The sequence below is a fragment of the Sabethes cyaneus genome, chromosome 3 (assembly GCF_943734655.1).
Source record: "Sabethes cyaneus chromosome 3, idSabCyanKW18_F2, whole genome shotgun sequence".
Taxonomy (NCBI): Eukaryota; Metazoa; Arthropoda; class Insecta; order Diptera; family Culicidae; genus Sabethes; species Sabethes cyaneus.
The window spans coordinates 51293056-51351540 of record NC_071355.1 but is presented as its reverse complement, the minus strand read 5'-3'; the positions used below and the strand labels follow the sequence as shown (position 1 = coordinate 51351540).

Sequence of the window (58485 nt, the reverse complement as noted above, 5' to 3'; positions counted from 1 at the left end):
ATTTAGGTATTTATGGCTCTTTGCATTGAAAGTTGGATTTTGAACACACTTGTCCAGTCACACATTTTGTAGGTGAGAAAAGTTGCCAAAATTTCGTGGGAAAAAACCATGAATCTTGGTTGATTTCTATTTAAATTCTAATGCTTACGTAGAGTTGTTATCGACGCAAAGAATAATATAAAAATAGTTTCTAAATACATAATTCCACGCATAATTCATAACTTGAATAAATATGCAGCATATATGAAATAAATGAAAAATTAAATACTATTTGCTTTCCCTACAACTGGTACTGGCGCCACTGCTAAATCAAATGTCAGCTCAGATGGGAGAGTTGTAATGATGGGAAATGTCGGTCAAAATCTATAACGATTATTGATAAAGTTTCGTTATCGTTAATAATTAATAACGATAATATGGCAATATAAGCAAAAATACGTAAGAAATAGAACAAAAATGTTAAAATAATAACAAATCAAGAAGAAGATTTCACTTTAAACCCTCCAATTTTTGATATTCTTCCATGACGATAAAGTTTGATGGTATTATCGATATAATATTACTAGCGATATTATCAGTAGCACACTTTTCATCACAGTTTTGAAGGTTGCACTTAATAACTGTGCAGTCCAATTGAGTGTGAAGAGCGCAATATATAATAAAAGGGTGTGCACAAAGATCTAGATGACGTCGAGAATGTTGTTCGGGTGCCCAACCGTCTATGTCGGTCGAATAAAAGTAGTTTTAAGTGTAGGTAGTAAATAGTTTTATTATAATATCTTTATAGTCAGATTCGAGTTTCCAATGGTCAGATCAAGAGATTATCTGTGGTTCGTAAATATTCTGCCTTTCGAGGAGTATTTTCTGTTTGCAGTAACAACATGAGAAACCTAATGGGTTTCCTAAATAGTTCTAAACAAGCTGGTTCATCCAATAGATCAATTATAACGCACACTGCCCAATTCTGTCGTTGTTTAAAAGTCTCTCAATTTTTTCTTCTAGATTCATTATCAATACTACCGTTATAACTGCATTTTTTTCTGATCATATTATAATGCTATCAAAACCATATAAAACCTTCTAAAATACCAAGGTACAACATTATATTTAAAATCTGAGAGCTCCTTATGCTTAAAATATAAATATTGTGTTCAAGTGTATGCAGACAGGTATCACCTTTGTGTTATGGTTTACAACTTTAAGGTTACGCTTATAGAGATTCCAAATCTATTTGCGTACTTCTTCGGCTAATGCGGACAGATCTGGGTAAAGAACGGCGGCCGGCACTACTCGCTGTTGTGTATCAACCATAGCGCCATTAGTAGCTCTGGAAGAACCTTCTCCTGCGTTGAAATCCACTTCCGGTATCGGTGGTCTGTACCCAGCGACCAGCGCTTTGCCGGCATTCTTAGCCGTTCGTTTAGCAATTCCTTTCGGTGTCATATTGCTCACATTCTGGCTTACGTTTATGACATTGCCAACCGTGTCCAGCGAACTTCCGACCACTTGACCGGCCTCCGGGCCGTATTTGTGCTGCACAATTTGAACAGTGCTGTTGCTTAGACTTGTCCCCAAAATAGAAGCGGATTTTTCTAACCCATTGTAAACTGTTCCGAAACCTTCGACGGCCCCAGCACAGATGGTAAGAGCTCCGTGAACTTTTTCCGAAGCGTCCTCTTCAGTCATGCCAGTGCTATAGGATAACAAGTTTGAGCCGTGCTTTTGAATATGGGGAGCAAGGAAGCGTCCTAATGCCATCGTAGCTGATCCCACCTTACCGGCAACATAACTTGTTACGCTTGCCGCTGTTCCGCTCACGGTTTTGGCAATCTCTATTCCAGTTTTTACATTACTAGGAACCTGAGCGGGCGCTTCGTCAGGAGTTTTGCGAATTTTCGCTATAAGGTAGGGTGTACCGTAGGCAATGTATTCGCCGGTTTTTTCCGCTCCCTTTATTAGGCCTTTTGATACGTAGAAAGCGCCTTTAATAATATTGGCCGATACATTGGCGCTAGTACTACGTCTGGGACGTGATTCACCAAACTGAAAGTCTGGTCCCTGCGTTCTAAAACCTTCACGTTGAGTTACAATACCATGTAGAAAAGCCACAAATATCTCCAACACTACATCATCTGCGTCGGCAGGAATGATGAGCCCAATTGTTCGACCATTTTCGCTGTTCAAATCGGGAATAATAAAAGCTCCATATTCCGTTCGGTAGCATGGCGACACTCCGGGGATCAACGGGTAGATAAACGACGGATCAACCCCACGTTGCTCTTCGATCTCGGAAAGGACGACAAACCCCTCTCGTGCTTCAATCGCACGTTCCAGCAAGGGTTCTTCAGCATTATGAATTCTTGCCGAAGCGACAGTCGGTATCACTTGTACGAAAACGGTGCTTTCCAGCCTCCTAACGTCATCTTTCTCGATTCTAACGATACGTAGAGTTGAATCGTCCAATGCCCTCGAAACTACTCCATCCGGTTCGATGTAGTACATCTTCACTCCATCACACGAAAACAACAATTCCAAGCTACTATTTTCACTGTCTTCATCCCCACAATTCTGCATCTCACGCAATGCTTGCGCCAATTCGGTGTATGTCCGTGGCCTCAGTACTTGACCTTCAGTCGAGATTGATTCTGAACCATTTTTGTCACTAACAGCATCCTGCTGATCCATCTTGCTTGCGATCTGACCTATCCGCTGCAGCACTTCACCACGGGTACATTTCATTTTATGAATCATTCGCACGGCTGACTGCCAAGTTTCATCCTTTTGGAAATCGTCCGAAATTTCCACGGGAATCGCCAGGGCTTCGTCGATTGTTTGTATGCCCTCCTTATAGCTGGCAAGTGCCAGGTCCGGACGTTCATGTTCTTCAAATTTGATGGCTCGCTCGATAGTCCGATATGCACTGTCATGGGCGCTTTTGATGCTGGCAAACGTACGAGCCCATTGCTGCTGTGACGCTGTTGTCTTGCTGCTCGCGAACATGTTTGCTGTTGTATACGTTTCCTATGCAGCGAGAGACCAAGAGAAAACAAAATTAAATAGGATAAGCTAATTAAGCTGGTGGTGGAATGAATCAAATTTGAGTAATGAAATCTAAATACAATTTTATTCTTGTTACAAGTTGGATGCTAAATGTGTCCGGTGAAAATCAATAAAACAATCTAATAGTATATGAACCGCAACCAAAGTTTTTAATTGCTTGAGATTTGCAGCAATTAAATTGGTTTAAAAATAATAGCTGATTAGTAATATCTCACAGATTAGTTATGAGTAAAGTAATCTGTTATGTTTACGTTGCTTTTAATGTTAAAAATCCACTCACACCGAAGACCCAAGTTCGAATCCTAACCCCGCAGAAGTCGCGAATGACCCATGCTGTTAAACTTAAAGGGATAATCAAAACAAAAAAAAATGTCAAAAACCATAAACCATACGTGAATAGAAGGTGAAATCACAATCACAAGAAAAGAACACTCTACATAATAAAAAAAATCTAAAGAAACCAAACAAATGCTAGATGATTCACCCACCACCACCACCACCACCGTTACCGAATACTCGATTATTCTATGAGCTTGCCGAAATATTTTATTTCGTAATCGCAAGTTCTGACGATTAAAGCTGCCAACCAGCTGCACTTATTATGTGTACTTGCGTGCTTAAATGTGTTTACCTACCTCTTCGTGCTGATGCAATCAATTTCTGTTCTGCGGTCGGACAAGATGAACTTTACTTTTTGATGTGTAACTCGATGCTGTGAACTGAACTAGTAAATAAATGAGATTCACTTTACTTTTATTATATTTCAGTTTCTATTTTGATACTGAGTTTTTTTGCCGGTGCGTATAGGTAGCTAGCTATACACATTTCAAGGACAAGATTTCTGAAACTTAAATTCGCAGTTTCTAATTTTCTTTAAAGGTCGAAGTTACTGCAGCGACTTGTGCCAACTAACAGATTGACATTTTCAAGAGATAATCTAAGCTTGAGTTATTAGCGTAAAATCAAAATAAAACTTAGGACCTGCAATTTTCAACTGAACTGAACTGACTTTCTTAACTCTGGTTGTAGTAGCTTGTAGCGCTTGTAGCACTGAAACTGGAAGTAAACAACTACACGTAACGTTCGGTACTGTCACTAATCTCTCAAACGCCGATCTATAAATCCTGAAGTGCACAGCACGCGTGATGAGCTGCCCTTCCGAAACCTGATACGGATACACAGTACACATTGGTAGTGCTGTTAATTTAGTTTCATTCAAAAGTTAATATTTTCTGGGTATATTTCGCTAAATAATTTATTTACGAAAAATGTCACGTCTTGTTTTTTAACTGAGTCAGATTTTTCATTTTAATATTTATTAGTTTTACTGAATAGAATAAGTTAGAATCGCATGGTTGACGCAGCACTGCGACGCGATGGAACTTGAATCTGAACTTGGCCCTGAGTTTGGATTTGGACTACAGGACTTGGATTTGGGCTTAGGAGTGGACTTTTACTTTGGTATTAGATTTAGGCAGACTTAAACGTGGGTACAAGCTTGCTATGAAATCAACCTATGCTATGGTCAACCTCTATCTTGTCCTGCTCCTGAGTAAAGTCAAATGTGCAGCTTGTACAGTTGTCTTCCCAGCAGTGATATCCAAGATAAGACGTAGTTCTACTTGAAAAAGCATGGAGGAACCATATTTTAAGGGGACATAGATGTTTTGAGACTTTAAAAAATCAAATGTTTTTATCGATTATTTTAAAAGAATAACAGTTTAAGAATATATCAGGCCGTTCGGGTAATTCCTAAAGATTGACAAAGTTACAATTATTTGTATCAACTATTTGTATCACGTGTTGAGAGCAATTCACAGGGTTTTCAAAGTCGATAACGTTACCATCTCAAGAACGACTCAAGCTATTCGCTTTTTTTCTTTTTGTTGTTGTAAAGCTTATAAAAACCCACCTTTTCTTCGATATTGTAACATTTGTATTTTTTAAATGAAAGTTAATTTGTTTGACTAAAAAATGCCTTAATGTCCATCATTTTGCTTATTATTTCTTATACATTTTTTACATCAACAGACTTACATGGTTTCAATGATAGTATAACTTCTTAAAACTAATGGTCAAGTGTATAAATAGTAATAAATTCACGTAAATGTAAATAAAAACGGGCAAACAAATTAATTGGACCGGCTGAAGAAGCAGTTAAATCGCTCACGTAGGATTTGGCGCGTTTGATCGAATTCGAATATGGATGCTACTTTGTCAAACGTCCTCTGGATACCGCTGAGGGCCCCGTATTTGCTCTAGTTCGTACGGTGGTGTGACATCCTCAGTATAGCAGTATTTCGAAGGGATCTAGGCTGCACATTAAGGTCGATTCGCTCAAAAATTTGAGGGCAGTCTATTTTTACTCGCAGAGTATCGGCGACTAGCAGGGCTTTAGAGGTATCCCTCCGTCTGGAGAGAGTATCCAGGTGGAGCAGGGACATCGGTTTTCGTAGCTGGGTGAGTGATACGGATTTCGCCAGGGCAACCAACGAAGAGCAAAACACGGAAAGCGGCGCTGGATGGATTCAGAACTATTGTGATATTTCGAGTTTCAAACCGTAGAACAGTACCCCAGAGTCGACCTGACCAGGGAGCAGTTTAATGCTTTTAAGCAGTAGCTCTGTGAAGCTCTTGGCGATCCTAAAAATGAATTCCAGGGTCCTAGAGGATTTGTTGACGATATAGGATACATGCTGTCTGAGTGTTAGCTTTGTATCGAAGATTACACCTAGGTCTTTGATATGATCGACCCGCTCGATAGTGCTCGATAGCAGCGTGTAGTTGAAAATAAAAGCATCGTTTTTACGTGAGAAAGATATTACAGAGCACTTTGAGGAATTTACAACCATTCTATTTAAGGTACACCAATTAGCGAAAACATCCAACTGGTATTGGAGCGAGACAGTCTTCAAATGAGTGGATAAGGGGTTCACGTCGTTGAAATAGAGCAGGAATATGAGCGGTCCGGGATGACTGCCCTACGGAATACCTGAGGTGGCACAGAATGTGCTTATCTAACAGATCGTCAGCGATGGCAACCATCAGCTGACGATCTGTTAGATAAGAACGGAACCATCGCAGGAAAGTTCCGCTTATCTCAAACTTTTCGAGTTTAGCGATTGCGATTACGTGACTGAGCTTATCAAAGGCGACTGACAGGGCGGTATGTATGACGTCGGTTTGCGTCATTGCAGACATGTTGTCGACGACGTGCGTAGTAAGGTACAACAAATTAGCAGTAGCAAAACGGAAAATACCACTGGAGATGGACTTCTGGAATACGAGCTGTAGTGGCCTAACTAAACGAGATGTGCTTTTTCAGATAAGCGGAAGAAATTCCATCTAGCCCGGGATTGAAGGAAGAAAAGGAAGTTCAGTTGCGCAAAGGGCAATGGAGATCATCTCCGGTGTTTATACTCAGATCACTCAAAGCTTGACCGTACGACAGGACGTTGCTTGCGGCGCAGTCGACTTCGTCGCTGGTTAGACTTTCATGACTAAACACGCTAGCAAGTAAGCTGCATGTGTCAGTGAAATTTGAGGCAGCTTCATTGTGATAGATCATAGAGGAGGGCAGGGCCGGCGCTTCCCTTAAGCAAAACAAGCAGCTGTTTGGAGCGCCACTTCGAGGGGGCGCCATTTTGCCTACATTAAAAAAAACTGTAGCATTAAATAAATAAGTGGGTAGTATAACACTTTCTTCCTTCTCCTTTAGCAGCATAAAGCCGGGATGACAAGTGGTGTATCTAGAGTTACTCTTCGCTGTATTGGGTCCTGGGTTATTCACCGCCAATTTGTTGAGCATCCCGACACAAACAAATCGGCTTCAACTTGGTCGAGCTATCTAGTAAGTTGGGTCTCTCTATCCCTAAAGCCCCTCATACACGTACGAACATGTTGCCTGAAAATGTTGGTGTATTCATGTTTAGTCAACACTTTCGTCTGTGTATGAGCGCCACGAACCAAACTAGCAAAATAAGATATTGGGCTTGTCGCACGACCTGATTGACCCGCCAAGATTTTATTCGTTTCCATCCCAACATGTGCATACGTGTATGGGGCCCTTAAGGCCGATAGAGGTCTCAAGAGAACAGATTCACTGCACGGTCATCCGGTATTCTTGCGAGGTGACCAACCGACCCATCGTACTCTCCCAACTTTCGACAAGTGTACTTTGAGAATCTTTCCAAGTAGTGCCTGCAGTGCGTGGTTCATACGCCTACGCCATTCTTCCGTTTGCGCTCCACCTCCTCCTGATGAAAATCTATTCGCAACAAAACACAACAATCAAAACACTCAGATAAACGTGGTGGGAAAGTGGCATTTATGATAATAAATTATTTAGAAACTTTTTGAGAGAGATTTTAGAATCTCTTCAGAATCCGCAATCAACAGATTCATCTTCGATGAAGTAGCAAGGTATGAGGACTAGGTTTCTGAAGTAACAGAAAATATGAACCGAACTTTTTCGTTCTTGAAGGTTTACCATTCTAATAATGGGTTTTAAGAAACCGACACTTTTTCAAAAGAAATGGCGGTTGACTGTGACCAGTGTTGCGAAGCCCGCACTTGTGTGGGTTAATTTTCTCACACACGCGTGCTCGTTCTAATGAACACGCCGACATAAGCGTTCCTTTCGGACTCCCGCTTTTGTTTATTCATACACTTTTGCGAGTGTGTATTTAGCTAACAGCCACGGTCGTCGCTCTCGCACGTCATTGCAGCCTGAGCAACTGATAGCGATCATTTGCGAGGACTCACACTTCCACCCGCGTGTAAAATCGAGAGCGTAAGAAGAAGAAAACAAAAAGAAATGCAACATCTGTAACCCAGTGTGCCGCTAGCCTTCACGGGCAGCTGGCTGCCCACGAGTTGTTTGCCTCCTGAGTGGTTATGCAGAAAGACGCTACGAAACTGCGTTTTCGAGTATGTAGGTAACATATTTGCACACAGCAACGCCGGCTGTTTTTCGTTTGTTCTGGGAGCCCCATTTTGAGAATTTGCGTGGAGCGACAAATTGGCTTGCGCCGGTCCTGAAGGAGAGCAGCCCGCATTTCTTGCGTTATTCGTTCACAACCTTCCAGAAAGCTTTGGGGTACGCGCTGAGTTTCCTCTGAATCCTACGTTGATATTGCTGAATACAAACACGAGTGACCCGCTTGAAGTCGTGGTTTATTCTAACGTAGTGATGATGTAATGAGAGGGTACGGTGTCTGGAAAACTTTCGGAGAGCGGCTCTTTTTAGTGATTTGAGTGACGTGCAATGCCAACTAGCTGGCAGAGATCCTTGCAGGGTGGAAGCATATCCGGGTTTCTTCAAGGGAACATTCTGCAAATCCTACAGATGAAATGTTTTTAGATTCACTTTATACGAAAAGTCCAACATTCATAGTGAGGATTCAAGGCAACACAGCCCTCTTAAAGACTAAACACATTGGCCGCGTGACAGTGGCATGCTTATTTCCCTCACTCTGCTTATCACAACTTAGACTGAGCGAAGGCTTTGCAGTTTTCTGTCTGATGGCCGAAGCTCATGCACTTAGAACAGCGCTCCACAGCATCCAGCACTTGCCAGAATCCAGCACTTAGGTGGCAGTTGCCCGTGACATATTTATCCATCGACAAGGGCGCTGCGATAGGGTCTTCACCTGACCTGCCTTACGCAGGGATTTCTCTATTACTGTTAAATACATTTGGACACTTTACTTTTTGTTCTTACAATAAGTATTAAATTACCTTCGTGCCGATCAGTTTCAGGTAAGTAGTTACCCATCTACGGGGCCGAGTGTGTTGGTGCAAGATCAATCTGGCCCTGACCGGCCCACAACCCACACGTTTAGAGTCTTACCCGCCCAGTTCGTCTCCATCTCGTAAGATCTGCCAACTAGTAAGTGTTCTCCGACGAGATAATTAGAGAAGGAGCCGACACTACGTAGGCTAACAGAATGTGAAGACTGAGTGTTGATTGAAGGAATAGTTCTACCAGGCTTGAAACAGCGTATCATCAACATAGTGAGCGTCTCACGACAGTTTCTGATCCGAAGCGGGCTGCTGAAGAGAAGAAAATGTGTTGTTCCGAACGCTAAAGTCAAGAGGGAAGCACCATCACCGGACTCCGAAGCGGGGCCCTGCTCAGACAATCTATCAAAATACATTGATTACATACAACGAAAATCTGCTCGGAACGAATGTATGGTTCCACAAACGGAAGAAGGACATAGGGTCGTATTCTGTAAGTCACATCGAATAACTCGACTCGAGTCAGTCGCGATCGAGTGAGGGAGAACGGGCAGCATAGCGGCTCGGTGCATAACCAAAACAAAGTAAGCTCAGGCGTCTTTTGTTGACACTTGAGTCACTAGCAAAGTAACACTCGTCGTGACTTACAAAATAGGGCCCATAAGGGCAATAAGGCTCAACCCGATCCCGGAACCCGGGAAAATTTACTAATGCATGTGCGTTTTTATGTAGGGATCTATTGAGCTATTAAGTCTATTGAGCAAGTAAGCTATTAAGTAGTATTCAGAAAAAAATGATTTCGGATTAATACTGTGTCACTGGCGCACTTTTTGTAAATATATTACAATATTATAGTACAAAATACCCTAAACCCCAATATTTTTTCGTTATTTTTTTATCATTCGTTCATAGTCTTTTCTTGATCTTTGACTAACGCGTCTCAATAGTTCGTAGTAAGATGGAGTGCAAATAGATAAAAACATGCAATTGCTTCAAATCGTAAGCCATCACAGTTATGACATTAAGAGGTTGTACTGTTTTGTACAAAGGACAATGCTGTAACAGTAGTTTGATCGCCTCTACCTTTCCTGCTGCTATCGCGCGAACTATACTCGTTTCGATATGTCCGGGATCTTTAATTCTAGGCATTAAATATCGCATGACTTCAAATGAATCATTTAATGCGCACACCATTAGTGGGAGTGCATCCATAATATGGGGTGATATCAGTGTGTAATGCGTCTGCTTGATGTTGACCTTATATCGTTCAACAAGAAGTTTAACCAATCGTAAGCTTCCAGTAGCACAAGCATTATGAAGAAAAGACACTTTTGGATGTGCCTTACATGGGTCAAAAGCTGTATACTCAAGTATCATTTCCATCAGATGCAGGTTCCCGAGATATTCTGGTTTATGGTCCAACAAAAATTGAACATCAGCGCCACGCTCAAGAAGCATTTTTAAGACATCGTCACTGTACTTTTGCCTTTGAGTTGTGTACAAATAAGCGACATGAGCTAAAGCTGTGAATCCCTCGCGTATGCTCTCTAACGGAGCACTTTTGCTCTCCAGCAGATAACGAATTATATCTAAATCGCAAATCCGGACAGCCTCCAGTAGAATCACAGTAAGATCCGAAGTACGTTCCATAAGGTACTTGATAATTGATTTATCTTTGGCAAAGGAGTCCCATCGTTCCGTCATGCGGAGTGCCACAACTAATGGCTGGGCTTGCGCATTCTGCTGATAATTCTGAAGCATGGAGGGGAAAGTTTCGCATAGAAATATAATGTACTTATAAACGTGACGCTGAATAGCGATTTCTAACCACTGGTAAGGCACCTCTTGTGTTGTTAGCATTTTAACGAAAAACTTTAATATTTTCTCATCGATGTTTTCTGTTATAATCATGGTAATTAAAGATATCAGTTCACTATTACTTAATGTCATTTTAGTTTCTTTGTAGAGTTTTTTGGTTTGCCGATAGCTGTTGGACAGTACTGACGCTCTTATGACCTCAAAAGTTACTACAGCTCCATGTTTCAATAATAAACCGACGTTCTTGAATCTTCCTCTTCCAATAACTAAACAAAGTGGATTTGTTCCGGTCGATTTGATGATGGTTTGCGAAATTGCCGGTATGGCAAGAAATTCGCTGACCACGCACGTTTTGGTACTAAAGGTTATTAGAAAGGACAAAAGTGATTCGTCAGCAGTGCTTTGTATCATGCTTTGAAATGCTTTTGGCGAAATTATTTTCATAAGATAACGTAATGCATCTATGTTTCCACTGCTGCCAATGATATATTTGACTTTTGTAAGTGACGAACCATTTTTAAATTGAGGCGTAAAATGGTACAGAAGGTCATTGCGATGACATGATATCACCATGTTGAGAGTAATCTGGTCTTCTGAAGTAGACTTATTGTGGGTTAAAAATATTTCAACCACATCAAAGAAACCCTGCATTGCTGCCAGTTGCAGAGGATTCAGTCCATCTAGACATTTTTTGTTCGTAAGCCTTTTAGCGTCTTTATTTTTCAAGGCATCGCGAATTGCATCGACGTTATTTGCAGAACAAAGCATATGTAACAAATTTCTGCCGGAGTCATCAACAGACTCCCATGGAAGAATTTTATGTAATTGTTTTATAAAATGTGGATGTGAAAAATTGCTTTTAGAAAGAAAATCAAAACACTTTCCATAGCAATTGAAAAATGTTGTAAACTTGTCGAATTTTCCCGTTAGCATGCAAAAGTGGAGCATTTTTTCAATCTGGTCAATCGGATCATATCCATCATCCTTGAAACCTTTCTGAGGCATACGGTTTGATAGCGAATCTTTGAGAGCAATGGATTCATATTCAAAAGCGCATGTATATCCAAGCAAGGAAAAAAGTTGTACTAAGCGTTCAGGATAACATCCTAATAACTCACTGTACTTTAAACGTTTCCACAAGTGATAAAAAATAAACAGTTCGTTCGATGTACAAATATGTGGTTTGGCATGCAAGTGCTCCTCAACGAATGCGATTGCTTCGTCTGGATAATTATAGATTAGAACGTCTAATACGCTATGCAATGCGTATTGACTTCCAGGCCAAGAAAGTCTAAAAAATCCATAAATGTCAAATTGAGGATCACATTGCTTTAGAAAGTTTTTCACATCTTTTACAGCTGGAAGTTTTTGTTCCCTTAGATATCGCTTCCGACGTTCGTATTTTTGTGCACACGGTCCAAAGATTGGTAAGGCTGCATATTTTCTATCGGTGTTTAGAATTTCATATCGCAATTCAAACAGCACTTGTACTGTAACGTTGGTCGTTTCTACCGGACATATAACTGACGATCCACCGACGGCAACATCATGTGCCAATATGTTTCGAAACAATTTTCCAACCGGCATTGGGGCGGGACTGTTTAAATATTCTAACTGTAACTGAAATGCTTTAGTATGAGATAAGATTCCACAAATCTCTAGTAAACCCATTTTGATGGCTAAACAACGAGTAGCTTCCAGCTTTTCGTCTGGCAGTGGTTTTGTGTTAACCAAGTCATAAAGAGCTTGAATCCTTTCTTCGAACAATAGTTGAAATTTACGAGTTTCAGTTTTTTGAAGACGGTCGACTGCGCTTGTTTCAAATGATATAGATTGTTCATTGAGCACTTTTTTAAGTATTTTAAGTTTCTTCTTCACATCGAACAGGCCGGCTTCATTTCTACTGGACGCTGGATTGTATACCCGACGGTTTAATTCAGAATGGATACGGTAAAACTTTTTCATTTCCAAATGTATATTCAAACCAGCCAGAAGTTTTTCTGTATATAACTCATCTTCGTACGGAACAAACTGATAAATTTTGAATTTATTCAAATCATTTCGCCGGTCTTCCTTGCGAGCTAAACAACTGTTCAACTCGAACAGAATTTCATTGACTTCAAGTGAAATCTTCAGTTGGATAACTTGCACTACTTTTTTATTTGCTTCTCTCAGTTGCTTAACAGCCTCGGTTGAATAGTAATTCCAAGAGTGATTTGTATCATAGTGAATAAATATTCGTCTCATAGTTTCAAGATTTTTCGAAACTGCAAAGCTTTTAATAGTAGAAACCATCCTATTCTGGTATTGCAAAATTCGTGTCCTATGTTTGTGATCTTCCTCTTGCGCATTCTTTATATGTTGTTCTATTGCACGAAGCAGGAATCGAACTTCTGTCAGATGTTCATAATATCTTAGACGTTCTAAAAGAATGTGTATTTCGGTAAACGGGAAACAACCATTAACACCTTTGATTGTCGCGGGTAACAGTTCACACGCCAGTCCATAATACGCGTGGCACTGTTGAACTGACTTGAAACACATAACACGACTGCAACATGCTCGCAGAGCCTTCGTGAAAACCCACTCATAAACCGATCGGAATTGGTCGCCACTTTTGCGTAAATCTTTTTGAACAGCTCTACAATATGCTAAACGCACATTGCTTAGTTCACCGCGGTCGCAACGTTTTCGGAAATTTATTTCAGCTAACGATAGACCATGAGAATAAATATTTCTTTGCTGCTCATACATCTTATTTATCATACGCGAGTTCAGCCCAGTAAGCTGGCTATGAAGCCTTCCTTCTAGATTAGGAGTTTCAGCAGTGCCTTTGCTGTACTCTCCAATTAACTGCAATGCTCCTCTAAAAGCTGCAAAACCCACCCGATTCACGTATTCCTCCGTCAAATGAAGATCTTTCATTACGTCTACGGTAAGGATCATTTTCTCCAAAGAAAAATTAGTTTTCAAAACCTGATAACGTCGTACTAACAGTTTTATCACACGACGTGATTTTGGCGGCATGAATTCACTAAAAGGCTTCGTTCTGGTTCGTTGTCCATATCGAACGGTTTCAATAGCCCAAAGAATCGCCTTTTTACTAAGTCTTACAGTTGGATGTAGCTTGGTCCATTGTTCCTGGATTTGCCCAATCGAGTACACATTCGAAAGAAGGAATTGTAGATAGTTGAACTGTTTCACGGTTAGTTTGGGTGCGCAGTTTTTCCCCTTCCTTTTCTGTTTAACTATTGTGGGAGTTATTTTCTCGGGATATTTACGTTTCCAAGCAGCGTAAATATCATTGCGTCTAATAAATTGAAGAAGATCCTCTTCCAAAGTGAGACCTTCGATCCGGTGCCGTTCCTTGGTTGTCTTTAAAGCAGTGAGCTCAACTGAAAGCATTTTCAGTATTGCTAGTATGAATTGATTATCAACAAGAAGCACGCAATACTCGAATAAGCATTTACGTATTTTGTTTTGCACTTTATTGAATACGTAGATACAGTAAACTATCTCTCTTGTATGCAGTTTGTCCCACATCCAACGTGGCCCGAGCCGACGCAGTCCTTCCTTGGGCCACAGTACATCAATTATGTACAGGTTATCGGAAATGATATCTAGCGCAAGTAGACTCTCGACATCGACGAGGTCGTTTTCAAGATTGCCGGTAAGAAATGTAATTTCTCTTAATATTATTCCCAACCGCTCCCGAATGCTGATAATTCGTTGATCTTCATTAGGCACCGCCCTATCCGTGCTGCTGTAGCATACCAGTAGTTGATTTTTCAAACAATAGACTTCCATTTCCGGTTTAAGCGGAACCCTTTTCACGTGTAATTCTTCCATTGCATAGGAAATTGAAGTAAATTTATCAATTTCCTTCGTTTGTTTCAGTTCGAAAAATATTGTCAACAGTTCAGCGCTGCCACGTCTTATCAGTCTGTACACCATCCGTTGAATCTGCGGAAAACGATTGGCTTCGGCGTCGAGCATAAGTCGAACCAATTTACGATCACCCAAAGCTAGCGCATGCTCTGTTGGAGTTAAATTTTTATCATTGCGCAGATCGCAATCGATGCCCTTTTCGATTAGCGTCTTCACAAGATTTTGCTTTCGCTCGTATGTGCATTGAATAAGATCATCCCAGCAGCCTTCGATTGTCACCATTCCCTTGGCGCTTATAAACTCGTCCAGACGGTTGGATTCATGGGCCCGCAGAATGTTTTGCAACTCCATGGTACCTGTAAGTATTGGAAAAGTAAGAGAAAATATTTACGGCGCAGTACCTGAAATCCAAATCTTGGTCTACTTACTAAAATCCGGTGTGTCGGCTGCGATAAAGGTCAGTCGATTACCACTTCAAGTAGTGAACTAAAGATTAAACAATCGCAACGGCAACAAACCGCTTATCAATGTTTTCGTCTAAGGGGATTTCTTCATTATCTCCCAAAAATCGGGCGAAGAGTACAAGGTAGTTATTTATTTTCACGAGTATTTTTCGACATACGAACAGAAAAAAATATTAAAATAAATTCGGGAGTGAATTTCGCCGGTAAAAGAACAATTGATATTTTCCGGTTTTCCCGAATGTTACAAACTTCACCGGTATTCTTCGTACCATACTAATGCTGTTTTTTCTCTTCTTCGCTTTAGCCTTGGCTTTAGACCAGACGAGACTTATTCGTTCATAAAAACATAGGTCTTATGATAGTTAGGTGTGTTGCAAATATAATCAATTTAAACGAAATGAAAAAAGATACCTAACATCTGGTTTCCTTCTTTTGATTAATCGTCGCTTGTGTTTTATTACGTTTAAAAAAAATTCCTTTAACTTGCTCCAAATTTTTTGTACTCTGCTTTACTTTTTTTTAAATATTTATAGTTGTCCTTTTCGGAGTATAGTGACAGAGTCTTCTTTTTAGATTATTATACGTAGTAACCATCTAAAGTTTAATGAGATAATGCATATTGAACGTGAAGTTGCAGTGTGAACGTTTTCTATTTCATTTCATTTTTTCGTCGGGTATTCTTGCCACGTGCCCAGCCCACCGCAGCCTGCCACATTGTACTTCCTTCATTATATCAAACTGCAAATGTTGATAATCACTTCTTCCTCTGCTCTGCGGTCTGATGATTCCTACGATATCGCTGTTATACTTACTTATCCTGGTACGATATCCCTTAAGATTACACCTGCATAACAATGTTCCGCCAACATATTCGGTGTGGGCTATTCGTCTCCAGTTTCTCGAGTGTCCCACATTTTCTAGGCTTTGCTCTACTTAGTCTAACTATTTAGTACGCTGTGTACCTCTGTGGGGTTGTTGGCCGGCATTCTCACAGCATGTCCCGCCCATAGTATCTTTCCAGTTTTAACAACTTTCTGGATATTGAGTTCGCGAAGAACTAGGCCAGCTCGTGGTTCTCTCTGTTCTCACATATCCCGCCAAAGATGGTACTAAGCACATGACGTTCGAAAACGGCCAGTGCTTTCAAGTCCCCGTCGAGCATTGTACACGCTTCCATAAAGGACTACCGATTTTATTAACGTTTTATACATGATACTTTTAGTACGTCAGTCAAACTTACCTGATCTTGGGGTCTGTGGCGTAGTAAGCACGGTGTCCGGCCTGAAAATGCCTGCGTATTTCTTTTCTGCATTTATATCCGAGACCATCAACAACCCGACGTATACAAACGCGTCCAACATCTCAAACTCGTCCCCATCGATTACCACACTATTACCAATGCGAGCTCGATTGCGTTCGGTTTCACCTGCTAACAGGTAATGACCACTAATCCAGTCTACTCTGCTTCACGTTTCGCCTTGGTATACTGCTCAGAAACCACCTGGAACGTCCTTCTGACAATGTCCGCATCGTCAGCGAAACATATAAATTGGCTGGATTTATTGAAGATCGTGCCCCACATGTTAAAACCCGCACGTTTCATCACACCATGTAGCGCAATGTTGAACAGAACTAGGAGCCAGAGAATACCACCACCTTGTCGATGTCTCTTGCGCGTTTCAAACAGGCTTGATATCGCGCCCAATATACTCCCACAGCACTGTACACCGTTCATAGTGGCCTTAATCAGTGCTTGTCAACTTCCCGGGAAAGCCGTTAGTCCATCATTTTCCATAGATCTTCAAAATCGATAGTATCATAGGCGGCCTAGAAATCTATGAATAGGTGATGCGTGGGGACTTGGTTTTCGCAACTATTTTGGAGGATCTGCCGAAACATGATATGGTCCGTTGTCGAACTTCCGTCCACAAAACCGGCTTGATAACTTTCCACATATCTACTTGCTAGTGGCGCTAGACGGTGGAAGCTGCGCTGAGAAAACATGTTATATGCGGCATTGAGAATAGTTATTGTGATTGCTCGGTAGCTCCCATACTACAACTTATCGGTCTTTTGGTATATTGGACATATGTCCCCTCCTTTCACTGCTCCAGTAGCTGTTCCGTTTCCCAGATCCTTACTAGTAGCCAGTGGAAATACGTAAACAACCTATCCTTGCCTATTTTGATAACATGCTCAACTAGAGATTGAGAGCTGTGAGTTGGACTCTCGCTTTCGCTTAGTCTATATTTTTAGTCATCTCATTGGAGTGACAACAACGATTGTTTCTCTCTACCGAAAACAAGAACGAAAAGTAACTGTGTAATGTCCGAAAATCAAGTTTTAAGACGCTTACCTGCACAGCATAACGAAGTCCTGCGAAATTCCATTTTCTACTGATCCAGCTCATCGGATATGCGATTATTCTTTCGTGTTATTTTCTGGAATCAGTTTTACAATTCCGTAAATCATTACTTCGTCCAGTCGCTTAAATTAGAGGTGTACGTTTGGTCATATTCTATAAGCACCTTATTTCTGAATCAAATAACCCATTCGAACTATTAGCGGTAGCTGCAGCGCTCAACCCCTGAGCAACATGGGTTGGTGGTCTATTAAACTGCGAACACAACTAAAATATAAGGAGGTAGGGTATGTTGCTGTTTCGTCGTAATTGCCTATTCTTATCCTATCCAACACAAATTATTAAAAATATCAGCATTTTTATGACACACAACGCAAAACTAGTTATTCCCTAATATTTTAGTTTATTGTCTATCATACGCGATCAATCAAAGTGAGCTGAGATATTGTAGATCTTATGCTTTTTATCATTAAAAAAGTCATACCAGCCGAATTTCCTACGTTTTTTCGAGCGGCGAAGAAGAAAATGTCGACAAGTCGTTTTAATTTCCATCATTCATAAATGAAAATAACTCACGCAAGGCATTGTCGTTATTCTACAGCCAGGAAAACTTTCCTGACCTGCAGAAATTTTGCAGAATAACATTTGTCATGCCCAGTGTTGGGCATTGCTAATTCGCTAACCGATACAATTTGCTCGATAATCGTGGTAATTTCGCTAATCACTAATCGCAAACTGCAAATTAACAGTCACTGCTTATTTATGAACATATTTCGCAACAACTTGTATTGTAATCTATCACTGTACAAATTATTACTAATTTGTATATATTACACGACTTCTCTTAATTTAACTAAGATCAAAACCTATTATAATGGATAGAATGCTTTACAGTTTATTAATTTTAAAATAAATAGCGGCACTTCATTATGGGCCAACACTTGCTATACTGACCTGTACAAAAAAACCTAGCCAACATAGAGCGGGCCCAAGCTGACAGCTTCATAGATGGGCTCAAGCTGACAACTGAGTCGGATGTGTGAATTGTTGAATTTCGTTAGTTTTGATTTTAGCCAAGGTTTTAACATCACATAGCTGATTCGAAATATGTGAAACTGTGAAAATGGTTAGTTAAATTCGTTTTGTAAAATCGTTTTGCGTTTGCCGCCTCTTTCATGTGAGCAACGAAATTATGACGTCATATCAGCCCCCTGGCCAGCAACAATTCGGCTAGTCTGAGTATAAATTATAAAGTATAACTAGCGTTTCTCGATAGGTCGGTTAGCGAATTAGCGAATTAGCGGTGCCCAACACTGGTCATGCCGTCCTACATAAATACATGCGCGTTAGCTTCGTAAACATTGTTGTGATTTTTAGTTCGGACGATGAAAAATTTTGATGGACGGATTTTAAAACGGTACGACGAATTTAAGAAATAAAGTCACTCAACTGAATTTCAATAATATGCTTTAATAATCGCATTTCAGTGATTTCAAAGTTCACGGATCCGAAGGTAAGTGTGTTTTAGTCAAATCAGCACAAGAACTTTTGGGGTATCCATTAAATCCATCCAACAAATGATGAAAATTGAAATGACTTCACTTACTACGACGGGAATTAGAAATAAACCCTACTTGTACATTTAAATTGCACCGTAAAATATAATTGAAAATTTCAAACACAAAAACGTGGTTTGCTTCGATTCTGATTTTTTTCTCAAGTCATCTAGAATCTATCGATCTATTAGGTTGTCATCGAAATGATAATATTTTCTTGATTCACTTCTTAGCAATTTATTACCCTAACAAAAACTGTCATCGGGTTTTGCATCTAGTTTACTAATCAAAACCGAATCCGTTCCGGTCGATCCGAGTCACACGCGTTTGTCAAATTATTTCATTTGTATATAATGCTTACTTGTTTACTAAGGGGTTGGATAATAGACGCTCATTCATATATTTTCTTACCAGCTGCTCTTCGTTTTCGTTTTTCATTGCGTTTTCGTCCCTCCAGTCTAGATTAGCGTTTATGGGTATAGATATTTTACGGATTCGATAGCGTTCACAAAACTGCCAAACATAAAACATTAAACTAGATTAATCAACGTGAAACATGGGGATTTTTGCCAAGGGAAATAATAACTCTTTTTTCTTGAGTTTGCTAAACCATTGCTCTGTTACAGCACCGATGAAATAAATTGATATTTGAACCTGCACCTGCGTTTGTGGGCAGTACTTAAACGTTGTCCTATACGTTCAAAAGACACAGCAATAAACCAAAGTGAAACGAAAATTTGACTAACGAAAACAACTTTATAAGTTTACAAATGAAAAAATCGGAGCCCTGTGAGGGTAGTCGTTATACCGCAAATATGTAGTAGCATTCGGGCGATAAAATCGGTACATTTCAGTTTAGGATCTTCATGCCGAAATTTTTCCGGATCAGTTGCTCTATATACCTATACCTAAAGGTAGGCACATCGTAGTGCTTATAACGTTTGTTCAAGCACGCGATTTACCCTTATTAGAAAATAGGATTGTTCAACTGGGAAAAAATTAATCTTGAGGACACCAAACTGTATAATTTTTTTTAGAATGTAAATAAAGTTCTCGATTGTGTCTTTTTTCTTATAATGTTACGGGCATATATACGTATAAACGATGTACACTACAAAACAAGGGCGATAGCAATGGCAGATTCTGCTGTTTCCTTTGCTAATATTATTTTAGCATTTTTTTGCTCCAAATTGTCGTTAAAGAATTTCATCAGAACCTCTGGAATATAACTCTGACCTCATGTGATATAATTCATGAGCAAGGTAAAAATGCAAGTTTTGACTTTTTTCTGCGAATTATTCGATGTGTGATTATGTGGTATACAAGGGTAGAATTTGTAGCTATAGCTTGTTTGCTTAAAAGTTTGTGATTCAATACTACTGTCGTTTTAATTACGCTTTACGGGTACCTAATGTCTCTTCTGAAATCAATCGTCTGTCTTGAGTAGAGAATATTCATAAAAATATAGAGTGAATATTACGCATTGATATTGGCAGTAAGGGGTTTCAAGCGGCAACCAAAGCAAGTGATATTTTTTGTATATTTGGAAAATCCTTGTGTCCCGTCACAACTTATACATGATGTTGCTTCTATCTCTTGAGTCGCTTTCGGAATGATTTTCCTCACTATTGCCGTTGCTACTGTGGTTATTATTGATGTAATCATTTTCATTCGATCCCGATCTATAACTTTTGATAGTATATTCATAGATATGATTGCTACTAAATCTCGCACTGGATCGCCGGACTTCTCTACCATTTGCACCAGTACTGCCAGCAGAAAGAGGATTTTTAGCGAAGCTCGCGCGATTATTAACGAGTGGCACGTTGCCACCATTTGTGCTATAGTGGATGGAACCGAAATGCTGCTGAGGTTGTGAAGCTGGCCTGAAACACCTGACTGCCGAACAAATGATCGAACACCATCGCCACGAGGGGGTCTGACTGCTCCCACAGCTAGTGGTGGTCGTTATCTTAGTGGTTGAGGAAGACGACATTTGGGATACTACCTGCTGTTGTCTTCTAGCTTTTGGTAGTAATGTTGGTCTATTCGATTTGTCGTTATTGTTTCCGTCGTTAGCAATACTGCTGGCAGCGTTAAATTGAGTACCAATATCACTTTCCAAACTGGTATCACTGCCACTGCTCCCACAACCACTGTCGTGGGAATGGAAGGGACCATTGTAGCCACCGTCGTTGTTGTTATCGATTACAACTGCTGGCGTGATAATGAGGAGTTGGCTGAATTTCTTACCCGTAGAAACTCGCACTGCTGTCGCCCTAGCCATGGTTGATCGAGTAGTGGATCGAATACGTGTAAAACTGCATGCCTGGACTGAAGCGATCGTGGTGGAATTGGTGTTATTGTTGCTAATATTACTGCCACTGTTGGTACTATTGCTGTTCGTGAAATGAATATTGTTGTTCTGACCGATGTTACTGACTGCAGAGATTGTCCATCATCTTGCTGGTTCCTCGGTGCTTCCACTGTCATCTGGCTTCATGATCTGATAGGTGATTAGGTATTCGGGGTAGGCCTTAAATAGAGAAGTGAAGATTTCATTGCAATGCGAATGGACTTCAGATAATTAGCCTAAACCGTTAATTCCGTTGTTGAGGTATTTTGCTATTTTCAGCTTTTTTCAACATATCTGTATTACCTTCTTTGTTCGAAACTAATTTTGATAATCATCAAAATAAATAATAACGGAAATGCTCTAACATGACTTACTTGTTCACCGCGGTAGACGACGTACTCCGGAAAATGCAACCCACCGGCTGATGGTCGTCCGATGACAGAGTGATGTCCCGGTGGTGCGTGCGCCATTTTCATTGCACTAAACTGAAGAAACGATTTACCCAACGCTACTCGGCAAAGCAGTAATTGCCTATTAAATAGGAGGTAGAATGACAGTTTTAAAGAGTCAACAGCTAGAGCTTTTCAACAGAGCTTACCTATGACACTGATAACAGGATTTATCCTTATGTGCCGGACAGCCGATTCCGCCACCAATACCGTAAACATACTGGTTCGATTTGGAACTATGCTCTGCAAAGTAAATGCCAGCGCCGAACATACCGCCAATGTAAGCATGTCGCTCATCGAAGCCCTTCTGTACGATTGCATTTATGAAAGGAGATCCATGAAACAGCATGCGTTCGCTAGCTTGGTGGCCGTTCTCTTCGGAAATTTCTTTCCGACGGTGAACGTACCGTTCCCATAGCTTACGATTCTGAACTTTTTGGACCTATAACAAACAATAGACTCAGTCTTATCTTTGGTTTACAAGTGTTTAGTCTAAAATTTGTACCCTAACGATATTGTATCGGGTGAAAAATCCTCCGGAGTGACCGTTATCTCTATGCTCCCTAATCGTAGCTTGCATTTCTTCTTCAACGGCAAGAAATTCCTTGTCATCGGGAAGAAGATCCACCAGAAGAGTGCCCGGGTTGGGTGTCAATCCAAGACCTGAAATGAGAGCAAATATTTATTCCAGCTATTCCGGAACAAACGTCAACCTGCGTACCCGTTGTAGCACGCAAGGTAGCAATTCCTTTCAGTATCTTGTGGCGAAAACCATACGCCGACACACCGACTTGCTTCAGGTCTTCATGACCCATCTCGGCAAGGATATCCATTGTGATTTGCTCCCGCTCGAGCAACTCAATCAAATGTTCCAACTGCAAACTAGTGAGAAAAGCGGACACGGAAGATTCGATAGATACGACCTGCTGCATCTTGTCGTCATCCATGACGACACCATCCGCGTTGGTTTCCGCACCTTGCGCTGGACTAAGACAGCTGCGCACGGGGAGCTGTCATATAAAAGAAAACATCATCAATCTATAAAAAGACTTATTGTTTACACACTGTTTACCTGTGGAACTGGAACCGATAAAGTCATGGACGCACCCGTGGGTAGCGTAACAGTCTCAGTTGTCGGCGAGCAAGTGGTAGCTAACAATGAACTGTTGGCTACACCCGTGCCGCCTCCAGCAGCTGTAGAAGCTTGCGACGCAACCATCGCGTCCTGTAGCAAACATTTGACATCCTCGGCGGTCGCCAGATCCAGGCTGGTTTGCCCTTCTTGGTTTTTCATGAACGGGTCGGCGCCATGAGCGAGCTATAAAACAAATATTGTTAGGACAGAAACCTACCACCAATCTCTAAAGTTAATCTTACCAAAAGTGAACACAGCTGGGTTCGGCCTTTCTGGGCTGCTTCATGCAAAGGCGTATAACCCCACTTATCGGTGGCATTTACCACCGTATTGTGCTTAATTAGCAAAGCTGCGATATCCAAGTGCCCATAGGAAGAAGCATTGTGCAATGGAATTAAACCGCCCTTATCTTGTGCATTGACATCTGCGCCATGTTCCAAGAGATACTCAGCCACCTCCAAATTATTGTAACCAGCTGAAAAATGAATCGAATCCATTAGAAATAATCATTAAAAATGTAACGAATCGTCCTTCCGGTTTTACTAACCAGCTAAATGAAGCGGTGTTGAGTTCCGTCCCTGAGCATCCCGACAATTGATATTGTCTGGCGAAACAAGTCGTTGAACACGTGCTAGGTTACCCTTTTTGGCAGCATCCAGCAGTGCTGCATTTCCCCGCAGCAGATCTGCCACATCTTGATCGCCTTCGCGCACTAGATCCAGCGGTGTCGCACCGTCGCGGTTCTTTTTTGTGACATCAGCTCCGTGCTAGGGGCATAATAAATATTATCAACTCGAAAGCTTCTCGGACAAACTTCATTCTTACCTTGATCAGCAACTTGACAATTTCATACTTCCCCTTGGCTGCGGCTTCGTGAAGTGGAGTAAACTTCCACAAGTCCGCTACGTTTACATTGGCTCCATGCTTTACCAAGAGTTCGGTTACCTCGTAGTGCCCATAGGAGCAAGCATTATGTAACGGTACCAGTCCGCCCTTATCGGAAGCATGAACTTCGGCGCCATGTTCCAAAAGAAAGTCCACCACCGGAACACGGTTATAACCGGCCGCAAAATGCAGCGGCGTCGAGTGCCGCCCGTCTAGATCGCGACAGTTGACAGTCATGGGATTTGAAAGCACAATTCGTCGAACTGTATCGAGATCACCTGCCTTGGCTGCTTCCAATAGTTGGCACTCGAGATCCACCGTGTCCGATGGTGGATCTTGTAGAATTTTCAGTACATTCTCAGTCGCTAGCTGAGCGGCGGTGTAACCTTGCAGTGAAACAATGCTTGTGTCGATGTTGTACGACAGTAACAAACGACAAGCTTGTATGTTGTCCTCCCGAGCGCACCGGTGCAGTGCCGTTTGGCCGAGACCATCTAGTGCATCCACCTTGGCACCGTGGCGCAGTAGAACATCCATAATCTCATAATGTGAGTTGTCCGCTGCAATATGCAGCGGAGTTAGGAAGTCTTTGTTCTTCTCGTTCAGCAGAGCACCCTTCCGTATTAACACCTCCAACACTTGTTTCCGCTTCGGATAGACAGATTGTGCCACGGCATGCAACGGTGTATCACCACAGTACGGATGAACGAAATTAACTGTTTCTGTCGTGAGGTTCTTCTTAAGTCTTTGCATATCGGCTTGACGACAAGCGTCCAGAACACAGTGTCCTTTATATTCATCTACAAAACAATTGTAATTGTGAAAAAAGGGGGTTCAAACATTACTAATTATTTAAACTTACATGTAATTTTCTCCTGCAATTCCCGAGTCGGCGCCGAATCGATGGCCGACTTGTTATGGCAGTTCAGTAGCGTTGGGTCGGCTCCTTCGGCCAGTAGCAAACTGCAGACTTCCACCCGACTTTTGGAAGCAGCTTCATGTAGCGGCGTAAAAGCCCAGAGATCATTTGCGTTGACGTTTCCACCGTGCTTGATCAGCAGTTCGGTCACCTCAAAGTGACCGTAGGAACAGGCATTGTGTAGCGGCACCAAACCACCCTTGTCTTTAGCGTGTACGTCGGCACCATGCTGCAGTAGAATCTGTACAACTCGTATCCGGTTGTAGCCAGCTGCCAGATGGAGAGGAGTCGATTTGCGGCCGTCACTTGCGTGGCAGTTTACATTAAGTGGGGTTAATAATTCCAAAAGACGTTCCTCCGAGCCAGACCGTGCTGCCTCCAGTAGTTCATCTTTTCGATATTCGCCGGTCAGTACGGGTCGTGTGCAAGAATCGGCTAGATCCAGGGGAATTTTATTCTCCGAATTGCGGATGTTGGGATCAGCTCCATGCTGCAAAAGGGCAATGCAGACGTCCACCTTGCCTTTGCTAGCTGCCTCATGTAAAGGTGTGTAATTCCAGTTGTCTCTGGTGTTTGGATTGGCACCGGCTTCCAGCAGAAGACGAACCACGTCGGCGTGGCCGAATGAGCATGCGTTGTGCAAAGGATGCAGTCCACCGTCATCACGAGCCTGAATCGATGCTCCGTTTGTAAGCAGAAATTCCACCACATCTCGACGACCATAACCTGCGCAGTAGATTAGAAATATTCGTTAGATAAGAAATCGATTGAGAACAAAGAACCAATCAGCAAAACCGTTCAGGTGAATGTGAGTCATCTTTTAATTTCGGAAAGCAGGTTAATACGAATCATCATAAATATGTTCACTTTCAAAAGACTATCCAAAGCAAATAGATAGGGAACCGTTTCGAAAGTTTAAATTGCCAGTCACGATTTGAATTCAACATTGATTTATTCGATAAATTAGCGAAAATGAAACGCAACGGATGTAAACTGAATGAAAACTAGAAATCTAACTGCGACCACAAACACCCGATGTTCATATTCCACATTTTTAGCACGAGACACGAACTTTCAGGTCGGACATTATGCAACGGGAGTGGATAAGTGTGCCACAATACAAGTAAAACAAATCTTTGATATTTATCAAAGATTAGTTTTACTTAGAATATTCGATAAATGGTGTTGCATGGTTTGGCGGATGGTCTTAATTTTTCAATAGATAAGTTATCAATCACTTCATGACTATTCATTTATTTTCATTCATTATGTACAAATATGAGATTGGCGAGTCATTACACTTTTAAAATAATAATCTAACATTAGTTTAAGCTACTCAGAATTTCTTTAAGGCGCAAGAACTCTGATTATTAACTTATGAATTAACCGATTTTGTATTTGCGAGTGTCGAAACGCACAACGCATTGGGGGTGGTCCTAGACTAAGTACCTTGAGACAGTTTCTTGTTATGTCAAAAAAACTGACAAGAAGACCACATCAATGAAGCAAGGTTTAAGGATAGGTTGAACTAGTACGTAAAACAGAACAATAAAGTTCCGAAAAGTCTGTAGAATCCTTGCAAATAAATCCCAGTTGCCGATAGGCTTACACTACTATCGTACATCGATTAAAATCGAATGACAATTTCCTATTTAAAAGCACACCTAGATCGTACACCTAGTCTGCCGTCTGAAGTACGCTATCATCAATTCTATAGTCAAATATAGTGGAGAATCGTTTGTGGTTGTATGTCAACGAAGGTAACCAACAGTCCTACAATCATGAGACAAGGTCATGAAACGTTTTTAAATCGTCCGCATATGCTAAGTGTCGGTTCGAACAAGCGTAAGTACTTATAACAGCGAATTTAGATAGCAATGTGACAAATTTACTTTCCTGTGTTACTCAGAATTTGTGGCTGGCGAAAGGCTGGATAATGTGTAACACTGGTGCCTTGCGTACCTGTAGGCATATCGTAGAGCCCATAGTGTTCTTTAGCCTGTTATCCATCAACTCCTATTCCTATGTCCTCGTGGTACCAGCCGAAATACGTCAACCCCGGTGAAAACTAAGCTCGTATACCGGCAGGGAAGAAGGCGTTCATGCGAACATGCGAGGAATAGCCTTGTCAGCCTTGAGCGTCTGTTTCAATGTCAGGGGCGGTTCTTGATGGCTTGACTATTTCTCAACTAAGTGCGCGGTTGTATTCAAGTTTAGGAGCCGTTCACGACAGCGTCTGATCCGGACCGGGCTGCTGAATTAAGAAATGCATTGTATCGGCACTAATCCAAAGATGACAATTGACAACTTTATAACGAGACTCGGTAGCGAAAGCAATTTAGTCAAACGTACCTTACTATGAAAAATGTATATGTTTAAGATAAAAGGCCGTTTCTTCAATTACGCCATCATAAACGTGTACCACAGACAAACAGACGAGACACTCGTGTTAATTCCATCGTCCATTCAAAAACAACTTATTTTTCAAAAAAGCATGTTTCGCAACATGACCACACCGCGGCGCTTCGAGTTTTCAGTATAAAACCATACAAGTGTAAAAAACCTCCAGTATAAAACCCTGCAAATGTAAAAAACCTACAGTATAAAACCCTGCAAATGCAAGCTACTTCGCAACATGCATATAACAGAGGGTGCTAGTGTGCAAGCAAAATGTGTAGGACGACGGTTTTTGAAGAATTTTCTTCTATATGTCATGTCAGTTCGTCAGTGCGTGTACTGTCTACACGAAGGTAGATTCGACAACGAGAAGGAAACGTTCTATGTGCCGGTGGCAACGTACGATAACTAGGGTCTTCCTTTCTTGTCAGGGCCCACTTCTCGATCATACATATCGGACAATGAGAAAAATGTTCCAGTCAACTTTACTACAGCATTAGATTTTAGTGGAGAAGTTAACTAAAATGCTCATGGAATTGATTTAGTAATTGATGTTCATTATTCTTCTGCCATTCTATCAACGAGTGTCAGTCAAATCAAGGACAAACTTTAGTATGGAGAACTTTGGTTTTTAATATCTCCACTTGATATTAATTTGATTTTAGTTCCAGCTCGTGTCAGCAGAAAATATGTGATATTTGTTCTACCTACCATGTACAGTGTGTTGTTCTGAAGGACATTCAACAATACTATCTAGAAGGTGTGTACGATATACGGACCACATGATAGGCAGGTGTGATCCTATTAGCGTAAAGTGAATGCTTCATCAAACAATAATGATAACCCTTTCGTTATAAAGATAACTAATTATAGACACAATCGACGGTGATTGAATTATTTTTTTTTTCTTAAATAGGGTAATTAATTTTTAAAGCTATAGCATAGCATCAGAAGTATGAAAATTACTATAATATTAAGATCACTTGGTTATATTGTGTTTTGTGATACACGTGAGCAATTACAGACCTATTTGTATGAGACTTGACTTCTTGATTTTGCAGTCTTTAGACTGGAAGTCACATACCTACTACATCAAAGCGCGAAGGATAAAAACTACTCATCTTGTGCCTATCTCGGTTTCGGCTGGTTTTGCACAACGTCGAAGCTATTTTCATCGACCTAGTGAATAAAACAAAGAAACCACGACGAGCGATGGGGGTAATGTGCACCCGAAGGCATAGGAAACCAAACCACATAACAATAGGTTTCCGAGCCGGACGCTTACGCTGGCTGGCTGGCTGACTGAGGTCTCTGAATTGAGTCGAAGTCCGTAAACAAAGCGAGAGCGAAAGGCGGCTGTGGCTTATGATGACCGGCTGAGAATTACCCAGCTTTGGCTATTTGCTTGCAGGTTTTGAAAAGTGAAACCATCGCCGTGCGCACGAGAGTGAGTCAATCAAACGAGTTGCTTTTGCTGCCCGTGAGGTAGCAGCGTCCACACGGTATATCTATTGTATTTACATATTCTGCGGCTGCACCACAGTCAAGATCAGTCACACCCGCAAAGCAGCCATCAGCTGCAACACCACTTGCTGGCGGTAATGTAATGCTGGAAGTCCCAGCCATTTAGCAAGTGTGTTAATCACCAGCAAATGCAAAGACGTGCTTTGAATGCAGAATGTAGCAGCGGTTTGATTAAAAAGCAAGAGAGTTAATGATTCGAAATCGCTATTTTATCATACTCAAAAGTTGACTACCTAATCAGAAGAAAATTTAACAAATTGAGGACTTTTCCGGTTGGTACGCCAACGTTAATGAAACTGGCAGCTTACTATGTACCATCATCAGGCAGAGAAAATTATTAGATTTGCTACCTTGAAATGCTGCCCCAGATTCGATCTTGTTTGGGCTTCTGAGCGCATTGGTTGAATGTATACGATAGAAGGAAGGTTGAATCGATTTGGTAACCATTATTGCTTGCTTTTCAGTAATTTTAATGCTAGACCGCCAAGAGAAATGTCGATCTGGATCAGTCTGGTAGCTAGCTGAAACAGGCTGTACAGGCTTCATTGTTTGCCGAGCTACGAGCATTATTTTTTTTCGTTCGAGTTTACTGTAAAGGAGGTCGAACAACATGGAAATATAGATTGTCTATCTTTGCCATTCAACCAATGGCAAGAGAAACATTTACCTGCTTTCAGAGCACAGAACTTCATTAGAGACGTTAAGTTTTCATTAATTTCCATTGATGGCTTTGGGCCACTAATAAGTCAAGACCGATTAAGCTGAAATTTTGTACAGAGGAAATCATAGTATAAAGTTTCGTTCAAAATCACGAAAGTCTATTTTACCCATATACATTTTTGGCACACTAATGTACAACACATTTTCGGAAACTTACCGAAAGGGTATTGCTCGGATACCATTCTTTGGATATCAAATAGATGTTGTGTTCATAACATTTCGATTCATCGATTCATCAAAGGTATTGCAAACAAGACTAGGCTATTCTAGACAGAACAATTATAAATTATATCCGAGCGTCTTAATAGAACACATGAATAAACGAAAAATTCCAATTTGTTCTCGTTTATTTTAGGTAGATCTTCATGCTTTGCCCGCGGATTATCACGTTTGCAAGCATTATACGCATAACGAGTTATCAGTCCCGGTGTAGTGGTTAGCTTTCACGCCTCTCATGCCGAGGACCCGGGTTCAAATCCCAACCCCGCAGAAGTCACGAATGACCCAAGCTGTTAAAGTGACTATAATCTAACAAAAAAAAAAGAGTTGTCACAGGGACGCGGAAGTCAACGTTATCTTGCATACCGCTAAAGATGGTTCTTCTGTGGTCGATAGCAGATGAATTTACTAGATTTATTGAAAATCGTGTCCCGCATGTTATTCGCTTTCAGCGCAGTGATAAAAAACAGATTCGAATGGGTCCGACAATCCACCCAAAATTTTCGCATTGCACTGAATCCCATTCATCATAGCCCTAATAAGTCTGAACAGCTTCCTACGAAAGTTGTTTTCATTCAAAATATTCCATAGCTCCTATTGATTTACACTATCATATACAGCTTTGAAGTCGATCAACGGGTATTGCGTGGGGACTCGAAATTCATGGCATTTTAAGATCTGTCGCAAAGGAGATAGAAAAAGCACTTTGTTGGTGGCATTCACGATACTGATCGCGCGGTAGTTTCTACAGTCCGCTTTGTAGCCTTTTTTGTAGATGCGGACGATAGATAACCTTATCCTTCCACTCCTCTGGCAGGCGTTCTGTATCCCAATTTTGGCAATCAATTGCAAACGGTTGACCAGTTTTTCTGGATTTATGTTGAAAAGCTCTACTTGCATGCTGAATAGCTTCTTTAACTTCTGTTAGATCATGGCAACCTAGGCTAGCAAGCAAGAAACAAATTACTCATTCTTGGTTTGTCAGCTATTAGGAATAGACAAGGAATAGAGCAGATACCACATTAATCATTACTGTAGTTGCATTTCCAAGTTAACTAGCAACTCTAAATCAGAACAAGAGGAAAAAAAGCAACACAGGAAAAAGGGAAAGAAAGCCAAATCAAGAGGAAATTTCGTTGTGAATCAAATCGCTCACCAATCCAGCAAGCGGAAGTTTATACCGATCAGCATCAACGGGGTGGAAACCAAACTTCAGCTCGATACAGCAAGCGGTAATTTCGAAGCAAACCTGGAACAATTTGGGTAAACCAGCAATTAACAATCCGACGATTGAAGCAGTCAACGCATCAGGTCAGCCACCTAAGCTAATCGGCGAGTTTCAGTGCAAAATCCAGATCAACGGTGAAACCTATCAAGGAAGATGTTTCGTCACAACGACTCCAAACCTCAACCTTCTGGGCATTGATTGGATAGAAATGTTTGGACTATGGTCAGTTCCCATCGACTTCAGCTGCAATCAAGTACAAGTGAATAGAGACGAACAAGTTCTTGAATTCCGAGCGAAGCATGCAGACGTTTTCAAGGACTCACTTGGACAATGCAAGAACATGACGGTAAAGCTTTTTTTAAAATCAAATGCCAAACCGATTTTCTATCCAAAACGCCCTGTTCCTTTCAAAATACAATATCATTGGTTGATGCCGAACTTACGAGATTGCAATCGCTGGGCATCATCGAACCAGTCGATTTCTCCGAGTGGGCCACTCCTATCGTGGCAGTGCGCAAATCTAATGGAAAAGTTCGCATCTGCGCGGACTATTCCACTGGGCTCAACGAAGCACTGGTAATCATTATCCGCTTCCTACTGCAGAGAAAATTTTCGCATAACCTAATGACAGTAAGTTTTTGCAACCACAACTTCGCTACTTGGGACACATCGTGGATAATCAGGGCATCATCAACCAACATCACCGAACTGCGTTCGTATCTAGGTGCCATCAACTTTTACGGAAGATTCGTACGCAACTTACATGAACTGCGTCATCCGATGGACCAACTACTGAAGAAAGAAACAAAGTGGCGGTGGACTCCTGAGTGCCAGAAAGCTTTTGATCAATTCAAGAAACCACTTCAATGAATGTTACTACTAACGCACTACAACCCGAAGCTACCTATTGTTGTGGCTGCAGATGCCTCAAACACTGGAATTGGGCCAGTCATCTTTCACCAGTTTCCCGATGGCAAAATAAAAGCTGTGCAACATGCTTCAAGAACGCTTGCACCGGCAGAACGTAACTATGAACGTAACCTTAAAAAGAGACATTTGCGTTGATTTATGCAGTAACAAAGTTCCATAAATATTTGCTTGAACGTCTATTCACATTGCTGATTGATCACAAGCCGTTACTGTCTGTTTTTGGTTCCAAGACAATCCAAGACATTACACTACACACTGCAAGCAGGTTACAACGCTGAGCACTCACAATACTGAACTACGACTTTGAAATCTAACATGTTTCAACGAACAAGTTCGGATGTGCAGACCTGTTATCCAGATTGAGTGTTCGAACTAAACAACCAGAGGAAGAATATGTGATTGCGGCACCCTAGAAGAGGATATTTCAAGCATTCTTCCTGATGCAGTAGAAAAAGTTCCTGTCTCTTTTGCAGCACTCCGGAAGACTACATTAACAAATTCTAAATTCTACGCCAATTTCATCGAGGTCATCCCTGAATAATACAAATGAAAGCAATCGCACGCAACTTTGTCTACTGGCCTGGAATTGATGGCGGAATTAAGGAATTCGTTAAACGCTACACTCCTTGTTGCATCGAAGGCAAAGCAACTCTAGAATCATGGCCTTCACCAAGTCAACCATGGTTCAAATTCCACTTCGATTACGCTGGTCCTGTAAACGGTATTTATTTTTTAATTATTGTCGACCCGTTCAGCAAATGGCCCGAGGTATACACAACGCGATCGATAACGGCAAAAACCACAATTAAATTCCTAACCCAGGCTTTCGCTGCATTTGGAATTCCTAAGGTGATCATTTCAGACAACGGTACACAATTTTCTGAGTACGAGTTTCCACAGTTTTGCATGGGTATCCAACACATTCGCACCGCACCTTACCCCATACAATCAAATGGTTTGGCAGAACGATTTGTGGCCACCTTGAAATGCTGCCTTCGAAAAATTGGTTCGGAGGAAAAATCAGTGAAACTAGCATTGCAAACATTGCTGCAAGTATACCGCTAAAATAATTGAAAGAATCGGAAAGGTTAATAAATTACAACGTTCTTCTTGAAGATTCTTGTCGATTAATTCGCTCACACGCGAACTAGAGTGACTATATACAGAGTGGCGACAATGTCAAAATTGGAATGATAATTATCTGTCAGTGTCATTCCAATCGAGCAGACAACCTATCCAACGCGTATGCAGGAAAGAGAAAGAAAAACCTAGGATAAACCGCCTTGCATACATTTGGGATGACTTGGCGCCACTCTGTATATAGTCACTCTAACGCGAACCAATCGAAGATCCGGCTTCCAGTTAAAGCTAATCATCCTACGGATTCGACACCACTATCTAAATACTACGTTGAACGCGAATATTCCAGTTCCAGATAAAGTAGAACCAGTTTTAGAATCGAAACCAGATGAAACGGAAAACTCTTTCGATGTCGAGCTTGACAAGCTATTAGGAAACACCAAGATATTACTGCTGTTAAGAATCAACCACTAGCTCAGGAAAATTCCGACGCAATGTCTCAAGCTTCTGAACGTGAACGACGGTTTCTGGCTTTAGTTTTCAAAAAGTCGCATAATGCATGTAAAAGGGTTGATTATGCGACGTTCTGAAAACTAAAGTCAGATTTATTGAGTTACCTGTCCGGTTCTAATACTACTGGAGATGGGAGATGTTAGATCATAGCAATTTAGACTAGCAAGCAAGAAACAGATAACAGATTATTCATTCTTGGTTTGTCAGCTATTAGGAATAGACATAAATATATTATATTCGATAGTTGAACAGTCTTTCATTCAATCAAGACACAACAACTTCACTTATTGGTGGAGGTGAAGTCACCTCCTGCACTATCTTGTTCTTTAGTCTCGACCAAGGTGAGTCAAAACAGGTGATCTAGTTTTCACAGTTTGTAGAACAGAAGTGGGCGGAACGATTGGTTAGCAACCATCGACGTTGTTTATACATTCAACAGTTTCCGCTTTGAAAATTTCGGCGATCGTCAAGGGTTACCCAGTGGAGGTGAAAAACAAATTTGAACATCAGAAAACCTCTCTTGACTAACCTTGGTCTCGAGGCCATTTAGTACATCGAAAGGCGAGAAAGGCCTTTCTCGCCTTTCGATCATCGCTCGGTCGTCAGTCAAAAAGCCTCCAATACTTTGTTTTTAATAGAATTTCAGAGTTTCATTATAATATCCCTTCGAGTTCTTTGTAGTCATTCTTTTCTTGGCAACGGAGACAGCGATCATTTCTTTTTATAACGTTTCATATTCTGTCGTATAGTTTCAAGCATCCCCGAGCACCGCACTGCGCTCTTATCAACCAGTATCTGCTGCTGACACTGCTCGTCAAACCATTCGTTACGTCAATTTAATTTCACGTAGCCTCCGTAGGTTCTCCTGCTGGTGCTTCGGGCACGGATACTTCCTGGCAAATTACTATCTATTTTGTTCGTTGCTTAAGTTTTTAGTGGTGTTGCAAGACTCGCGACCAACCTCCTTGGTCTTATTTTTGATTACCAGTTGCAGTTTATTTGCAAATAATAAATACAGTAACCATGGTAAAGTGCTAATCGTGTGTGCTCCCTACGACTTGAATATAATTCAAGTACCTATTTATACAAGAATTAGTATTTATACAATTTGAAGGGTCCGGCACTGTTTCTTTACAATCAATTTCCCACCCTCTCGTACGCGATGAATTATAACCGTCGCGGGCGAAACCATCGCCAGAATCGTCGCAGGAGCAAATATCGTTTATTTTGTCATGTAAATCAATAGCTTACGTGCTAGACAAGCATAATATATACTTATAACTTACATACAGCCAAGCAGATTCTCTCTGCGACAATTTCAAGCTATCAAAAAAGTGAGCAGCGCGTTTTGTTACCAAAGAAATGGGCAATAATAATAAGCTAATCAGAATAATAATAACTACCATTACAGCACAATAATCAATTAATAAAATAAATATTAATTATTCTCAAAGTTCTTGCCAGTTGCGAGGCGCCCTGTAGTTGATTAATTATTATGAATAGGTACTTGTAGTTAACATAATCTTGTACACCGTACCATCAGTTAAAAGAAAAGTTACAAAGCATACTCTGAATATATATATGCGATTATTAAATGTTGAGCCATTCTTCTGTAGTCAGAAATTAACCTGCAAACGTGAAGAACATTCCCCATTATAAAGGTTACATTTTAAGAGTACATATCTACGGTCATAAGCTGTTTATAAAATCAGGCCCTGATCAGGGTGACTGGTTTTTGTCTGTTTCTGCAATGCTCATGCACAATATACCGATCTAATTGAAGTGAATTAACGGATAATTGATGGTTGCTGATTAGTCCTTAATCAAGAAGTTTTCTCAATGACAGTCATCTCTAATTATCGATCACCGGTTGCTAAAAAAAATATTAGCTCTTACCTGCAGCAAAATGCAGTGGAGTGGATTTCCTGCCGGCTGTGTCTCTTGCGTTTACCGTTTGTGTTGTAATTAGCTTCTTCACCTTGACCAGATCACCCGTTTTGCAGGCCTCGAACAAATCCCTTAGGGGATCACTAGCCATCGCGGCTGCTTCCAGATTCACTGAAAGCATCGAACGGGTACTGGCACCGGACGTAACGGTGCTGTTCCCGTTGCTCCCTCCGGACGACTGCAGCGCCGTTAGATGATGTCCCGCCGAGGAGGACATTTCCCACAAACCAATATCAGACGGTTCCAGCTTTGCTGAACTTGTTCCGGAAACCGGACTCCTGATGCATCGGAATAAGATACTATCCTTTTGGGCAACACAGTAGCTGCTCGTAATAAATTAGGCTGATGTGTATAGATTTTTATTAGAACTTTCCACTGGGATTAATTTCTTCGTACCTAACGAAATGTATTTTCAAACACAAAATCTTTCTGAGCAAACGTAACGCAGCAAATTACACTTTTGAACACTACGGTCTCACTTCAGTTCCGTTAATTTCATAATGACGCGATTGAAGAAAAAAACATCTCCCTTTTCGCTTTGCAATTTGGTCTCAACAAAACGCCATTGTGAGACAATCAATATCACTCGAGGCCCACTTTCAAAATCAACTGAATTTTTCTCTTAAACCGAGCTAGCTAGAACATATTTCAACAAAATATATAATAATTTTATACCACCAGCTGTTTAAAGCTCGATATCTGATTAAAATGTCCTGAATTATCAATAATGAAAATCAGGGTCATCCATCAGGCCACGAATGTGTCGACACCTTTTTTCTTTCTAGCAAATTTTGCCTTTCAAATTTTTATTTTACACCTGAATGTTCCTACCTAGATACCAGGCCAGAAACAACATCGCACAAAATTTATAGCTACTTTTCTGTACAACTTTTCCGTACCGTATTGCACAAAATATGGCAAAACTTTGTTATTTCAGTTCGATTACGAAAAACAACATTTTCGTCTGACCCGAAGATGATGATGGCCTCCTCTGTCACTTCACTAAACGACTGCGAGCCACTTTTGCAGTTTATTATACTGCTGTCACTGTTTTTCTTTTCTTATGAATGAGCCTCGTACGCACACTTTCGCAGTCAGATCTTGTTTGTTTTCAACGTTTTCAGGGAAAACTCTGCAAAGTCAGGGAAAATCGCAAAAATTACACGCACACATCCAAATGCGTAAGCAAAGCTGTCAAACGTTAACGTCATAAAGTGTTTAAAATTAATAGATTAGCTAAAATGTTGAATCTATCAACGAGACAAGCTGTCAATGTCAAAGCGCCATCATCGAATATCCAAACAATCATGTGGAATTCAAAGGTGCGGAAATAACAAGCTCGTGATTGTAAATAAATTTATCGCTATTTTACAAAGATTTTTGAACCAATATTTGAAAAATTAGGAACAGTTGCTAAAAGTAAAGGTCAAACTAAAAAAATATTTTCATACAAGTTCTTTTGCACTAAAATGAAAATTTTTTGCGACGGACTTTGAGCTTGTGCTTTGGTTTAGACTTGAGTTAAACCACAGAGAACAGACATTCATCTTAATTCCGCTGGTTGTATAAAACCTAAACCGGCATATTGGAAGTATGTGGTAATGCTCCCGTAAGATGGCGCTCGCATCGCTGACAGCGGGCTTTGATTGCTCGATTTGTTTTGGTTGCTTACAAAACATTAAAACCAACTGCGTTGCTACAGTAACTATAGCAAGCCAAATTTTAAAAAAGAAAGAAAGACAAACAAACACGCCAGCATATTTTGTGCTGTATATTTGGTTAAAAATTGATGGTTGAATAACATAAAAACAGCAGTGTATTCTGTTGTTGCCGATATTTGTTCGGTTATAACCACTTTAGAAAACGTTCATAATGTTCATCGATGTACTCAACAATGGTACTAAAACTGTCGCTGTTATCAATAGCATCTCCACATCCCGGTGTATTTATGAACTTCAGAGCTTACTGTCTTACCTGACCTATTGCGAATATACATGTTATTGCAACAAAAAGGTATTCTATCGTTTTTTTAATTTATAACGCATATGCAGCTAATATCGATAACAAACGATTTTTTGTACGTTGTCCTTTTGTTATTGCTTTTAACTTGCAAAAAATTGGACAAATAACAATTCAGTTTCACATTAAAAGTATTGCGTACTACTGGCATATGAAATATAAAGTTTAAGTACGTTATTTTTAGTGATCAAAATTTGTTATTGTTGAAAATATTTCTCTTCCCTCTTTAAAGGAGGAGGGGTCATAATTCACCATAGAAAAAATTGCTGTCTTCTAAAACCCCCACATGCCAAATTTGGCTCCGTTTGCTTGATTAGTGTATGAGGTCCCTTCCTCCTAAATAGGGGAGAGGTTCTAATTCAGCATAGAAAAATTTCTTGCCTCCGAAAATCCCCACATGCCAAATTTGGTCCCATTTGCTTGATTAGTTCTCGAGTTATGAGGAAATTTGTATTTCATTTGTATGGGAATCCCCCATCTTACAACGGGGGGTGGGGGGGTGTCATAATTCCCTTTCTAAAGAGGGGTGGAGTCTCAATTCACCATAGAAAAAATTCTTGCCCTCAAAAACACCCATATGCCAAATTTAGTTTCAATTGCTTGATTAGTTCTCTAGTTATGCAGAAATTTGTGTTTCATTTGTATAGGGGCCCCCCTCTTAGGGGGGAGGGGTCTCTAACTATCATAAGAACCTTTCTCGGCCCCAAAAACCCCTACATGCAAATTTTCAGGCCGATCGGTTTAGTAGTTTTCGATTCTATAAGGAACATACCGACAGACAGAAATCCATTTTTATAGGTAGGTATAGATGAAATTTTAATATTTTTAGGAAAATATAGAATTGCAGCTACTTTTTTTTATAATCGCAAAGCCCTTTTGCTATTACATTTAAAAAGCTGCACATCGTAATAACGTATCAAAAATTTAGAAAGTTTGACTTTTGTTTTTGTGATACATTTTTTTAAGCAATTTAGTTTTGATGGTGTTTTTCAAAAGGAAAAGCATATTTGTGGCAAAGAACAAACAGAAATGTCCTTTCCTTTTATTTAATGGCCAACAGCATCCGGCTTTCTTTCTTTTACTGAATGAAAAAAATCTCCAGTTCAAATATACTCGTGACTACTTATACAATCTACGCCAAAAATTACCCAACATAAAGCTACAATGTTTAGGATAGTCCCTGTATTTAATTACAATTTTTAAGTTACTCGCACTGCGCTGCAGTGCATCGCACAACGACTGTTTGCGGATGTATATTTTCAATCGTCGCTTTCGCTAACGCTTCTCGCGTCCAGAGAATCTGTACAGATGGTCAGTTCCGGTGAGTCAGCACCTGTACCGGACGTATCGATCAGTGTACGTCCTCCGCCCATGGTCTGTAGCATTCCAGCGGACGCCGACGATGGAGAGGCCGTATGTTCTCCGGATGAGCCGGCACCGATTTGAGACGGCACGACTCCGTTGGCAATTTGCCGCTGTCGTATTAAGGCCAAACGCTGCTGGGTAATTTCCAGGTGATGTTTGCGCCATTTTATTCGTCTATTTTGGAACCAAACTTTGACCTAAAATAGAAAAAAGGCTGTATTTACTAAATTACCCTATTTATTGGTTTTGAGTGGTTTTACTTGTGCCTCGGTGAGCTGTAATGTATGGGCCAAATACAGCCGCTCCGGTCCAACCATATATTGCTGGCGTTCGAATTCCGCTTCCAGTCTTTCAAGCTGCTCCGGAGTGAAGATGGTTCTTACGCGTTTACTTTTCAGGGTTGCTGAAGCTGACAATGTAGATTTTTTGCTCAAATCTAAAAAATATTGTTGCAGTTATTAAAAGTGTATTGGTGTAAATAAGCATTATATAATACAAAAAGCACAAGTAAAATTAAGCGGCCCCGTTATTTTCAATTTTGTTACAGAAGTTTTTTGCTAAATTAGCAGATAGCACATACATGTTTACACTCAGCGAATATAGACCGAAATCTTAAAGTTTCATAAAATTTTACTCATAACTAGCTGACCCGACAAACTTCGTATTGCCACAAAATAAACTGTGTTGTACATAAACCGTGAATCTCGTATGACCTTTGTCGCAATCTCGAGTTTTGTATAAGTTTCTGAGGAGTTCAACCTTAGATGTTTCATTTTGGCAGTTACGTAACTATGAAATCATGGGTAGTTTAATATACAAATTTGTAATTCTTCCTCACAGTGAAAACATCTCTCATCCTTAGCCAGATAAAATAAAGCGGCTAACATTCAAATATTCACCGTGATTGTAGAAAATTTCGCCGAATACCATTTTGCGAAAACCCAATTCTCGGTTGACCGGGCGGATGACGGAATATAGAGTTTCGCGGAATACCATTTCGCGAAAAACCTTACGCGGAACGTACCATTTCACGGAAAACCTTTTCGTGGAAAGTCCCATTTCGCAGGGATGATCCTCTCCTTACTCAGCCGCCTGTTCCGGATCAGACGCTGTCTTGGACTGCTATTAACTTAAAGTGACCAGATTTTTTCGGTTCGGTAGTAAAGATAGTAAAGAAGGATTATTTAGAAATTAGGCACTTAATTTTGACGAAAGCGGCGCTTCCAGTGGTCGTGGATGCTAGCTTTTGGTAGCGTTGTGTCCGCAAGGTAGTTGGGCTGTCCGCAAGGCGCAGGCCAGACGTTGGAGTTGAACTCTTGGTCGTCAACTGCGGTTGATGGTCATTCGGAAAGACCAGGCTGATCTCAGCATCACGGATTGTGCTTTGGCAAAAGAAAAAACGGCGAATCCGTCTCGGAATGACTACAAGTGTTACAGAACAAGTTGGGAGCCCAACAGAAACCTCAAACAGTAAACAAAGGCTAGAATTCGGTCTCGTAGACTGTGCGGCTGGCTGGTTACGAAACGTAATGCATATGTCTGACTAGATGATGAGTAAGCTTCAGAGTAAGCTGGCTCGCGGTAGGGTTGTGGCAGATTCGACATTGGTTTTTGGGATGGGAACGTGATAAAAGATCATGACTAGGCAAGGGATCTGTTTCATTGGCATCCGTGTGAAAACCAGTGTTTTGTGACCGTGTTTGTGACAGATAACAATTCGGAGATACACAGGGGTAGGTGCTTCACCAGGCGGATTTTGCCCTTCATTAAGTCCCATGATAGGCTGCCGCAGTTTCAGCATGCATACTACAATGGACTTCAGTTCGTCTCAAAAGAGCTGAGTGCACCAAATTGTCCCCGGGTTCGTCCAGTATTCAGTATTGAAATACTGCTGAAGATGAAGCGAACAGTCACCAGCGACATTGGTTAGATGAGGAGCTCGAGGTTCCGGCTGGCCGGAGCCGTGGCTGGGGAGCGCATGCACCGGCTGACGAGCGGTGTCAGCAGTAGGTTTTTTTCATGCAATGTAACATAATTTCCTATGTTTCATCCTTAGATATGGTTTCGATTAAAAAATTAATCAATGCGTGATATTTTCCGGGACGCTTAGAAATCCGGGACAGTCCCGCATAATTCGGGACGTCTGGTCAGCCTATGTTAACCTGTAGTACAATCGCTCATTTGGTTGAGAAATTATCAAGCCACCAAGCGCCAAAGAGCCACTCTTGACAGACGCTCAAGCCTGACCAGGCAATTCCTCTCCTTTCCTGTCGATCTTCGCGACTACGAAGCTATGCGATGTCTTTTACCCTCATGAAAGTGCTCATAGGTGAGTGTGCGTGAAGAATGGTTCAAAATCACTCTGTATCTTGCACACTTTAACAAATTCCTATCCTTGCTTCACGCATATACCAAATTTATCCTGGTGGCAGCCCCTTATCTTCGTAGTCCCGAATATGACTTTAGTTTCGACTGCGGTAGCTTAACCGATATCCGCTAACGATGATCGTATTCCGGTTGTTACCACGAGGAAGTAAAGGATGTCCCACATCAAATCGCACCACGGGAAAAACGCTGTAGAAAATTACTCATTAAGTATTTTCTCTTGAAAATTCGAGTAGAAGTAGTTTAGAGTGTATTGTTCACACTGTATTTTTACCGCTGTCAGTTTTTCGAAATTTGAAAAAAAATGGAGTCACCCGAAAAGCAACGAAGCGATTTCATTTTGCGCCAGAACCTGGAAAATCCTCATCTCTCTCATCAGGACATAGGATAGCACTTGAAATCATGCAGTCAACGGTGTGTCTAACCACACGCAGTTACTACGATGTTCTATTAGTGATCAGGATCACAAGCGTGTCGTGAAAGCGCTTAAGCAAAAACATTCCATCAAGAAGACCTGCAACTCTGCCAAAACTCGAGAAACAGGAACAGCAATGCTATCTGCCGAGTTAAAGTTGAACTAATACATACTAGTGTGTGTAAATCAAAATATGGATGTACACACAAATACGTATGCAATGCATTGCCATGCTCGCGCACATCTTTTCCCCACCAATAAAGTACACACAGCTTCAACTTTTGTCGGGCGCTTCTGTTGCTTGTCATTTGTATGGGCGCGAGGAAGCGATATCGGTCTTCTTGATGGAATGTTTTTGGTTTAAGTGGAATCCCAATGCTTCGGTCAGAGATGTGGCCAAAATGTTGAATCTGTCTAAGTCTTTCGTTCAAAGACCCAAGGACCGGAAGGGACTGCATACGTACAAAGTGTAGAAGGCTCCAAATCGTGACGAACGGCAAAATACGGTGACTACCGGGACTGTAAACGGGTAAATCTTCCACAAGGAGTGCCTACAGAAGCATTTTCTTCCTTTGTTGAAGCAACACGAGGGCGCTACGATCTTTTGGCCGGTTCTAGCTTCGTGACACTGTTCAAAGGATGTCCTGGAGTGGTATGAAACCAACGGGGTCATTTTAGTACCCAAAGACATGAACTCCCCCCCCCCCCTAACACACCGGAACTAAGGCCTATTGAAAAATACTGAGCTACTACGGAAGCATCCCAAATCTGAGGAAGACATGAAGAAAAGGTGGGTTACCGTGAAACTGCAGCAAACAGTTGTATAGAACCTTACGAGTGGAGTTAAGCGTAAGGTCCCAAGTAGCACAGTTTTGACACTTTTGGTTTGGGTATTTATGACTGGAATTAGTCGTATTTCAGTTGTTATAACTGTTGTAACATCTGTGCTAGCGGGGGTGCGAACATACCGTTATGGTATAGAAGTTGTATGAATTGTTTTGTCTGAAAGTTTGAAAAGGATCGGTCAACTAGGTAATTTTCTACAGCGTTTTTCCCGTGATGCAATTTGATGTGCGACACCCTTTAGCAATAGGAGAATAGAAACTATTGGAAGCTAAGCACCATTATCCGTTCTCCGTTCACCAACTAATTGTAAATAACTGGTTGTTGCAAGTTGTCTCTGGTAATGGCAATGGTAAGAAACGCTTAATTTGTTTCAGTATTTAGTCAATTTCTACGATTTAGTTTAGTTAATATTGTACTAAATAGCGCTGGGAATTCTTTATTAACAACTGAATTCCAGGATAGCGGAAGAACATAAGGATGTATATCACATTTAGCTCACTTATTACGTGTTATTTCCATTATTGATTCACACAAGTCGCTTTAAGAATTTTTCAATTTCGGGTGTTTATTCATTTTGTATGTAAAAACCTATCTCCAATTGACTTTCATTTGATGACTCAGATTTCTCTCAATTTCCAATCCATTTGGTTCTTGCTGTAATTAGAGTAAGGAGGGGTAAAAGTGCGATTCAATGATTTATCGGTGCGGTGTAATTTTTCTTTATAAGGCAAATACAATATCAACAGGAGGATATTACTTGTTGAAAATTTGTAGCAGCGTTTTACACCACTCACATATCTGTTTTGAAAATACGGTAAAAAGAATTTACAAAATATATTTCGCTTTTCCGTAACTTAATCTAACCCCGTCAAGCACCTAGCGGGGTAAAAGTGCGATTCACGGACGGAGCAAAAGTGTGATTCATGGACGAATCAAAAATGTATAGCTAATTATATACAGCATTTGGCACTATATTACAGATACTAGAAATGGAAGATCTGCAGAAAACTGTGTGCTCTACAGATGTTGGCCGAAGGAAAACAATGTTTTTCCGCTAATGGAATAAAAAACAAACGTTTGGAAAAGTTTCGATATAACGGAGGTTGCAATACACCAGCACAAAATAGGAAAGGTGCAAGTTGAGAATACTCCTTACCGAAACATAACGCAGATTGAAGATAATATGGTTTTGTTAGCTACTGTTGTACTAATTTCATGGATTCGAGCTGCTAGTGGGGTAAAATTGCGAATCGGCCCTGGATCAGAAGAAAGAAGAATTTATTTTGCAAAACACTGTTGCCGCAGATGATTTATAGATGAATGTGAAGACATTGAGTTACTGAATCACTATAAAATATATTATGTTGTTGTCCTTCTTAATATCTCACGAAAATTGATGACAACTTCAAACATCGCACTTATGCTCTAGGGAGGAGCTATGTTAGTTTTACGATGTTTTTTACCTTTTGCCAATTTAGGTTTCCAATTTTAATCGTATTATCTCTCAAATGTATAACTTGAATTACCCATAATATTGGTTACATATGTTATATTAAAATGAAATGAACAAACATAATGCATTTATTTGGTCATCTCAGAACAGTATGCACAATTACATCGAATGACTTACCCTTAAATTTTTCCCGATTATGATTCTGCGCATGATGATGTGCCGCCATCGCCAGATGATGGTGATGATGATGATGATGCGGGTGGTGATGCGGGTGTGGGTGGTGGTGGTTGTTGTTGGACAGATGCTGCTGCTGCGATGGCTGATTGGGGTGACCACCGAGATGACCCGACAATCCTTGATGAGAATGGATGTGTTGAGAAGCGTGCTGCTGCAAAGTGTGGTGCAACGATTGGATACCATTGCTGACGACATTGCCGTTATTACCAATGCCACCGGTAGCGGCAGCATGATGTTGGTGGAACTGATGTGCTGTGAAGCCGCCGGATGTACCATGCATATGGTGTAACGTTTGAAGTGCTGCTAAACTGCTGTTGACACCACTTTGTGGCGATTGCGATATGTGAAGATTGGGTTGGTTTGCGGTAGTTTCTAAAGGAGAAGACAAGTCCGAATCGCGGTTTGCTCGCTGAACAAAAGCCGACCCACTATCATCGTGATTGTTTAGTGACAGGTTTATAACGTCACTAAAGTTGTGTCCCTCATCTACATCGTGCTTTTTCTTTAGCCCCAAAATAGCAGCTATTGTGAACGATTTCCCAATGCCGTCGGCATCTAACGGAGTTACACCCGGGGAATGATTGTGGTCATTTCTCAGAGATTCTTCTTCGCATTCATCTTCTTCATCATCGATGATGTCTATGTTATTATTCTCGGCATCGCTTGTTTGAGTGGTATCGGTATTCTCGATATCTAAGCCAGTTTCGACCCCTACCAGTTCACGAGCCCGGTCGCAATCACCACCACCCACACGTGGTTCGTTATTATTGTTGAGCAGATTTAGATCCTCGCTTAGCTTCGCATGGTGGGGATGGAGCTGCTGGTGATGCAACTGATGATGTTGGTCCAGGGCTGCAGCGGCTGCGGCGGCCGCTGCCGCTGCTGCTGCCGCCGTGGCATGTGAGTTGTGTAAGTTGAGAAAATGTGTCAAAGGATTCGTGTGGTATTTCGCCGGCTGATGGTGAATCATTGCTAATTTACTGTTCCGAACGCAACTTTCCGATAATGAAGACACTTATCCGGTAGCCGGACGACTTAATTATATGGAAAACTATTTGTTTCCTCCCGTCTCGTAACACACTTCGTCGTATCCGTCGTACCGCATCTACCGGCCAAGCGTCGCTTTGACGAGGGTCAGTGGAGCTTTATTTGAGAGAACTCAAACACTATTGGGATGGCAAAGTTTTTTCATTGCTCCCATTTCGCTTGAACGGATGTAAGAAATTTCACTCTGAAAGAAAGAGAGAAGGAAAATGAGGAAAACCTATTAAATTAGCCAGGCGAATTGTCACATGAAAAGTTCTTTAATCTCTGTTGGGGGAGCAAATTAAGCCATCGTTCCAAATTGAGAACCATTGCTTTAATTGAATTGTTTAAAGTGATACGAAAAGTTTTACTATGTGGCAATAGAACAATGGCGACAAACTTTAGACTTTATTATGATACACTGAGGGATATTATGATAGCGACAAGCTTATTTTTTGAGCAAGTATTGCACAAAGCGTCTCCATTATAATGAATCTTCAGCATACGGTTGCAGTTTAAGGTTTCAGCAGTGATTACCAGACCGTTGCAGTGAGTCAAGTTTCAACCTCAATAAGTGCAATTATAGTACATACATTATGGAAGACCGAACGCCGTAATTGAACGGAATCCGCATGAATGCAGGAAACCGACAATCCCTCTAACAAAAATCAACGTGACCCGTAGGAAATAGAAATTTCTGACCAAACAATAATTCCAGTAAGTGTTGTAATTACAAATATAAGTATTGTTATAAAAGTGCCTTTAGTGGGATGATTGGAGCGATTATTGAGCTGAATCCTTATAGAATCAACTGTAATTTGAAGAAATGTTTGTTGAAACTAATAAATTGCCAAAATCAGAAATGCTTTATAAATTATTAAAAGTAATACTTTAAATAAACATATAAATAAATAAAATAATACTAGATATGAGCTGACAAACATAGATGCAACAGTTGCGATTTTATCGAATTACTAATCTGTCTATATCGTTGTTAAAGATGTTGCTGCAGTGATTCCATTGTTTTTTGGGATAAACCATAAACATGATACCGGAACATGTTACAAGTATTGACCGTTTAAACTGTGCTGTCTGCGCATAAATTTTATGAAACATGATATCAAACTCATTCAACGGAATTGAAAACGGCATAACGCGGTTAACAGGTCGAAATTAATACTTTCGTAAATGGTTTGTGGTTTCACATCTTTGTCAACGCAGAAAAAATGCTCTTGCGGTATGGTAAATATCGTCGCCCTCGCATTATTTGTGATGTGACAACTTGTTTCATGGTGAAAAACTTTCAGAAAAAGTCGTAAAACTGATTTAGAATCATAGAAAATGTAAAAAAAATATTTTAAAAATATTCCATGATTTAATACAAAGTTTTCCCGACTTTTCTTGTCAGTTTTCAACCGCAATGAAAAATTTGGTGAAATTTTTTTCCAGATAAATTTTTTCCTGGATTGATTAGAAAACTTGCTTAGAAAAAGCATAGCCTTGGGCTTAAACGTCATTTCTAAAACTTAACCCTTCTTTATCGACGGACTTCACAGCCGGCTATTAGGGTACAGGACAGTTACAGGGCTAGTACAACAATCCCACTGACTCTATCTAGTAGCACCGCACACCCGAGATTCGAACTGGTTTGTTAGACCAGCATCGTACCTCGAAAGCAACTAAGCGGTTACTTGCGTTTACTTGTTACTTGGAAAACTTGCTTACATTTTTATCAAAAAAAAATCCCGAGAAAGTCTCATTCGGAATGTAGTTTAGCTTGACTGTCGTTGCAATCATAATGTCTTACCTTGTTTGAAATAACTGTATCTCATTTCCATACACGTTATGTGAAAATAGAATACATTCCATACATGATGGAAAATAGAAATATATTTTTTTACTGCAGTTTGAAAAAGTTAGTACACTATTAACTATTAAGTTATTACACTATTATACTATCAAATTATTACACTATTAACAAAGGGCAAACAGTTTCCCGAGACCGGTTGATAAAAGGTAAATATTTTTTATGTTTGTAAGAACGATACGTGTTGTGTCCCATGTTAATAGTGTCGTCAGGTCTTACGTTAGCATAAAAAGTCAATTATGTACTTAAAAGCTTGAACAGAGATGTTTGTGCAATAAGAAACGCTGCTATAATTTCTCAACACGTAATATCCTCGTGATGATCTCATATTTGCCGTTTAATGAAATATTACATCCAAACCGCACTAAATTAACAAAAACTTTACTTTGTGAATTAATATTTCATAAAAATTATTGACTGAAGTTTTTGGAGCGTCTTAGAAGAATACGAACCTTGAAATTAAAGAAAAGACAACTTTTTCCAAATTAAATTTCACTATTAATATTTATTCACAAATACGTATCGAATCAGATACTGATGAAGCTTACAAGTCGTAGGTGAATACGTACCTTTTGCTAATAAACATTGATAGAGGAATTTAATTTGAAAAAAGTTTTCTTATTTTTTAAATTCAGATATTAAGTATTGTTTGAGCATCTTAGTAGAATATTTGAAAAGATTAACAAGAAAACAAAATCCACAAAAATGTGAAAAATACACACTTAGACTTAATCACCGCACAATTTTCCGAGATCCCAACAGCTTGATATTTCGGTAAAAATCTCAGTAAAACATTAAATCACCAAGACTTCGTGGATCTGTAAATTTAACAGTTTTTGTCAAATTTCACCGAGAATCTCAGTATCTTTCCACCGAGACACTCGGTAATGGATTCTGACATTCTGCTAAAACTGCTGAATCTCGGGTAGCCTTGTGTCAAGGTTTAATGAAGTTTTCGGAAAAACTTTGAAGGTATATACCGTGCCTAATCAGGTAGAAATCTTCTATTAGGAAATTTTTTATTATAAATGATGAAAAAGTAGTTTATATTATAATATTTATGGAAGCAATTAAAGATTTTTCTTTAATATCAAAGAACCGAGATTTGGTGTTTTATAATACTGACCCCGGCTATTTTACAGATTTTTTCGGCAATGTAGTTTGTTACATCTCGGTAAACACATTTCCATTCCGATATCTTAGTAAAAAAAATCAAAATTACGGTAAAATGAAATATGTATCCGATTTATGTATGTATCCGATACCACGCGAAAATAGACATGTTGTCATGTAGATCGGTATTTTGCTTTACCGAGATTGTATTATGAATTTAAATGTGTACATGATAATTTTTGAATTTTCATTTATCTCAAACTTTAACCATAGAGCAGGTCTACAAAATAGAGGAGTTCAAGCATAGCAAATCTTCTCTGTGTCAGCTAATAGAAGAAAGTAAGGAAACCAAATTTTATTTAGGTACTAGCTGGTACAAATTAAGCTGTGTTGTACATAAATCCTGAATCTCGGTTGACCTTTATCACAATCTCGAGTTTTGCAAGTTTCTGAGGAGTTCATGGATGTTTAATTATACAAATTTCCTCACAGTAAAATAGAAAACAACTCCCCCTATATCTTAGCCTGATAAAATAAAGCGGACAGTATTTGAATATTCGGCATCATTACAAACCATTTTGCGAAACACCAATTCTTGGTAGACCATAACGCGGAATATAGAGTTTCGCAGAATACCATTTCGCGAAAAAACCTTACGCGGGATGTACCGTTTCACGGAACATCTTTTCGTAGAAAGTACTATTTCGGGGTGACCCAACTGAAGGAAAGTAATAGATGTCAGTAGATCTAGGAACATAAATAAACCTAAATAGAGGTGAACTCTACGGAGGGCTGATCCCCTGCAGTGACCGGCGCTTCCGACGGCAGGTAGCCGGGAACACTTGCGGCCTGTGTCCGTCTCGCCCTGAATCATCTAATTTTACTATCGATAGCTTCTCGTGGTCTTGTTATTGACTAATGTTTTATGAAAGAGTTTAAAATTTCTCGAGTTCGATTAGTTTTTGAGTTACGCAAAAATTTCTGTTTTATTTGTATGAGAGTTTTTATCTTCCTACCACAGGGGTGAGGGGTCTCAAACCATTATAAAAAAATCCTGCCTCCAAAACCCCCCACATGCCAAGTTTGGTTCGATTTGCTTGATTAGTCTCTATTTATGAGGATATTGTATTTTATTTGTATAGTAGCCCCCCCCCCCACTATTAAAGGGGGGAGGAGTCATAATTCCCCTCATAAAGAGGAAATGGGTCTCCATTCACCATAGAAAAAAAATTTGCCTACAAAAACACCCACTTGCTAAATTTGGTTCCATTTGCTTGATTAGTTCTGGAGTTATAAGAAATTTGTATTTCACACGTTTGCACCGTGAATCCACAGTTAAAGATTTGGAAATTCTGCTGGATACTAAAGTAACATTCAATGACCACATCTCATACGTATTGACTAAAGCTTCTTCACAGTTGAGCTTCCTATTTCAATTAGCGACAAGGATATCTATTACCTAAAAACATTGTATTGCTCAATTGTGCAACCTGTGCTGGAATATACGTCGGTCGTCTGGTCTCCGTATTACCAAAACGAAATTCAACGCATCGAGGCTATTCAGCAAAAATTCATCCGGTTCGCTTTATGTCATCACAGATGGACGGCTCCATTGAGCCTATTACCCAGCAATAAAAGTTGTTGTATGCTCATCAACTTGGATGTATACTAGAGGAGAGACGCAATGTGGCAAAAGCATGTTTTATTGGCGATCTTCTGCAAGATAATATTGATTCCTTTACACTGCTCAGCATGTTGGATCTCAATATACGCCGCCGTAGTCTTCGATCTTATTCATTTCTCAACGTTGTACCTTTGAACCATAGAGGCGCTAGACAAAGGTACAAGTACCAGCGAACCATATGCCCTGGCGGGTGTTGTGGGTTCGAATCCGGTTATAATCTCAGATTGTAGCTTGGTTCGACTCATGCACCTTCCAGCATTGGACAAAAGGTAGGAGTCAAAACGACTACTTGTTAAGCATAGCTACCAATAGAACCCCCCCCCCCTCCCCCCCTCTCCTCACCTTTCCGCTCTTCCCCCTCCTTCACCAAAAATTTCATTTCTTTCCCCTACCGTCCCTTCATCGATTGTAGAACCATCGTTTCAAAAAAAAAAATTAATATATGTGTATGACCGCATTTCAAGGTCAAGACTAAAAATTTGAGATTAGTCTATGTCTAACATTTTTTACTGCAGATTGCTGTATATTAGCATTTGGACTGTTTAGCTGATGTAAATTGGTATCCAAAGTTCTATACTAATTCTTCTTGTCGATAATTATAGCTGCAAATTAACATTGTCAGTACTGTAAGAGGGTTAGCAGTAAAGTAGCCGTATATTTTGCCAAAGTAGCATTTATGGTGACTTAAAGGTTTATTGACTAGCATTTAAATTTAAATTGCATTGGTAATGCTTATTGGTTACATGGGCAGTTTAATTCAAATCATTTATTTGGGCTTTGATTAATAGGCACAAACGTTTAATGAGAGCAACCGAAACCTGCACGCAAGACTAACACGCCAGGATTCCTGCTTGTAGAATCCAGCGGATTCTTAAAGCCCAGACACAATGCATACGGATTTTAATACGTTGCGGAAATTTGACAGAAAATCCATGGAAAAACTGTCAAATCTCCGCAACGTATTAAAATTCGTATGGATTGTGCCTTTACTTCATAGTGAAGGCGATTCTCTTACCGAGTTATAGGTATCCCGTGGATTCATGTTGTTGTGTCATGTTTTACGATTCTTGCACAGCTAATATTTTCTTTGGAATGTCAGACAAGTTCGCTGCATACAAGCGGTCATTTTACAGGTTGTCATGTGGATGTTCGAATCAAAAAAAGGATGTGTCAAGCAGGAGATAAATTATATAGGTTCAAACCATTTTAGTTTTCTTCATTTCGGTTAAATCCCTTAGCGCCAATTGAAACCACATTTCATGTTTATTTTGAATGATCAACTTCAATGAGCCGCAGAGGGGGAAGGGGGAAGAAGTTCCAAAACATCATTTTATTATTAGTCTAAAGCTAGGACAGGACGTGCCATCTGGCTTCTTACTCTTCTTTTTATTATGACCGCCATCCCGATTGAATATTCTTTGTTACACTCTGCACCACTGTTGCCTGTACATATTATTTTAAGAATAATTTCGTTTGCCGAACAATAGCTCCCGAATACGCCACAGTTTATGCGACCAAAATCATGTCTTGCATTTCATTTTGAAAATTAAAATTCGTGTACAAACAAAACTAATGTAGAACCAAGCATAGAACTACAGAATACAAAAGAAATCAAAATTCGGAAATGATAACTTATTATCGTATTCCCACTAATGAGTTTCAGCAACACTGAAAGCGATACCGCGTTATATTTTCCAGTCAACGGTTGCTCGTCGCTTTCAGTCAATCAGAAATTGGGTCAATATTGGGTCAACGCCGCGGTTGACACTTGGCACGTCCTGTCCTAGGTCTAAAGTTCTAAACACAATGCAATAAACCCGCATCAATTCGTCCTTCACCTTATTAACAAATAAAAATTCAAGTGAGTCAAAAATATGCTGTTAACTCTTATGCCCCCTTAATCGTTGAAACTGGACAATTTTTTTGGCAACCTGTGGAATGCAACATGTGGTATGCGACATATAAACCTTTGCACGGTGCCTACCCAAGTAACAATTTCTGGCTGATCAAACGCTTTTATTGCTGATTTTATTCAGCCTGTGGCTGAACTATGGTTTAGGCTTAGAAGTAAAAACCTTTTTTCAGCTTTTATGAAGCTTCGAGCTTGTTAATAGCTGCTTTTAAAGCTGCAATGAAGCTTAATAGAGGATTTTGCGCAATTTTTAACAGCCAGTTTGCACAATGCTGTCAATTCTATTTTTAGAACGAGAAATAGTTATGCAATATGCTTTTCCAGTCGCTTAATCAACGTCTCATCAACCTTTATGCAGCGAAAAAAATCTATTTTTAAATTTAAAAAAATTGCACGCGTTAGCTTTATTTTGCCGTAAACATTGTTGAACGCGATATTTTTTAAATTTCGGATAACTTTAATTCGTATAAGTAAGCTAATTAAAAATGCATGTATTTTTTCGGGAACTGACCCGCCACCTTCTGGTCCATAAGCACTCACCGTATGATCCGCCCTATCTGCATCTGCAGAACAGACAGTGGAAATATCTTTTCACCTGAAAGCTGTCGATAATGTCGATAACTGACAAACTTTTGCTGTCAACCGAATTGCGAAATTCTATGATCAGCAGTATGTGTACTGTGAGCCGAATGAAAACTTGATAGTAGTTTGTAAAGTCACTTGAACACCTTTAAGCAGCCTTAAAGTCGTTGGAAAGCTGTGAGTCTAATGAAAGCCTCTACTCTACACTTTAACACCTTTAAGCAGCCGTAAAACGGTTTGATGTTTATGGCTGTTTAGAAGCGAATTGTTTAGCAGAAAAATCCGCTAATAAGCCTGTTTATCAGCCTGTGAGAGAGAGCTGGTTTGAAGAACTTAAAGTAGTTCAAACATCGCTTGTTCAACCACCATTTAAGTGCTTACTTTATGCAGATTTGATCGCCTTAAAGCAGCCAGTAAACAGCAATTGCTCTTGCAATTCAGCTACCGTTGTTACTTGGGTAACCTCAACTCTGGTTTGAAGTTTTTGTGTGGTTTGTTTTGATTCCCTTTGTAACCTAAATTAATTACTAAGTTTATTACTAGTCATTCGTACCACTTGTTTGCGGAAACCGGAAATGCTCGACTTTTCCGAAGCAGAAAAATGATAGCAGTTTTACACAACAATTATATTTGTCATTTTTGCAGTTTTTTGCTTCTGGGTCTTGCGAATAAGTAATCAAAACAAACCACACAACACTGGGAAAACCTGGGACGAAAAAATGCACTGACGTTTGCGTGCAATGCTTTATTGCTAGTTGTTGTTCAATGTTGCTTCTGACACCACCTGAACATTTGTGATATGTTGCCATAGTGGCATGGAAACATTGGGCAACAGTTTGAAAAAGTTGCATTATTGCCAATCTAAACGGACATTTACAGTGGATGCCAGTCCTTTTGGCTTGCTGCATTTCCAAGTTTTCGTTTCCTTTTATCGTTAAATATGAATCTTTCGTTAACACTGATGTATTATAGTCTCCGCAAAATTTCGCGTAGTCGGAAGTTTTTTAAAAACAATTCTACTAATCTTGTAACTGTTGCATCTATGCTTTAACTTTTTGAATGCTGTGAGAATATACAAACAATGTTAATCAGTTTGTAAAATATACACGAATATACTCAAAACTAAACCATCTGGTTACAAACAAAAAACAGAAACAAAAAAACACTGACAGTAACCACTTTGACTCAATTTTGATTCATTCGACAGTATCGCCTCAACTGCGCAAAATTTGACAAAGTTATATATGGAACACAGTACTATCAAATGAATCAAAATTGAGACTAGGTGATCGAACCGTCCCTGGTGCTGAATGAATGGTGCTGCTACCAGATAGATCTAGTACTTTCCAGTCTGTGATATCTCATGTCGAAAACCTGTTCTCTTCCTCTTTCCATGTTAATGACCATTACATAGTATCACAGAATAATTGATAACAGTATATTCTAGAGGTTGACACTAAGAAAAGATTCAAGTAGTAATCATAAAGTGCATTTCTGGCTTCCAATGTGCTGTTTCACAGTTTATGTTTTAACACTATATGTTATATATCTTACTTAGCACTTGGCGTAATCCATTGAATGACCCATCAGCAGGAAGGTCACCAAACAGTTTTATCCTTTTTCTTGCTGATCTTTTAACTATCCTTTCTTCGCTTTGCAATATTTTAATTATTCCCACAACTCAATCGACACTTGAACAACTATCTTCGTATCACTATTCCGGAGCCAATCCCGACATCCCGACGGTAGCTGAACTCGGCAAGCAGTACATCCACGGACGGAATCCAGCACGTAAATGATGTCCCATCGTTCCCGTCTGCGGGGAGGGAAATCGTTTTCCCTTCTCAATTCATCATCATTTAGGGTTTTCACACACAAGCGGGAAGCCAACCATATCAAAAACCACTTGTCGTTCCACCTGCGGAGACGTTGTGATACATGCGAGACCCACCCCCAACCGAGTGATTTTAGTCCGAGTGTATAATAATGAATTCACTTTGCAACAATAATGTTGAACTCAATCTCGACCGTTCGCCACATAGAGGAAACATGATCCTCGTCGCATGGTCCAGTGAATCTTTTGCGGAAAAGACGATGACAACGATGCCACTGATGGTCAATATACCGTGAAAGTAGACGTTTTATGCTTTTATGAGAATGTAACTGTCACAATCCGGGTCTCACTTCTGTCAGCCCACATGAAACTTACGTCTTTGAATAACGTTCTAAACTCCCGAAAAACTATTTCAACTAAATCAAATGCAACGTACGCTAACTGCGAAGTGTAGCTCCTAAAAGTAGGTATAACCTGCTGACCGGATCAGAATCGACTGATTGGGTTGCTGCTCGGTATAAACTGTTCCGGCATAGCACCATACAGGACTCGCCATCAGTTGGTGGCTTATTACATCACGAAGCGAAGTTGATAACGTTATGCAAAAATGTATAACTTTCCCCTACTGCCAGTTCTATGCAATCTCGAAGGCTCTATGTGTGTTTATGTGCGGTATACGCGATAGACAAGGATAATGATGACGATGAGTACGGAGAAGCTACGATCACCGACGTAGGTCAGCTCTCCCGCGACGGTAGGGGTGTAGGGTGCGATAGGACGAACAACAATGAAACGATAAAATTTGTTGTAAGCCCAAACCATGTTGCTCGTTGCTGGTTGCACCCCTTCCCACAATTAAATCACGAAGGCAATTTGCTTCAATTTGATATTTATTTAAAGGGAAGAAGTGAGGGCAGAAATTGTACAGCTTATTTATTGCTTATTATTATAACTTGTTCAAAAAGCTTAGTTTACACACATTTATTGAGTCAATGTAAGCTCTGATATCCTTAACAAATGGTTTCTCAATCTACGTGTCAGCTTTGTTTTAAACAGGTGTCAGTTACCACAGAAACATGAAACATTTTTGAAATTTGAATTTCAATTTAGCACAATTATTGTGTTGGCCACACTGTAAAGACGGATCGTGCCATCTCGTCAGGGGGTGGTCACCTGCAACCCACCATTGCTGGAAATGTGGTGGTCTGGTCGCAAATCCAGCAGGGAAACGAACGAAGATAAATAGACAATAAAAATACCATGAAGTCATGAATGAAAGAGCAACATATTATACCATCATCCAAGCGAAACCAAAAGCTACCGCAGGTGTATTGTGTATTATTTGTACATATACAGTATTACATTGAAACATCCGGATGCAGACAATGGCAAAGAGCAATTCACCCGAAGAGATGAAATATGAGCCAGTTAAATTATCAGAGTAAGTAGTGTAGACAGAAATTATAACACTTGACAGCAATATTAGCTTTAGAATGTAGGTATTTTTAACCCACAAAGGATTGGGGAAATCAAATCATCTCGGGACGTAGTTTTATCTATGTTGAAGAGTGTGGGCTTTAATGGAGACGTAAACGTAGATGAACAATTATCTCCGATGCGTCGGAGAGCGAAATGGAGCAACTTCCCCTTCGACATCATACGCGGATTGGGAAATAGGGCGCATGCGTGCTTCCACCCACCCATTGGTTCATTCGTACAGGATGAAGTCATTTACGCTAAACGCCATTTTCCAGTAGCCATTCTTATCAGATGCTGTGTCAATCTAAACGGGAAGAAGATTTTGCCGTCGGCGGCAGGTTACCAACGTTATTCCGTGAGTACCTTATAACAGGAGCCGTAAGTGATATAATTTAAGACGTACCCGGCAATAATTGGGCCACATACTCGGGATTCGGAAATATTTACTAAACATTCGTGAGATTTGGATTATTTATTTTTTCCCAGATTGCATGGTAAAAGATGCTTGGCAATACAGAAAAGGAAATAAGAACAATTGTAAACTTATTGCAACAAATCTTTTTATGGGTAAGGCAACGTGATAACACAGAAATAGTGCACTGTAAGTTTTTTTAAGTAGGTATAATTTACAACAACTTTTCAAAATTTATTTAAAAAGAGTTTTAGAAAAGTTCTGGATTAGTGTTGTGCGCTCATTTCATTCATTCAAGATATTAAACCTATTAAAATATTTTGTATTTCGGCAATTTTTTTTTCATACATATTAACAAAAGTTAAGTATGTTCAATTCTATTCCATTTAGGATTAGGCCGCACAAAGCTTCCAGTTTTTTTCTGATCAACTTTCGAACTTTTCGCTGAATATCTCTCATTATTTTCTACATAGTGACCTTGTCAAACATATGTGCCATCTTTTTCCACCACTTTTTTACATTAGATGGAGTTTTGATTATTTTGGCACGCATCTTAAATTTATGTTTGACAATTGCCAAATAATCTTTCCGGTCATATATTCCACTTCGTAAACGTTTCCATTGCAAGAAGACCCAGAGAATCTGAGCGAATCTCTTTAAAAATTTACAACGTATTTCGCTCAATCGAAGCGCAAAAACGGGAATGATTTGTTCTCGTGAGTTGCGAAATTAAAACCTCCAGTAACTTAAAATCAACACACGCGTATTCATTCTAACGAACACGCCAGCATAAGCATCCCTTTCGGACTCGCTCTTATTTATTCATGCATTGCAACGAGGTTTTTCGAGTGTGTATTTAGCTAATAGCTACGGTCGTCGTTCTCGTTCGTCATTGCGGCCCGAATTGCGGATACTGATTACTCGTGAGGGCTCGCACTCCCGCCCGTAATCGAGGACGATGATGAAGAAGAAAAGAAAAAGTAATGCAAATTCTGTATTTCAGTGTGCCACTAGCCCTCATGGGCGGCTGATTTCTCACGAATTATTTGATTCGCGAGAAAGGTAATTAGAAAAACGATATGACGCTGTGTTTTCGTGAGAGCTTGTTTTACGCTTGCGTAAGCGGCGTAGGGGAACTGTGGGTAAGACGAACAGGGTGGGTAAGACGGACAGGTGGTTGATTCTACCAGTTAAGCATTAAAATTCGTAAATGTTTTGATGGGAATCCAACCAGCTTGCTATCTCATGATGTCTGAACGTTTCAAGCATCATTTAAAATTTTCCAATTTTGATAAAGTACAAAAAAACTAAAAATTGGACTTGATTCTGCGTTTGGATGTAACTTTTTTCCCGTCGGAATTAAGCTTTTTAAGTGGTTTAATTCCAAAATGTTGCCCATAGCATGAAGTATTTCGATTTAATACCTTTTCAAGTAACGTCTGCATTGAAATAATACGTAATTTCATTTGCGTATGAAAAATTGTGAACGCTTTAAAAAAATGTATAATGATGGGGTGAAATGGACAACTGCTATTGTGGGTAAGATGGTCAGTGAACATATCATATTAAAATTGTTGATTTTGCTTCTTAGTGATATCTCAAGCATATAAACGAAAATTTAACCGGAAAACGTGAACTTCAAACAAATCAGCAGCGGCCAGGCATGAAACAGTCTTTGGAACGCTTGTTCATATTGCCGCTGCCTAACAACTTTCTATTGGCTGCCTCTAGTGGGAGGGGATGGACTGCCCCCTTCATTTTTTGCACGCTACACCACCATATTTTACGTATTCAATTTGTTAAGAGTCAAAAATAATAATATGCGCTCAGTTGGGGCGATTTACAATACCTGTCCATCTTACCCCCACACATTGTCCGTTTCACCCGCAGCACTAAAAAAGTTCACTTTTTCGGACCATTTTTAAAACTCAAAATACACATTGAAAAACATTTTTTGTTAAATATTTCACTAGCTCCTTTTGAAAACAATATGTTGAACTGAAGTAAACTGTATTTAGGTTTTATAAATCATAAGTTCTCTGTATTATATTAGCTGTTCTTCTTAACCTGTTCGTCTTACCCACAGTTCCCCTAAGTGTTGTATGCTATGCTTCTCATATTCTATCGCGTGAGTAGGCATCGTTGACTTGTCGCTCGATTTGCAAAATTGCTTAATTCTACTCTTTTTCTATTTTACTAGTTTCTATAACCTTTATATAAGCGGTCACAGACTTTGAGTAGAACCACCTACACCATAATGTAGTCCTATAGATCCACAACTTCTCTGCACTGCTCCTATAGGTGTAGTCTGAGCAACTTTTTTGAGAAAACTTTACTCGAACTTTGTACGAAAATGTTGGTCAATGGAGGGTCAATGTTTAAACGTCTTTCTAAGACTTGACCCTTCTTTATCGACAGACTTCACAGCCGTTAGACTACAGGACAGTTACGTGGCTAAATAAAATAAATAAATAAAAAATCCTACAGACTATCTAGCAGCGATCGCCAAACCGAGATTCGAACATACGACGACTGGCTTGTTAGACCAGAATCGTACCTCGAAGCTAACTGGGCGGTTAATGGAGACACATGGTACTTGATAATAGTGTCGAAGCATCCGAATATTACAGCAAAAATACTGAATTCATAATTTGATTACGCAAC

General features: G+C 40.1%; 4 protein-coding genes across 7 annotated transcripts; all 4 read right to left on the bottom strand.

Annotated features, from left to right (window-relative positions):
- Positions 1 to 763: 763 nt before the first annotated feature.
- On the bottom strand, positions 764 to 4058 carry LOC128742303 (protein spartin). Its single transcript, XM_053838631.1, has 2 exons — positions 3696 to 4058; positions 764 to 3021 (listed from the first exon to the last, which is right to left on the bottom strand). The coding sequence occupies exon 2, from the start codon at positions 2998 to 3000 to the stop codon at positions 1228 to 1230; it is 1773 nt and encodes a 590-aa protein (XP_053694606.1). The 5' UTR covers positions 3001 to 3021; positions 3696 to 4058; the 3' UTR covers positions 764 to 1227.
- A 5615-nt stretch (positions 4059 to 9673) lies between these two features.
- Positions 9674 to 15032, bottom strand: LOC128741840 (uncharacterized). Its single transcript, XM_053837931.1, has 2 exons — positions 14937 to 15032; positions 9674 to 14864 (listed from the first exon to the last, which is right to left on the bottom strand). Exon 2 carries the CDS (start codon positions 14857 to 14859, stop codon positions 9733 to 9735), a length of 5127 nt encoding a protein of 1708 aa, XP_053693906.1. The 5' UTR covers positions 14860 to 14864; positions 14937 to 15032; the 3' UTR covers positions 9674 to 9732.
- Positions 15033 to 19121: 4089 nt separating this feature from the next.
- LOC128742175 (poly [ADP-ribose] polymerase tankyrase) lies at positions 19122 to 36183 on the bottom strand. Of its 4 annotated transcripts, none has more exons than XM_053838432.1 (12): positions 36024 to 36183; positions 35142 to 35828; positions 24578 to 25360; positions 23656 to 24515; positions 23378 to 23597; positions 23073 to 23305; positions 22768 to 23013; positions 22417 to 22705; positions 22201 to 22358; positions 21845 to 22137; positions 21621 to 21777; positions 19122 to 21426 (listed from the first exon to the last, which is right to left on the bottom strand). In XM_053838432.1, the coding sequence occupies exons 2-12, from the start codon at positions 35407 to 35409 to the stop codon at positions 21349 to 21351; spliced, it is 3585 nt and encodes a 1194-aa protein (XP_053694407.1). In that variant the 5' UTR covers positions 35410 to 35828; positions 36024 to 36183; the 3' UTR covers positions 19122 to 21348. The 4 variants fall into 4 exon arrangements, with proteins under 4 accessions (XP_053694407.1, XP_053694409.1, XP_053694410.1 ...); XM_053838434.1 differs by having other exon boundaries at positions 35142 to 35824; XM_053838435.1 differs by having other exon boundaries at positions 35142 to 35515.
- Positions 36184 to 38470: 2287 nt separating this feature from the next.
- Positions 38471 to 44882, bottom strand: LOC128743952 (homeobox protein goosecoid-like). The gene is made up of 4 exons (XM_053840663.1): positions 44103 to 44882; positions 43853 to 44063; positions 38837 to 39012; positions 38471 to 38773 (listed from the first exon to the last, which is right to left on the bottom strand). The coding sequence occupies exons 1-4, from the start codon at positions 44880 to 44882 to the stop codon at positions 38471 to 38473; spliced, it is 1470 nt and encodes a 489-aa protein (XP_053696638.1).
- Positions 44883 to 58485: the final 13603 nt, after the last annotated feature.

Coding starts and splice junctions, on each gene's coding strand:
- LOC128742303 (XM_053838631.1), bottom strand. CDS start 3,000: ATGTTCGCGAGCAGCAAGACAACAGCGTCACAGCAGCAATGGGCTCGT.
- LOC128741840 (XM_053837931.1), bottom strand. CDS start 14,859: ATGGAGTTGCAAAACATTCTGCGGGCCCATGAATCCAACCGTCTGGAC.
- LOC128742175 (XM_053838432.1), bottom strand. CDS start 35,409: ATGTCCTCCTCGGCGGGACATCATCTAACGGCGCTGCAGTCGTCCGGA. Junction 25,361..35,141: donor TCCACTGCATTTTGCTGCAG/GTAAGAGCTAAT, acceptor TCTACTGCGCAG/GTTATGGTCGTCGAGATGTG. Junction 24,516..24,577: donor ATTGCAGGAGAAAATTACAT/GTAAGTTTAAAT, acceptor ATTGTTTTGTAG/ATGAATATAAAGGACACTGT.
- LOC128743952 (XM_053840663.1), bottom strand. CDS start 44,882: ATGATTCACCATCAGCCGGCGAAATACCACACGAATCCTTTGACACAT. Junction 39,013..43,852: donor TAATCGGGAAAAATTTAAGG/GTAAGTCATTCG, acceptor AATATTTTTTAG/ATTTGAGCAAAAAATCTACA. Junction 38,774..38,836: donor TACAGCTCACCGAGGCACAA/GTAAAACCACTC, acceptor TTTCTATTTTAG/GTCAAAGTTTGGTTCCAAAA.